Here is a 72089-nt window from a genome sequence, read left to right on the forward strand (position 1 = left end):
ATCTGTTAAACCTCGACAATTAAAAGAAATCATATTCATACTCATCATCTATAAATTTCAAATATCAAAGGATTTAACAATTCAGTATTCCCATAATCAGTAGTTTAAAAAAAAACATGTCATAAAAACAGAAAGAATCTGTAAAATGGGCAAGGGAGACAAGACAAAAAGACGAGGAGACACACAAAAACAACAAGCAAACAAACATCACACATACACACAACACAAAGCTGTGATGTAACAAATAACATACTGGGGTAACATAGTAACCTGAAGCCTCTGTTACATACTTCAAACACTTGGCTTGTAAACCTCAGTAGGTTGTCTTGGACATATTTGATGGTCGCGGGGTAGACGAAAAATGCTTTCTTTCCTTCTTGCTGTAGCTTCTTTAACTGTGGAAGGAGCGCTCTACGGCGTGCTTGAATGCGCTGGCTGAAGTCCTCCGCTACAAATATCTTTCTCTCCTTGTACTTGAATCCACCCTTGAATGCAGCGATGCAGGCCTTCCTTACTTTGGCTCGATACTGGAACGATCCAAAGCACACATGTATTGGTCGATCCTTTGGGCGCTGGTTGCCATTCTGGTGCATACGGGATTGGTGGTGGCCCTGGCGGGGTGCGATGAGCTCTCTCGATCTTGGCATCACCAATGGCTTCATCGATGGACGATAGGAGTGATGAGATCAGCTCCCCACAACCCCCTGCAGCATCCGTTTCTTCTCCTTCTGGGAGATTAAAGAACACCAAATTATTCCTTCGCGACCTGTTCTCCAAGTCATCGATCTTGACGAGTGCTTGTGAAAGCTCTTTTTCCAAACTGGTGAATCTCTCCTCACAAGCCTTTTCATGAAAATCAAGACTGGTATTACGTGCTTTAACCTTCTCAGTCACTGGCGAATTGAAATTCAGACTTTTGGGCTTCTTACCTCCTCCTCCGGGGTGTTTGGTGGGCGACAAAAACCTCTTCTCGGCCATGAACACAAACAGTTAGAATAAACTTAACGAGAACGGTCTGGACTGGCCTTAAAACAAAAATTGTTGGGAAAAAAATAAAGCGAGGCTCGAGAACATGCTCTTTAGAAGGGCGCCATCTTGAATCCCGCATATACCGGTATTTGAATGAAGGGTCAGACAACGAAATTTCGAAAGCGGTAAGACTTGTAAGTTTATTATAAACTCTTATTTTTTTCTTTTTTTTTTTTTTTTTTGCTTTATAACAAATGCCTATAACTAAAGTGAATCGATTAACGTTAGGCCTGCACAATATTAGTGGTCTGATACGCTATTGGAAGCAAATCACTGGACATTCTTGCATCTGTCACTGCCACTGGCGTCCAACTTAACGTTAGTTCAGTCCCACGTGTATCTTTCTGCGATGGTAATTTTCTCCAATACATTACCATCCAAATCCACTTAATACATGAACAAGCTTATCTGAAGATAACCTTCTAAGTTAGGGCTGCGTTTCATGAAACCGTCATAAATATAAGTTCATGACATCCCATTGAAGCATGTACAAACTCTACATTACAATACACGTTTCAAGGGGATGTCCAAGAAGTTAGACTTACGACGGTTTCATGAAACGCAGCCCAGATCTAGATCTACTGCGTAATAATAGTCATTACGCTGGATTTGCTTCAATAGCGTTCCTGTGTATCAGTGGGTGTTGGGCACCGCTAGATCTTTCATACATGAGAGGAAAATGATTTTTGAAATTTCACTTTCAGCTCTGAATCCCCAGCCCGAATTGTGGCAAAGTAGGAGTTATCTCGCTTTGGGCAATTTTGTTGTCTGTTTTTGACTGCACAACAGTGAATGTTTGCTATAATATAGAGTCCCGCATAAGTTTGGCCCTATGACTATGAGTATGAGTGATGCAAATCATGAGTTATCTTCAGATAAGCTTGTACATGTCATGTGTAAGTGGGCATGCAAATGCACTCATAGGAACTTGGTACTGTAGGGTTGTGTAGAACAAAGTTTCCTTGTTGGAGTAGTCGGATAGACTTCCCTAACACTAATAATATTTCAAGTCATACCCATTTTCTTGCAATCAGTTTTAGCGGGAGTTACAAGGAAATCTTGTCGAGTAGTCAAAACAGACAAATTTCACTTAGCAAGATCCGACCCCGACTGCCGAGGAGGGGGGGGGGGGGGCACTCACTAACCTAATATAATAATGGTATACTCGGTCTTTATTTTATTGTTTAGAGTACACTCCCAAGGTGCAATGATGGATGCCCTTTTGTAGTCTACCAAGATGATCCTTACAATAGGGTATGGAATGTATGGTATTACCGGACACTTTTGACGCCGTCGCGAAACCGCAAATTTGACTTCGGAGGCCGACGAACACAAGAGCCCCCGGATAAAATACAGGCCAGTGGAGAACCCTGCACATGGATGAGTTTGCATGGACAGACAAAGGGAATACACACAAAAGCCTATAGATGCTGTGTTTTGGTGACCTGGAACAGAGCATTGTATTACCGGACATGTGTTTTCTATTGAAAAAATTATCCAACATACAGACATCGGAAAGAAGTTATTTTGATCATATTTTGCTAATAACATATAAAATCCATATTGGCAAAGTGTTTCTGTTTCTTCTTATCAATATCCTTCTGAATTTAATTGTGGAGAAATGTACATGTAGCAAACTATGTTCATTAATTTTCTCTAGAGAAAAAATAAATTATAGAATATCTCTTATCCCATTAATTTAGTTTTTCCCACTTATAGTAACTATGTCTAAGAGGTTATCTTAGTCTTAGACAACCTCATTGGTTATAACCTATGAGGTTATCTTAGATAACTAAACTTCATAGGAAAAACAGTGCAAATAGGCATGGATTAGCATCTATAGGCTTTTGTGTGTATTCCCTTTGTCTGTCCATGCAAACTCATCCATGTGCAGGGTTCTCCACTGGTCTGTATTTTATCCGGGGGCTCTTGTGTTCGTCGGCCTCCGAAGTCAAATTTGCGGTTTCGCGACGGCGTCAAAAGTGTCCGGTAATACCATACATTCCATACGCTATTGTAAGGATCATCTTGGTAGACTACAAAAGGGCATCCATTATTAGGGATTTTCTGATTCAAAACAGGGATTTTGCACCTTGGGAGTGTACTCTAAACAATAAAATTACAGATTTTGAAAATTGTTAGGCATGTTTAGGAATTTTCTGACTAAAAATTACAACCCAGGCCATGTTTAACGTAACGTTAGGGATTTCTTCAAAAAAAGTGACCCATCTGAGCTGAGCAGCACACCCAAGACCGAGTATACCATTATTATATTAGGTTAGTGAGTGCCCCCCCCCCCACCCCGGCAGTCGGGGTCTGATCTTGCTATCAAAGTGAAATTTTGATGTCTGTTTTGACTACTCGACAAGATTTCCTTGTAACTCCCGCTAAAACTGATTGCAAGAAAATGGGTATGACTTGAAATATTATTAGTGTTAGGGAAGTCTATCCGACTACTCCAACAAGGAAACTTTGTTCTACACAACCCTACATTACCAAGTTCCTATGAGTGCATTTGCATGCCCACTTACACATGACATGTACAAGCTTATCTGAAGATAACTAATGATTTGCATCACTCATACTCATAGTCATAGGGCCAAATTTATGCGGGACTGTAGCGAACATTCACTGTTGAGCAGTCAAAAACAGACAACAAAATTGCCCAAAGCGAGATAACTCCTACTTTGCCACAATTCGGGCTGGGGATTCAGAGCTGAAAGTGAAATTTCAAAAATTATTTTCCTCTCATGTAGGAAAGATCTAGCGGTGCCCAACACCCACTGATACACAGGAACGCTATTGAAGCAAATCCAGCGTAATGACTATTATTACGCAGTAGATCTAGATCTGGGCTGCGTTTCATGAAACCGTCGTAAGTCTAACTTCTTGGACATCCCCTTGAAACGTGTATTGTAATGTAGAGTTTGTACATGCTTCAATGGGATGTCATGAGTAGTATATATATGTTCCCCTCGGCACCACGGTGGAGCCGGTGGAGCCGGTGGAGCCGGTGGAGCCGGTGGAGCTCCACCTTGGCTCCACATGATAAATATGCATGAGATGATGACGTCATACGATAGATATGCATGAGATACAATCATACATGAATATGTATGATGTCATTATTTGCTGGTAGGATTAGATAGCGTTAATAAGGGGGAAATGAGCCCATCCTTTAGATAAGATTATGAAAGCTTGACGGTGTTGTGGAGCTGTCAGGACTGTGAATATGTACGAGGTTGCTGATGTCGCGACGATGAATTCTGGACGATGTAAATCAGCTTGCCACGAACGTAAATGTAAGCGTGGAGCCTTGCGTATGGCAAGCGATGTTTTGTTCGTTTGTTGTTTTTTTTTTTTTGAGGAAAGGCGAGCGTTGTGTGGAGCCTAAAGAATATGCTTGAGGTTAAGTCTCGATTTATTTGCGAATATGTAAATCAGCGTGAAGGTTGGTTGTGTGGAGCCTCGGCAAGCGATACGACCATGATATGTGGAGCACTACCTTTGCTGTTATTATTGTTGTTGTTGACTTTTTAAAGGAAAGTGAGTGTGGAGCCTTCAGGGTTGTGACTATGACATGTGGAGCGTAACATCTATTTCGTTTCTTAGAGGGAGGGTGAGAGTTCTAGCTGTGGAGCCTGATGCATATGCATGAGGCCGTAATATCGCCGATGATTATCAGTGAATATGCAAATTAGCTTTCCATGAACGCAAATCTATCGTTCGTGGAGCCTTGACAAGCGCGGTGACGATGTGGAGCACTACACTTACTTTTTGTTTGTGTGTTTATTTATTTTCTTGTTTAGAAAGTTGGGCGTAGAGCCTTGAGTGTTGTGACTATGACATGTGGAGCGCTACATTTATTTTCGTTTCTTAGAGGAAAGGTGAGAGTTCTAGCCTTGGAGCCTGATGTGTATGCATTAGGTCGTAGTGATGATTTATCAGTGAATATGCAAATTAGCTTTCCATGAACATCAATCCTTGACAAGCGATGTGACTATCAGATGTGGACTCAGCGCTGCACTTACTTTTAGTTTGTTTGTTTCTTTGCTTGTTTTAGGAAGGTATGTGCGGAGCCTTTAGCGCTGTCACAATGCGCTGTGGAGCGTTACGATTATTTTGTTCTAAAAGGAAAGATGAGAGTTCTTAATAGCTGTGGAGCCTTACGAATATGTATGAAACCGTAGTATCGCCGATGCTGTATTCGTAAATAATATGCAAATTAGCGTATCACGAATCTGAATACTTGTGGCATGGAGCCTTGGCGAGCGATGCGACCATAAGATGTGGAGGGTTACATCTGTGGTTGTTGTTGTTGTTGTTGTTATCTTTCCTTTGATATTAGAAAGGTGAGCGTGGAGCCTTAACAAGCGCTGCGGCTATCACATGAGATGTGAGCACTATATTATCGTTATTAGTGTTGTCATTTTTTTTTTATTTAGGAGGGTAAGTGTCTTTACAAGCTCTGATAAATGTGGAGCGCTATATTCGTTGTTATTGTCTTTTATTAGGAAGGTGAGGGTAGAGCCTTTACAAGCTATGGGAGATGTGGAGCGCCACGTTTGTTACTGTATTAAATGTAGAAAGGTGAGGGTGGATGGAGCCTCTACAATTAAGCTACCAGATATGTGGAGCAGTACATTTGCTGTTGTCTTTTTTCTTTTCAGGAAGATGAGGGTGGGGCCTTTGCAAGCGCTTTGACTATGAGATGTGGAGCCTTACATTTTGTCGTTGTTGCTGCTGTTGTTTTTGAGAAAGGGTGGGCGTATGTGGAGCTGTATGCATGAATATACATGTATGTGCTGTAATGACAATCTTTTTATAATTTTTTTTCTTTTTTTTTTCTTATTTTGTTTTTTGTTTTGTTTTTGTTTTGTTTTTTGTTTTTTCGTGAAAGTACATGTAACCTGCAATCCATGAAGTTTTTGCCTGGAGCCTCGTATGAAGTATCATGAAGCAAAGTGATCTTTATTATCGATCGTTCATATGGCACAACGGATAGGATATACTACCTAACAACATTTTGAGGGCGTAACGGATCATGATGTATAACCTCAATGAATAGCAAAATACTAGGAAGTTTTAAATGACTCGAATCTATTGCGTTAGATTCGGCCTACATAATACACATGAAGAAAGAAAGAAAAAAAAAGGAAGAAAGAAAAACAAAATTAACAGCATCAATTGATTTATTATGTATACGCAATATGTATAGCTATTCAACTTACAAATCAAGTATCTATACAAATGGACCCAGAGTTTCTTTCTTCTTCAAAATACGTCAATGCATCACTTGAATCGTACACTATTTCAACCATAGTTCGTATATAATATGCTGTTGAATATGAATCCATGCTTTATTGAGTATTTCACTCGATTATGCGTGACAATCACATATTAACTAAATTGAACGCGACCACCATACGTGAACTAGACTACCAGTATTTTTTGATAATGATGCGTGTTTTGATCAACCTTTGATCGTGCGAGCTTGTGCAACCATGGAGGCGAAGGTTTGAAAGTGCCTGTGCATAATAAACGCAGTGGTACAGTGTATCTTTCGTACAGTGGCCAGAAAAGTCAATGGTATTATGTAACCAGTAGGGAATGACTGGTCTCTATGGAGTGGTGAGGGAAATTTATCCTTCCTTCCCTCCAGTTCAGGTTCATTCGGCCTTTACATTGTTTTTGAGCATATTCGCTTGCATTACCCGCAGATATTCACAGGAAGCCGGGGCCAGAAATCATTTACGCGTTATGGTATTACGTAACCGTAGAATGACCGCTTTCCTTGAAGTGGGGCGGTGAATTTTAACTCCCCTTACTCGAGTTCGGCCTTTGGTGGTTGTGGAGCGTATCGCCTGCATTACCCTCAGACATTCTAGGTGAGCAATTTCAACACGAAGATGAAATTGAATTTTCCAATGAATTTTGAATATCAAAAAGAAAGAAATCCCAGCTAAAGAAAAAATTGTTCATTGTATCGTAGCACGCTGAATTTGTAGTGAATAGATGACAGATGACCGCTACTTTCTACTTTGGAGTAGGTTTAAATAATATATATCACGACACTGGATAGGTCGGTCTCATCCTGTTTCCCTATAAAGCATATTGGATTGGCGCATTTTTGTTGCTGCGATAGTTGCTGAGTGATGATGTTGGTCGATGTTTGTAGAATCTTTGGCGCAGTATGCTGTTTCGAGACAATTTAAAGAACAAATAAATACCAATAAACAAACAACAATAAAAAGAGAGTAAGATATCCGATAGTTTTTTTTTCTTAGTTTGATCTAACGGATATCCTATAGACATCGTAATATTGATGAGTATAATCTTGTTCACGAGTCGAATTAGAATTAATTTATATTTCTCGCATTCATTCGTATTTTGTTGTTTTTAGTTATTGAAATCGTTGTAAAATGTGTGGTGTTGTGGTCATTTATCCTTGAATTGTTTTTTTTTTCTTTTGAATTTCGCAAACTTTTTTTTTTTTCATTGTACTTGTTTTTTTGCTCAACACGTCTGAGCTTGTTATTATCATTTTTTATTATTGTTATTCATGTTTTCTTTTAAGAATAAGACAGGGTAGACACATTCAGTTTGCTAACTGCTTTACAATGGCGCCCCTGTATATACACAAAATAAAACAACAAATGCATTTGTAGTAACATGATTCACACAATTACAGATCAATGACATAAACAAAAAGAAATCACCTTAACTACACTTCTGTTACATGTATACATAAGAAATAAGGCCTTAACGATTTAGAAAAGGCTTCTTTGTTGACCGACCACCATTTTTTTTTCGAACCTGCTTTTAATTTAGCATTTATTAGTGCTTCACTTTAATAATTTTTGTACATTAAGCTTTACATTAATTTGATAGTCTTAAAACGCAGGACTGTTGAAGCTCGTATGTTGTGGAAAAGTTTAGTGCATTCACATCTTACGGTATACTTGAGTGTGCATGATGCTATCAAGTAAAGTGGACATGAATATCATACGTGAGCAAGACTACCAGTACTTTTTATACTGTCTACACCGTATCTTGTTTGGCCATGTACAAGCTTGTGCAGTAATGGAGGTGAGTGTCTGGAATTGCATGTTAAACTATATGCTATGTGCTATGGTGTGTGCAGTTGCCAGGAATCATTCGAGCGTGATAATATTATTACGTAACCGTAGGAAATGACCGCTTCGCCTGATATGGGGCGGGAGTTATAACCCTCCTTTACTCGGGTTCAGGTTCATTCAGCCTTTGGCATTTGTGGAGCACGGACCTCTAAGAGTTCAAGAAAGAAACGTGTTTATATACCCATTTTGTGCCATCTTTGTTGATTACACTTGCCTGTATTCTTACAGAGACAAAATACTAAAGCCACCATGGAAGACGTCTGTCGGAAATTTAGCTGCGAGTTTTGCAGCGCAAATTTCACGGAGAAAAAGAATTTGTTGCGCCACCATCGTGTATTTCATCAAGAACAGAGAGTATTGCATGTGTGTGATTTGTGTGGAAAAGCTTTCAGTCGGCCCGATAGTCTCAAACGACACATGAAAACCCACCAAAATCCGAATAACGTGAAAACGGATGGTGAAGACGGGCGTCTAACTTGCTCACAGTGTGATGCACAATTCATAGAACAGAAGCATCTTGATGAACACGTGAAAACACATCGCCAGAGAGATAGCTATTTGTGTCATACATGTGGACGGACATATTACCAACGTGAGAAATTTATGAAACATCTGGATTCCCATCAACACCGGACTCTTCCAAAAGCACCCAAAAAGCGAACACCTGAACAACAAGGAAACCAAGCAAAGAGTAAGTACATAAACAACAACTTTATTAGAATTTATAATTTAGTATAATACATTTTATATGTCGTGATTGATTACAACTGTGAAGATAATGGCTACCAATTTGTGGGATAATCAAAATGCTTGAACTGAATATCAAATGGTTATCAGTTTGTGTAGATATTTTAGGCAGTAGTATGCACTTAAGAATAATAAAAAAAAAAGAAAATGCTAGACTAAACAAGAACAGCCCCTACTGCATATATCATTGTAAAGATGGGTGAAAATTATAGATACATTATATATCTCGATATCTACACACTTGTACACAGCAAAAATAATGAGTTAGTTGTTTCTTACAAAATCTTGTCAGTTCTCCCTTGATTTATAATGAAGAACAAGAGGAAGCACAAACTTCTTAGTAGCGTAATGATCAGTACGAGACATCGCACTATGCAAATAAGCGTGTGACCATTCTGCATTGTTGTCTTTATGTAATGAATTTGCTTTACATGGTTTCCAACTGCTCGATTTTATTTTTTTTTTTGCGAGGATATATCCAAGTTTAATCAAATATACAACAAACGTCAAATAGTCATATATACAGTGGAAGGCCTAGATTAACTCAAAATTTGTTTGCTTCTTTGTTTGTAAAAAAAAAAAAAAAAAAAGAAAAGAAAAAACTCAATTGTCATGTAACAAAATATAGACCGACCTACAATTCATTTGTATCATTTGGTTGTTGATTTCAAGAATAATACTGCGATACATTTTCTAGTTAGCCGAGCAAATAGGCTTTTGATTATATTAGTGCAACAAATGATGATTTATTATGCATAAATCAATGCACCCCATTTTCAGGACGTCGCGTACAGCCTGACTTGATGCCGATTATCGACATTCCTCCATACATCGACCCTGAAAGCTGCGCCGCCCAAGTGTACAGGGAACATTGGCTTGACATTCAAGACAGACAGTCGTTTGGCAGAGTTCATCGCTTTTACAACTTTCATCTTCCAAACCTTAACAACGAAAGTCTTCGAGAAAAGGCACAAAAAGTGTTTGAACAGCAGTCTTCAGTTTTCAAGATTAATGCGTCTTACGGTTTCGTACTCTGTAACAATGAAACTAGCGAGTGTCGGTATTTCTATGCCAGTAGAAACACTAAAGTACTCAACGAGCCTGCCCTCGTTACTAACAAATCGTCATTTCAAGAGTTTCTGGATACATTTCTGAAAGAAGATGTTCTGGAATATGCTCGAACACTTCGCCCAAATTCCAAATGGGTGGTTCAGCATATCACAAATGTGACGTTCTATGTATTTTGTCTCACAGATCATCCCATTGGCCAAGGGATAGATCTCCCAGCTTATGTACAGAATAACCAGGCCATTGTTTCGTTAGTCAGTAGCCGAAGGGATGGCCGGGTGTATAATGATAACCTATGTCTTTTTAGATGCCTAGCTCTCTTTCAGGGGGAAAAGTCTGAAGGTCTTGAAACCAAGGCCAAACAATTGCTGAAACAGTACACAGGCCTACCTCATGTTTCCACCTCAGAGTTTTCAGGCGTTAGACTCGGTCATTTGAATAAAGTGGAAGAGTTCTTTAAGATCAATATTATGGTGTATGAGTTACAACCAGTACAATGTAGTGATGATGAAGGTGTGACAGAATGTGAAAAGAAACTGGCAGACAATGATAATGTAGCAGTAGCCGCTAAACTCGTCCGACGGGGACTGGACAAATTTCCAGATACTATGTATGTAAATCTATACGAAAATCATTTCAGCTACATCTCCGATATTGAACGTTATTGCCAAAACTATCAATGCCGTACATGCAATAAATTTTGGAAAACTCGAAAGACACTCCATCGACACGAAAAAATGTGTACTTCTACGGCCACTAAGCATGTTTTCCCTAAGGGAAGAGCTACATTTCACAATCCATTGACAATATGGGAAGAGTTGGCTGATGAAGGGATTCTGGTTGAAGAAGAGCGCAGATACTTTCCTTATTTTGCTACCTTCGACATGGAGTCCTACCTAGAAAAGATAGAAAACAGCAACAACCTGAATGATACACCAACTGACAAATTACAGTATAGCTCTAGACATATTCCGATGAGTGTAAGCGTTAACTCAAATGTTCCCGGATACACAGAACCATTTTGTCAAGTGTCCGATGGAGACTCACAAAAACTAATCGATGACACTGTGATGTATATGTTAGAAATTAGTCGGAGTTCTTATTCGTTGCTTCAATCTTTCTACAAGGACGTCACAGAAAAATTAGATCTGAAAATACAAGAATTTGAAACCTCGCAAAAGAAAAACAAAGAAAAGCCTAAGAAAGCAACCCATCTCATGAGACTAAAGCAACGATTTGTCAATCACATCGAAGAACTGCCTGTGGTTGGGTTTAATTCGGGGAGGTATGACATTAATGCCATTAAACAATTTCTCTATCCTTCACTTTTGAAGTATGATTCGGTCGACTTTGTCATAAAGCGAAACCATAATCACATGGCTCTGAAGTCGCAACATCTCCAGTTCTTAGATATTTCAAATTTTCTTGCCCCTGGATTTTCGTACGCAGCATTTCTAAAGGCGTATGACTGCGAACAGGGGAAAGGTTACTTTCCGCATGGCTGGGTGGATTGCCTCGATAAACTGAATGAATCTGAACTTCCCCCTATCGAAGCTTTCAGGGATAATCTCAAGCATACCTCCTTTTCAAGAGAGCAGTATGAATACTGTCAGCGCATCTGGAAAGAAAATAAGATGTCTTGCCTGAGAGATTATTTGATATGGTACAATAATCTCGACGTTACACCTTTCATTGAAGCTGTGGAGAAGATGCGTGAGTTCTATATGAATCTCAAAATCGATCTGTTCAAAGACGGTATTTCAGTTCCTGGACTTACCATGAAGTATCTGATAAAATGTAGCCCAGAGGCACACTTTAGCTTGATCTCGGAGAAAGACAAGGATCTCTATTACACATTTCGTGATAATTTGGTGGGAGGTCCGTCTATCATTTTTCATAGGTATCATGAGCGTAACGTAACAAAAATTCGTGGGGGTAAGCCATGCAAAAAGATAGTTGGTTTTGACGCAAATGCGTTGTATTTACACGCAATTATGCAAAGAATGCCAACAGGCCACTATGTAAGACGACGTATCGAGAATGACTTTAAGCCAGATAATAGGCATCCGATCTCCCAAGAGTGGTTAGAATACGAAAGTTTTTGTCGACAAATTCCCATTCGACATGCTGGTAATTATTCTGAAAAGAAAATCGGACATCTCCAGCTTCCCGTGGATGGCTTTTGTGCCGAAACCAAACAAGTATTTGAATTTCATGGATGCTACTTCCATGGGCATTCTTGTCATCTCAATAAAGGTCGTACAAGGAACACTAAACTGGGAAAAACTATGGAGGAACTGTTGGAAAAAACCGAGGAAAAACGGCGATACGTACAAAGTCTGGGTTACGAATACATTTCCATCTGGGAGTGTGAATATAAAGAAATGCGCAAAACTGATCCAAAACTAGGCGCTTTTCTCACGGAAAGGTTTCCTCCCCCTAAATACCGTCATGGGTTGACCCAAGAGAATCTTCTCTCTGCTATTCAACATGGTGCTCTCTTTGGGTTCGTTCAGTGTGATATCCATGTGCCTGATCATCTCAAAGAACACTTTTCAGAAATGTGTCCAATTTTTAAGAATGTAGACATATCTAGAGAAGATATCGGGGACGTGATGGGATCCTACGCCAAGGAACATGACATCATGAACACTCCTAGGCGTAGCTTAATTGGTAGTATGTTTGGTCAAAACATTCTACTGTACACACCTCTACTCCAATGGTATCTTCGCCATGGATTGGTCGTATCCAAGATACACCAATTTGTGGAGTACAAGCCCGTTGCCTGCTTCAAACACTTTGGCGAAAGCGTGTCAAATGCTCGACGTAGGGGTGATATTGATCCCTCTAAGAGTATAATAGCTGACACCATGAAACTAATCGGCAACTCGTCCTATGGTAAAACTATTACAAATAAGGAAAGACATCGAAATGTCAATGTTTGCGACGGGAAAAAAGCCGAGAAACACATCAATGACACATTTTTCCGGGACTTGAACCCCATCTCAGACAATTGCTACGAGGTTGATATGGCGAAGAGAAAGATTAACATGGACCTTCCTGTTCAGATCGGTCATGCCGTCTACCAATTAGCAAAACTACGTATGCTTCAGTTTTATTACGATTTTCTCTTGGAATACGTGGATCCGTCAGACTTTCAAATGTGCGAAATGGATACGGACTCCGCTTATATCGCCATTTCGTCTGAGTCGTTTGATAACATAATCAAGCCCAATATGAGACAGAAGTATGAAAACAACAAGGCACACTGGTTTCCTCGAAACGATACCCCCGAGAATGCTCGATATGACAAGAGGACACCTGGGTTATTCAAAGTAGAGTGGGAGGGGGATGGGATAATAGCGCTCTGCAGTAAAACTTACTACTGTTTTGGTGCTTCTGACAAATTCAGTTGTAAAGGAGTCAACAAGAAGCAAAATGACATTACACACAGAGAAATTAGGGTTCTATTAGGGTTCTTATTTGCACCCTACGAGCAAATCTAACTAAGTGGCACCTTATAGGGTTCGGGATGGATATAGGGTTGCAAATCCGAACCCTAAAGGGAGCCAAGTCTTAAGGGTTCTAATTTGGAACCATTCCATAGTCTTTCCCGAAAGCTGACATGTGGTTGTTGAATGGTGTTTGCTTAAAATGCCACACTATTTTGGGATATTATCGTATATTTTTATTTGAAAATATAACTACACGTTGTTAAAGAGTAACAGTGTCATCAGTAATACTGTACTAAAAAAATTACTACTTGAATTAAACATTTGTTTTTTCTTCTCGCACCGGGATCAAGAATAATCATTTCAATGACGTTATCATAGAGAGAAAGCAAACGAGTACAAGTACACGTATTATGCGTGCACGCGTGGACCGTTGAGCACTTGGTCAATGGCAAAGCTAAAATCGCATGCGCACGCCACGCCGTAGGTCGCGCGGTATACGTGCGTACGTGCATACTACTGACGTTCCCCTTTTGAATGGACAGACGACCGTGAGGTTGGGATGATGAATTAATCTTTTTGATGAGCCAAACGTTGTGAGTAGATAATTGTACTGTAATTCCGTTGAAAATATTTCACAGTATTCGATTATGATATGTGTGAATTATGCTCATAGAATGCTGAGTGGTGAAAACTGATGCGAAAGAGTTGTATCGAGGTACATGTGTACTAACATGTCAGAAGTGCGATCATACATACTGTAAAGCATAGCGAATAAGTCAATGAAAGTGCACGGTAACACGGAAAGCCTCTACCAAGGTACTAACAAAGACCAGCAGCCCCATACGCATAGCGTAATTACGCTGTGCGTATGGGGCTGCTGGACGCAGTTACCAAGGTACGTACGTAAATAGGTGACCGGATATAGTCGCATCATTTTCGTTAATGGGAATTATTACGTTTGAGCCGAGTTGAGGCTCACTTTGGATATTGGTTTCTGTGAAGTTGACGGAAAGAACGATGTAGGCATGTATGATGTGCCTAATGAAGAAAAATAGTGTTCCTGGTTCATTTAGGAGAATTTAAGACATGTATGAAGATTGAAGTCAGAAAATTTAGGTTGGCCTTGACTCCTTGTTGTCTATCAACGAAAATAGAATGTGTGTTATAAATTAGCAATGCCATAGTCACAGAGCATAAACAATGATACACGATATGTGAATTTAGATGATATCCACGTGTGACTGGAGAAGTTGCATGTGCTAGACATGACATAAAATAAGTCACACAAACAAGGTATGTAAACGGTAAATCACTTCAGAAGTACAACTACTTGATCCCATACTTTAGCAGGTAGATATTCCAATATTGATTGTATGTTGAACTTTGTTCTATTCAATTACAGGTTGAACCGTGCTGATCCATGCTGATGCATGGTGTTAGCTTGGTCTCATACTGGGCCAAAGGGACCTGTGTTTGATTGATTATTTATCATTGAGTTCACTATGCATCAAGTTCAATAATGGTCTTCAGGATGAGTGATGCAGGTCAACCTCGAGAGACTGGTGAGCCATATAGGATGCCAGAGCTGGAGATGGAAGATGTTCAGGATGTCAATCCTGGTTCGGCGTTGAGTCAGTGTGGAAGCCATGCCAGTTCTTCTGAGAGTGATGGCCAGAAGGGCATACTATTTGGCAGCTATAGAAACGCATCATAAACTAGAGCTTGAGGAGTTTCGACTTATGCAGCGTAAGATGAGATTAGCTATGAAGACCAAGCTGCAGGTTGCTGAAGCAGAGGAGCAGATATACCTTGACTACGAGAACAAGAAGTTGGGAGGCGGCTTTCCTGTGAAAGCAGAGGATGAAACCTTGCTGTACCCAACTGAATGCGCCAACCAACCAGTACACACGAGTACACCGATTTCCCTGACTAGAGAAGTAGCAAAAAAGTTATTTTCAAATTTTTTCTTTGACTTTTAGCAGATATAGTCCAAAAGCCAATAAGATCATCAGCATCATGTAGTATCCCTGAACCAGGTTTGATGAAAGCCCATCAATTTGTCCGTAGATACATCCGTACAGACCGGGAGACAGACAGGCAACTTGAAAACATATGCCTCCGGCACCATTCAGGGCGGAGGCATAATAATGAGACTCCTATATGTCATGTATGTTTAAACCATATAAAATTTGAGACGGGTCACATTGAATCCCCCCCCCCCCCATTAGAATTGCTAAACACCACGGCTCTAGAAACATCTTTCCATTTTAATCCAGAAATTAATCACCTCCCTGTTTTTAGCCGAGGGTGAGCATGAAGCCACTCCATGAAATGAAGATTAGCATTTTTTTTTTGCAAAATATATGTGAAAATGTCTAATTTCATAGATAACGATAGCTATTTATTCTGTCTTCTAAACTGTTGTCAGGTTATTCCCTTTCTTAGAATGCACTGGCCTTGAATATTTACAAGAATACTCTGAAGAAATATATAATAGAAAAATACAAGAGAACAAACTTGCAAATTACAAATTTAAACACATCCTAAAGAGAACTTGACTTCTATTCACTTTTATCTTTTTTTTTTCTTTGGGGGGGGGGGAGTGTGGATTATGGATGAAAATATGAATCTGCTAATGGATATGAAATAATCAAAGTATGCTTTCCATTATATTTCATACTAGATGGGGTTAGTTTGTACTGTTCATATTTTAGATATTTCTTCACCATCGATAGCCTCAGTGCTTCAACTTTGAATTGATTGTTTAAGTAGGGAACAAAAAAAGAAAATAAGTCGCCTGCTGGTTTTTGTAGTAGACAGCAACACAATGTATGTCAATTTTGGGCAATCTCTGGCAATGCAATGTCATAAGGGGAGTAGCTTTGTGACACTTGACAAAAGCAGGTTTTTCTCACAAACCCTTTATGTATATAAGGATTGAAAAATAGAGTTTGTTCCAAAACCTGAGAAAACTCAACATATCGTATCTACTTTTTTTTTTGCATATAAAAGAACACTGGACTTCACTCTTTAAGAGGGCAGAAACTATTATCATTGCCCTTACATACGCCAGTGACTTGTCGAGGAAATGTGCATGTTTTTCCTAAAAGAAAAAAGAAAGTGAAATTCTCTTTAGGTTTTCCTTGAATTGTTCTACACATGTGACATCATAAACTGTAGTACTCTTCTCACTCTGCTGCGACTGCACAAATAATTTAAAGATTATTAACTTTTGAACTGAATGTCCGCTTTTCAAATTTTTTACTGATGTGTTCTAATAGTATAAGCCAGTTCAGGGTACCAGTTTGAGCATGTGCAGAAAAAGGTTATTTGTACCGAGAGACAGGTTGGTTTTTTAATTTCACTGAGATAAGCATCTGTAATGCTAGGATTATTCATGGAATCCTTATAAATGGTGCCTGCCAGTGCATCCACTTGACAGCAAGCCTGGTATTTGGCAATGTTAACACAAAAAAAGTTTGTTAACATATTCAAAACAGCACTTAGTAAAATAGATGATTCCCTAAGTGTTGGTCACTTCATCTACACTGGTTAGGTTCATTCTTTGTTTGAATATGAGTTCCATAAATGGCTATGGTGGGCAAGCTGCTGCATTATGTCACTTTGAATTGAGTGAAGTGCCTAACCAACTGAGAAAAATGAAAGGTCATTTGTACCTATGTGCACATGAGCTATATCCGGACTGGGTTATTGCTGCGCATTCACTCAATCCACATGTACAGTAGGTCTATATGAAGGTGGACTTGCCCTCTAACTCTGATTATAATTTTAAGCTTTCTTTAAGTAGGTTGTATAAAGTGCTGATATATTTGTGTAAGGTTTGGTGAAAATTAAGTGTTAAAATGATTGGAAGAGTTGTGAGACTGTAACATCAACACTTGAGGTATTTCTCAGGCATGATCATAAATCTCTGTAAAATATTGATGGTAATAGTAATAATGATAATAATGATGATAATAATAATAAAAATAGTAATAATAATGATAATAATAGTAATAATGATATATTTTGCTCCTGATCATTATGCTTGTGATGGTGCCAATACCAATACCTGCTTTATAAATGTGAAAAATTGACTGCTCTTTACAATATTTTGAATGTTGGGGATAAACTGCATACATTGTGTAATTATATTTATGGTCTACTGAGTACAATGTGCTTCTTGTTTCCATCGCTTCAAAAAAAAACAATGTATCAAAAAAAAATTGTTTTTAAACTTGTCTCACAAGACATATTCCTTCCTCTTTATGTCCAGTTTGTCATACCACTGATTGGTTAACCTTATTTTCCCCTTTCTGAGGTAACATTTTCTGTGGAATTGTTAATGTTACTTTGATGCAATGGAAAGTGTTTTCAGATGTGCTATTCTGCCCGAGATTTATAACTGGGACATATCTTTAGCTGTGTGCATAAAAAAGTAACCAAATTTAGATGTGCATTCTTCATTTCTTTATTCTTTTTTTTTCACCTTTCTTATCATTGGTGTAATCGTATATGAAAAACAAAATGTGAAGTATACTAATTGTATAATGGGGCACATTCGCAAGCTCTCAAGCTTGGAATTGGATGGAATATGTCAGTACAAGTCGTGAGTTTCAACTATACATGTATATGACAGAACTTTGCCATACCCTTCATTGTTTTGGCAATAACTTGTGTACGAGAAATCAGAGTTGACATATCGCTGTTAATGTCTAAGAGCGTCATAAAGGTGCTTTTGATTAACGTAAGATGTACCGGTAAATTCAAGGTACATATCTATGATCCATTCTAGAAGTAGAAGGACAATGTGAAAGATATTTGTCACATAGTTTACTATTACTCTGCATTAAGCTTCAGGGATTTTTTAAATAAAAAGAATTAGTGCTTTTTGTCAATGTGGTAACTTCCTTTAAAAGAAGAAAAAGTAATCATTTGATGGAAAGAATGATTTTTTTTTCTTATTCAATGTACTGACCAAATTTCATACATTTTTGATTTACATTGCCCTTTTTATGACAAAATATAATAATAATATAAAATATTTATTTAGCGCTTAATACAACATGTTTCTAAGCGCTTTACAATGCTAAACAACCAAACATACAAATCAGCTTAGAATAACAAATAATTTACTACAAATGCATACAGGGCCTACATAATCATTAATTCTGCTCTAAAAATAAATGAGTCTTAAGTTTCTTTTTGAAGATGTCAACGGAGGTGGAGGTCTGAATGTGAGTAGGGAGAGTGTTCCAAAGAAGGGGGGCACAAACGGAAAAAGCACGGTCACCATAACGATTGTGGGTGCGAGGGCCAAGTTTAAGTTGGGTTGCAGATGATGATCTTAGGTTAATATGCATCTCGTATTAGAATTTGAAGAAATACAATGTATATTTGATGTTCACTTTAAAGTAAACCATGAAAAAGAAAATCGCTGTTGACTTGTCCCTCTTCCATGAGACATATATTAAAATGTTAATAATTTATATGTAAGTATGCACTGTATTCATCATGTTTATGTTCTATTTGTTGTTGAATTGAAGTCTCTGACTTCAGTTTTCGAAAGATTGTGGATTTAATTGACTGAGAAACTGTGTGTAAATCTATGCATGCTGTTTTGCTTCATGTCTGGAGTGTTACCTTTAGGTAATTGTTTGTGAAGTCAGTGAAGGCATCCAGTATATAATTATTTTGGTTTTTAAAAAAAAGGTTATAATTTTCACCATATGGGGTGCAGAAAGGTAACCCTATATAGAGACGTGTGCAAATTGTATTGAATCCTATATTGCGGTGACTTTATCACCCCATAGGGTGCAAAATTGCAACAATAACAATATGAACCATAATGGGTGCAGGTATGAGGTGCAGAAGGGGAACCCTGTATAGAGGTCCATATTTGCACCTTATAGGGTGTTGAATATAGGGTGCTAAATAAGAACCCCCAAAAATAGAACCCTAAATGGAGCCGCTGGTGTTACAACGATATGAACCAGAAAGGGTGCAAATTTGCACCTGAATTTTTGTTCACCCTATGGGGTGCAGAAAGGGAACCCAATGGAGGGGTGCAAATATGCACCATATATGGTGTTAAATATAGGGTGCTAAATAAGCACCCCAAAAAATAGAACCCTAAATGGAGCCGCTGGTGTTACAACGATATGAACCCTATTGGGTGCAGAAAGGGAACCCAATGGAGGGGTGCAAATATGCACCATATATGGTGTTAAATATAGGGTGCTAAATAAGCACCCCCAAAAATAGAACCCTAAATGGAGCCGCTGGTGTTACAACGATATGCACCCTCTAGGGTGCAAATTAGAACCGTAATTTCTCTGTGTGTACGAAAGACATGTACCTGCAGGTACTCCGTTCAAAGGTTGCTGGTAGTGGCGTCAACAAGGGATTTCGTGTGGTCCAAAACGGAATTTCGACTTATTCACAAATTAAGAATGCCTTTACCTACTTCTATCCAAAGAGGAAGGTATTGGAAGACAACGTTTCAACTACCTATTTAGACATTTAATGATAAAGAGAAGCTGTTGTCATTAGATCATTCTCTCTGTACATGTACATTTTGTTATCTTTGCTTGTTTTGACATTGGCTAGTGTCACTGCACGCTCTTATAAATGAAAGGAACTGTATCATACAGTAAAGTCACATCTCAGTGTCATCGGTTAGTTGTGGATAACCTACGCTTATGTGAAATGCTTTTGACATTCTTTTTTCTCTCTCTCTCTCTCTCTCTCTCTCTCTGAGTGATGATATTACATTGTATGTTTCATTTTTTCACAAGTGTATTTGTTATGTACTGCTTATTTTTTACTCACGTACACGCAGTATAGCAAACCATTAAAACCGATGGTTATACCGTCAATCAACCCAGACCTTTTGTCAAATCTGACTTCCCCAAGCGGTGCATGACATAAAACTGATTGAAGCATGGCCCGTCTATGAATTCTGCAGTGTAAAGATATGTTCTGTACTCATTCACGTGATTATTAATGCAGGTACTGATGTACTGTTGTATAGGTATCAATTGTGTGTCTGATAGAGTGAAGTGTATTACATGTATTAGTTTTTTCTTCGAAATGCAAGTTACAACATGTACATATAAAGATACGGGGCAGAATTGTTGTAAATACAGGTGTTGTGAAAAGATGTGTTACTCGTACACCAAGAGTCAATGGACACGCATGTTTTCTTTAGTATAATCATCGTAATATACAAGTATACAAGCTAACACATCAAGAAGAAGAAAAAAAAATTGTTCACAGTCTTTTCTATGTTTCAACCACATCATCTTGTACAATGTAATTGATTTCCCAATAATTTACGCTCGTATTGCACGCCAACGTTTTGCGCTCATATTTTATTCTCAAAAAAGAAGAAAAAAAAAAAGAGCGTTAACTGTATTAGTCTAACAATTGCCAATTTGTCATTGCTGTTTTGATATTATGAACTGTATTGTTATCTACAGGAATATATACTGTATTTTTGTTCTTGTAAGAAACAAACCTATAATTGTTGTGCTTGTATTTTCATAACTTTTGTAATCGTAAGCCAATAATCGACGATAATGCATAATATCGTAGATTAAAACACTAAAGTAATGTTTGTATAACAACGGCTAAGTTTCGTCCTGTATGTATTTGGTTGCGTCGACTGCTGATACGAATTTACAGTTACTTATTTAAATTAGTAAATACAGTTACTTATTATGAATTAGCAGAGAAGGGTTTAGTAATGTTCTATAATGTCTATATATTTGTAAAATGTTTATATTCTTATACGTGAGATACATCAAGCTATGTATGGAGACAGCGTTCCTTCAGGCAAAGCACTGAAAATGCAAAATGGCAAAGTACCTCATGAGACGAGTAGAAGTATTAAAGACATTCAATATTTCACGAGGAAACAGATTATTTGTATTTCGTGCAAAAGTGTTTTTTTTTATTGTATTCATTCTCAAGACGGTTGAGTTTTAATTCAGTTGTCAAATTGTCATTGGTGATAATGTACTGCATTTTTATTTCGCACAGGGCTTATTCTTTTTTTTTCTATGCTAAGGAATGTTAACGTGTTTGGTTTTTTTTTTCAATATTTTTACAGTTGTCATACAGAATGTCCTGAAAACGCGTAATCACCTAGTGTACATATGCATGAAAATATCGATCAAAAGACAACCGCAAAGTATCCCATATAGGGAATAGTGTAACAGAAGCGTAATTATATATCGGTATTGTATTATTGTATCGATTGTTCATACAGATTTACAGTAACTTATTCTTATTAGTTGTACATAAACATAAGTTCGTGCATAGTCTTTAAATCAATAAAGTCTGAAAACAATATACTTGTTAAAAAAAAAAATCTGTGTATGAAATTTGAATCGATGTTTCCACATTACAAGAAGCATACGTATTTTGCAAAGAGATGTAACCTAATTAAAAAGAAAAAAAAAGAATTGTATGTATCTAAATGCCAAATGTTGCAGTCTTTCCCCTCAGTCCTTCCTGGAACCGACGATCTGTTTGATGCATCCTGCATGTGTGAGTGTTGCTGAATGGCATGAGTAGGCCTACTGGAATCTCATTTGGAAAAAAAAATAGATAAATGATAATCTATACGCATTCTTGGTAGGAATAAAACAAAAAAATGCATGCAGCAAATACGAAGAAAATCTTTATTCATCAAATATACACAGCAAAATGGGGAAAACAGTTTAACCAAACATGTATACATGTATATATACATAGCAACAGAGTTAGGACAGGTATGTTGATGCGTAAACAAACGATAACAAGCTTTAAACTTGTTTGACTTATAGCGAAGAAAGAATCTCTGAGACCTTTTAACGTAACACACGCATGTAGTGACTAAAATTGCTTAGCGCATTAAATAATATGAACGAATGCAAGAAATACAAATTTAATTCTCTCTGATTCGCTACAAGACCATGATGGTCACTGATGTTTCGATGTATAAAACGTCCATGAGATCAAACTTAGAAAACGGGCCATCATATCTTAATTCTCTGTAGTTGTTGTTGTTGTTGTTGTTGTTGTTATTGTTGTTGTTGTTTATTTATCTGTTTGCTCTTTGTTTGTTCGGTCGTTCGATTTATACTTCTTTTGTTTAGAAGCACCATACCACATCAACAAAACTGCAAACATCCATCGACATCATCCTACGCAACTATCGCAACAATTCAAAATGCGCCAATTCAATGTTTTATCAGAAAACATGATGAGAGCGACCAATCCAGTATTATGTTATAAAATGTTTTAATCTACTCCAAAGTGAAAATAACGACCATGGACTTTTATCTGTATACTGCTTATTCAGGTTGGTACGATACAATGATGAAATCCCTCAAGCTCTATTTTATTTTGTTTTGTTTTGCTCTGTTTTTGTTTTTGTTTCACTGTATTGAAGTTCAGAAGAAAATTCAATTATAACGTTACAGTAAAAAATTGCTCGCTCTGAATATCTGTCGATATTGCAAGCGATATGCTCCACAGCCACCAAAAGCCGAACTCGAGTAAAGGAAGTTCAAATCTCCCTCCCCACTTCATGGAGATGATTTCTGGCATCAGCTTGCTTGCTTGCTGTAAATATCTATGGGTATACTAATGCAAGCGATATGCTCAAAAACAATGTAAAGGCCGAATAAACCTGAACTGGAGGGAAGGAAGGATAAATTTCCCTCACCACTCCATAGAGACCAGTCATTCCCTACTGGTTACATAATACCATCGACTTTTCTGGCCACTGTACCAAAGATACACTGTACCACTGCGTTTATTATGCACAGGCACTTTCAAACCTTCGCCTCCATGGTTGCACAAGCTCGCACGATCAAAGGTTGATCAAAACACGCATCATTATCAAAAAATACTGGTAGTCTAGTTCACGTATGGTGGTCGCGTTCAATTTAGTTAATATGTGATTGTCACGCATAATCGAGTGAAATACTCAATAAAGCATGGATTCATATTCAACAGCATATTATATACGAACTATGGTTGAAATAGTGTACGATTCAAGTGATGCATTGACGTATTTTGAAGAAGAAAGAAACTCTGGGTCCATTTGTATAGATACTTGATTTGTAAGTTGAATAGCTATACATATTGCGTATACATAATAAATCAATTGATGCTGTTAATTTTGTTTTTCTTTCTTCCTTTTTTTTTCTTTCTTTCTTCATGTGTATTATGTAGGCCGAATCTAACGCAATAGATTCGAGTCATTTAAAACTTCCCAGTATTTTGCTATTCATTGAGGTTATACATCATGATCCGTTACGCCCTCAAAATGTTGTTAGGTATGTAGTATATCCTATCCGTTGTGCCATATGAACGATCGATAATAAAGATCACTTTGCTTCATGATACTTCATACGAGGCTCCAGGCAAAAACTTCATGGATTGCAGGTTACATGTACTTTCACGAAAAAAACAAAAACAAAAACAAAAACAAAAACAAAAAACAAAACAAGAAAAAAAAAAGATAAAAAATAATAAAAAGATTGTCACTACAGCACATACATGTATATTCATGCATACAGCTCCACATACGCCCACCCTTTCTCAAAAACAACAGCAGCAACAACGACAAAATGTAAGGCTCCACATCTCATAGTCAAAGCGCTTGCAAAGGCCCCACCCTCATCTTCCTGAAAAGAAAAAAGACAACAGCAAATGTACTGCTCCACATAATATCTGGTAGCTTAATTGTAGAGGCTCCATCCACCCTCACCTTTCTACATTTAATACAGTAACAAACGTGGCGCTCCACATCTCCCATAGCTTGTAAAGGCTCTACCCTCACCTTCCTAATAAAAGACAATAACAACGAATATAGCGCTCCACATTTATCAAAGCTTGTAAAGACACTTACCCTCCTAAATAAAAAAAAAAATGACAACACTAATAACGATAATATAGTGCTCACATCTCATGTGATAGCCGCAGCGCTTGTTAAGGCTCCACGCTCACCTTTCTAATATCGAAGGAAAGATAACAACAACAACAACAGCAACCACAGATGTAACCCTCCACATCTTATGGTCGCATCGCTCGCCAAGGCTCCATGCCACAAGTATTCAGATTCGTGATACGCTAATTTGCATATTATTTACGAATACAGCATCGGCGATACTACGGTTTCATGCATATTCGTAAGGCTCCGCAGCTATTAAGAACTCTCATCTTTCCTTTTAGAACAAAATAATCGTAACGCTCCACAGCGCATTGTGACAGCGCTAAAGGCTCCGCACATACCTTCCTAAAACAAGCAAAGAAACAAACAAACTAAAAGTAAGTGCAGCGCTGAGTCCACATCTGATAGTCACATCGCTTGTCAAGGATTGATGTTCATGGAAAGCTAATTTGCATATTCACTGATAAATCATCACTACGGCCTAATGCATACACATCAGGCTCCAAGGCTGGAACTCTCACCTTTCCTCTAAGAAACGAAAATAAATGTAGCGCTCCACATGTCATAGTCACAACACTCAAGGCTCTACGCCCAACTTTCTAAACAAGCAAATAAATAAACACACAAACAAAAAGTAAGTGTAGTGCTCCACATCGTCACCGCGCTTGTCAAGGCTCCACGAACGATAGATTTGCGTTCATGGAAAGCTAATTTGCATATTCACTGATAATCATCGGCGATATTACGGCCTCATGCATATGCATCAGGCTCCACAGCTAGAACTCTCACCCTCCCTCTAAGAAACGAAATAGATGTTACGCTCCACATGTCATAGTCACAACCCTGAAGGCTCCACACTCACTTTCCTTTAAAAAGTCAACAACAACAATAATAACAGCAAAGGTAGCGCTCCACATATCATGGTCGTATCGCTTGCCGAGGCTCCACACAACCAACCTTCACGCTGATTTACATATTCGCAAATAAATCGAGACTTAACCTCAAGCATATTCTTTAGGCTCCACACAACGCTCGCCTTTCCTCAAAAAAAAACAACAAACAAACAAACGAACAAAACATCGCTTGCCATACGCAAGGCTCCACGCTTACATTTACGTTCGTGGCAAGCTGATTTACATCGTCCAGAATTCATCGTCGCGACATCAGCAACCTCGTACATATTCACAGTCCTGACAGCTCCACAACACCGTCAAGCTTTCATAATCTTATCTAAAGGATGGGCTCATTTCCCCCCTTATTAACGCTATCTAATCCTACCAGCAAATAATGACATCATACATATTCATGTATGATTGTATCTCATGCATATCTATCGTATGACGTCATCATCTCATGCATATTTATCATGTGGAGCCAAGGTGGAGCTCCACCGGCTCCACCGGCTCCACCGGCTCCACCGTGGTGCCGAGGGGAACATATATATACTACTGTCATGAACTTATATTTATGACGGTTTCATGAAACGCAGCCCTAACTTAAAAGGTTATCTTCAGATAAGCTTGTTCATGTATTAAGTGGATTTGGATGGTAATGCGTTGGAGAAAATTACCATCGCAGAAAGATACACGTGGGACTGAACTAACGTTAAGTTGGACGCCAGTGGCAGTGACAGATGCAAGAATGTCCAGTGATTTGCTTCCAATAGCGTATCAGACCACTAATATCGTGCAGGCCTAACGTTAATCGATTCACTTTAGTAATAGGCATTTGTTATAAAGCAAAAAAAAAAAGAAAAAAATAAGAGTTTATAATAAACTTACAAGTCTTACCGGCTTTCGAAATTTCGTTGTCTGACCCTTCATTCAAGTACCGGTATATGCAAAATTTAGGGCGGAGCTTGCTCGGATCAACAAGGCGGCCAATCAGCGTCCTTCTTATATTCCTTACGCGGCAGAGACTGACAGAATGCCATTCCGTACACGAAATCCTTTCTGTGTAGCACGAAATCCGTTTCGCATGGTACGAAATCCATTTGATATCGAACGAAATGCATTCCGTGTGCAACGAAATCCATTTCGTGTGCAACTCAATCCATTTCGTATGGTACCTTACAGGGAAATGACTTTTGTTGTTCAATTCCGTACACAAAAGGGAGTGTAGTTCAGTTCTGTTAGACCCTCTACACGAAATGCAGTTTGTAGAACCATTCCGTACACGAAATGATTTTTTTTTTTTTTTGGAGCAAAATAAGATTCTGTTACGAAATTATATTTGCCATGTCATTCTGTCACAAAATGAAAAAGCACAAGACTTTTTTTTTAACAACATGAGATTTTGTTTACAAAATAAAATTTGTTGTTTCATTTTGTAACAAAATGGATAACTGTCTTCATAATTTTGTAATTAAACCAGATTTCGTTACAAAATGAAATTGTTTTGTAACGAAATTGTCTGTACAATTTCATTTTCTAACGAAATGGATTTGAGTTTATGATTTCTGTAGTTTTAAGGTAATTTCGTGTCTATTTGGACGGAATTTTCAAGCGAACACTTGGCGCCCCATACCCCCCCCCCCCCCTGGTTTTTGCCGAAAGGGTGCGTTGGTATTTTTTCTCATGTAATATTAAAAGACGAGTTTTGAATTTATATTTAACCTTCAAACAACCATTTCAAAGAGGCTATCGTCCGGATCGGTTAACACTCTATTAATTTTAAGACTTGGTCTACAGCCAGTTGATCTAATAGACTGTTTAAAATCAGTTGGTATAATGACCAGTTGGTCTAGTCATCATTTCGTTCAATTACTGTTTGGTCTAATTGTTATTTGGTTTAATTACTATTTGGTCTACAGTCAATTCGTCTACTAATAGCCATTTGGTCTATTTTTGGTCTAACACCAATTATTGGTATGAATTATTTATATCATCAAATACCGATTTGGTCTATTATGAGTTGGTCTAATTCCATTTCGTCTAATCATCAAATGTGACCGTGCACCTCAAAACGAACATAAAGTCGCACACACTGATTTTGCGTGAGGACTGAAAATAAATGAAATGGGTCAACCTAGCCGAACTTGACTTCTTCATATTTTCTGAAAGAACGGGTCTTCTTTTACATTATGCTAAAATTTGGTATCACAAAACGGGCAGGAAAATGTTCTTTTTTTTCCATCAGTTTATCTCGAACATTTTTGGTAGAATAGTGTGATTAGGTGTGTCTTTAGAATCCCTTTTTCATTTCTGAAAAACCTTGTCCACACTCTTCACTTTCAACTCTAATAACTTTTGAAAGGATAGTGCTACTGCTTTGAAAGTTGGCATTAATTATGGACAGAATGTGTCAATGAGACATGCTTGATTTCATTTTAATGTAATAATCTCTTCATTGTTGTTACTCTGGTGGTTTACTTCCTGTTTTTTGTCCCATTCATCCCACAGCCAGCACGGTTTCACACTGTACTTCAGAGCCCTTTTCTCAGTTCACACTTTTCCTGAGTTTGTGCTTTCTTTCCAATATTTAGATAGGTTAGGAAAATCCATTTGATTTGAGTTATATATCATTTTAAAGCTTAAAGTCTGCTCTTTCAGAATATGGTCTTAACTAAAAATTCACGTCTGGCTACTTTTTGTTTGTTTTGAGGTGCAGGGTCACAAATGGTCTAAAATAAAACCAAATTTGTCCAATATAAATTTGGTGTACACATCATTAATTTTGGTCCATTGCCCAGTTGGTCTAGCCTCTGTCTGTCATCATTTAATCTACACCCATTTAGTCTAATAACCATTGATATTATTGTCATTTGGTCTAATAGTCAGCCTCCTGGTCTAATCAGGTACCATTTGGTGCAATCATCGTTTCGTCTGTATGACCAACTGGGCTATTTTTTTTTAGGGGGGGGGGGCCTTTTTCAATAACAATAGAAATATCCTCCAGCATTCCCACTGATTCCCACTGATCAGTTACTAGCCATCCCCCTTAAACGTTATTGGCGATACTGTTCTGAATCTGTAATCAACTAAGATCTAGCCACACGATAATATGTTTGTTTTGAGTTTCTGTCCATCCTTTGTCAAATAGGAACCGAAATTATATGTTTAGACGAACCTCCGAGAAAAAAAGAACGTCCGTGATGATTAAAACGTTTTCGAATGGGACACCATCTTGCTTTGATGGCGAAGGTGCATTTTTCATCTGGCTCTCTAGTCGAGGAGCTGCATGTCATTTTTGGAGTGGACTGAGGTTCGTCCGCAGTTTTTGGACCATGCAATTCACCAAAAACCAAGCAAATAATATTTTCTCTAAAAATTCACCTCCTGATCCCCCTCTGAGCAATACATATGTTGTAAGGATGTCAAATTTCTTATAATTTGCATTGACAATACCTTTTCAAATTTTTGAAAGAGTTAGGAAGGCTAGGTACTCTCTGCCGATTAGTTATCCGTCCTGGAACATGACCCTAGTAGTAGAACGAACGTCCGTGACAATTCCAGCGAACGTCCGTGACGTATGCAATCCCTCCGATAGGGATAACTTGTCCCGAAAGTGTCCTGTATTCTTTAAAACTTTTGGCTCCAATAGTGGCAAATAAAGTTTTACAAAGTAAACAATGAGTTAAGAGCAGTAGTTTCAGAATTTTTAAGGCGTTATGTGATCATGATGAACAAACAGTTGAAGATTCACTCACAATTTTACGCTTGTTTTCCCTCTAATTATACAAAAAACAGCTAAACACTGAAAACAAAGTTATAGGAAAATGGAATTTTGCGTAATCTTTAATTTCTGTGCATTTAAATTTCTTTCTAATGAGGTTCTGGAGACAATTTGTACTGTTACAGGTTCTGAAAGTTTCGCTCACGGAGGTTCTGTCCGAGAAAGGAAATTTCTGACAATTACAAATATATCACTGCATATAAAATTAATGTTAGTTCAAAATATTACTAAATCACCGAGCCGCTCATACCCGAAAGTGAATAGCGTTCAGCACTCAATTTACCTGTAATAACAAACGGAAAATGTTTTTTTTTTTTTTCACGGATGTTCGTTGGTTAAATAAGTCAATGGATTACATAGTAGGAGAAAGAGGATCAGTGCCACTTTTTAGTGACAGGTGCTCTAAGTGTTTTTCTTTTGAGTATGGTGGCTGCCGTCTCAAACAGAACACATCCAGTTTTGGTCACCATAACGGACGTTCGCTGTAATTGTCATGATATTAAATGCCTTAATTCATTCTTATTTTTCTCTTCATGACGATTTTTCTCTCATTCCCTCAATAGCCTGAACATGCTGCGACCAAACAGAACACAAAAACAAACAAAACAAACCAAAACAAATCCGAAAAGTCCTACGCAATCACATTCAGGATAATGACGGAAGAAGTCTGTAATGGGCATGTGTTGAATAAGAAACGGAAAAGTTTCAAAAGGACGTGGAAACAGTTGCATGAAAATGACTGAGAAACAGAGAAGGGATCGGGATCCAACGCACAGAGAAAAGAACTGCCAGTGCACTCCCGTTATACCAAATTCCTCTGGAGGAATTTTTGTTTGTTTGTTTGTTTATGTTTTTTATTCATCGAAATGCCGTCACAAGCGAACAAAAATAATGCAGTATAGAATTATTGTCTGATGAAAACACATGTACAAATCCTCCGCTTATCATCACATGGTGTTGTTTTATACTCATCAATGAAAAGCAATGTTCATTTGTAATTCTTTCCAAGATTTTTTTTTTCATATTACATTTAAGAGACAGAGAGATCGTCAATTTTTTTTTGCTTTTGTGCTTACTTTGAAAACACATGTTAAAAAAGGAATGATTAAGAATAGGTTTAAGGTTGCACTTTGATACGTTTGCTCTTTCAAAGATTCGTGACTCCGATGTCCAAAGGTTTGTTATTCCGAAAATGAAAAAAAAAAACAACATGTGGTTAATTCAGGAGGTTTGTTATTAATGTTCTTCGAAAAATAGATATAGTCCAGTCAATCTAGCGATTTTTAGGGGGTAACCCACCACTAATTGCAACAGTAGGAATTTTACTGCAGAGCAAGTCGCTGAGGCCTCCTGAACACCATACTAAAAGTCCCAAAAAATCCAGCGGGGCAATTTAGTAAAATTTGCATAATATGCAAATTACACCTGAAATGAGAGGAAATTGACAGATCTCAGCTTCCCGTTATCCAATTTTAAAGATTTAAATGTATAAACTTATATTTTGTAGGTCAATGAACACGATAGATGCCTTTTCGAATTGGTCGTACAAAAATAATTTACATAAAATGCAAATTAGCGGTAACTGTAAGAGTACATTCATAACAACAGTACTCACGTTGGCACAATGCACGTTTTGCATATGGGGACGCGGGGTTGAGGGGGTAACTTTGGGCGCCTCCCAAGGGGCCGCTTTAAATGTGCATCACTTTTAACTATGTAAGTATTGTAAAGCAATGTCTCCTGTATTGATTACATTGCATTTCTTGAAAACAAAAATACCCTTGCTGTAAGGCACGATCGAATTTTGACAGTATGTACTTTTGGAACATATATATTCGCGTTATATGATATTATATGTTTTCTATATTGCCAAGAGGATAAAGGGCATTTCGGGGGCACACGCCACAGGGTCGCCCTTCAATAAGCACCCTTTTTATTGTGTAGATCTTGTAAAGCAAATCTTCTTCTATCATATTCATGACTTTTCATTGATATAAGAGTGTATTTGCTGTATTGCTGGACCTACATTTAAAACCATTCACACTAGAACAACTGCATTTGCGTTGCTAATATCCGTATCTTGTCATAAAGGGCGTGAGCGTAGGTGTAAATTCAGACACCTCCCCAGGGATTACCTTTGGATGTCCACCTTTTTGACAATGTAGTTATTGTAGAGCAATGTTTCCTCTACTAATTAGTTGCATTTTTGGGGGAAACAAAAGTGCCTTTGCTATACGGCACGATGGAATTTCGAAAACATGTACGTTTGGAAAATATATATATTCGCGTTATATGATATTATATGTTTTCTATTATTGCCGTGAGGGTGGAGTATTTTTGGCACATCCCACAGGGTTGCCGTTTGATGCGCACCCTCTTAAGTGTATAGATCTTGTAAAGTTAAGTTTCTTCTATCATTTTCATAACTTGTCATCGATGAAAATTGTATTTGATGTATTGCCGGAACTACTTTTACAACCATTCATGCTAGAACAACGGTATTTGCGTTGCTAATATCTGTGTTTTGTAATAAGGGGGCGTGAGCGTAGATGTGAATTTGGACACTTCCCAAGGGATTACTTTTGAATGTTCACCCTTTTGACAATATAGTTATTGTAGAGCAATGTCTCCTCTATTAATTAGTTGCATTTCTTGGAAACAAAGGTGCCTTTGCTATTCAGCACGATGGAATTTTGAAAACATGTACGTTTGGAACATATACATATTCGCGTTGTATGATATTATATGTTTTCTAAGTTGCCGTGAGGGTTGAATATTTTTGGCACATCCCACAGGGTTACCATTTAATGTGCATCCTCTTCACTGTATAGATCTGGTAAGGTTAAGCCTCTTCTATCATTTCCATAACTTTTCATTGATAAATAGTGTATTCGCTGTATTGCCGGGACTACTTTTAAAACCATCCACGCTAGAACAACGGTGTTTGCGTTGCTAATATCTGTGTTTTGTCTTAAGGGTGCGTGAGCGTAGGTGTAATTTTGGACCATTCCCAAGGGATTGTCCTTTAATGTTCACCCTTTAGAGAATATGGATATCGTTAAGGGATGTCTCCTCTATTAACTACAATGTATTTTTGAAAACAAAAGTGCCCATGCTGCATGGCATGATCGAAGTTTGAAACATGTACGTTTGGAACATATAGTATATTCGCGTTAATGATATTCAATGTTTTCTATATTGCCGTGAGGGTGGGGTACTTTGGGGCACATCCCACAGGATTGGAATTTAATGTGCATCCTCTCACTGAATAGATATTGTGAAGCAATGCTTCTTCTATCATTTGCACGACATTCATCGATATAAAAGTGTGTAGCTGTATTGCCGGAACTACTTCTAAAACCATGTACCAAAGAACGTCAGTATTTGCGTTCATAGTATCCGTGTGTTGTAATTACGGGGCTTGAGAGGAGGTGTAATTTTGGACACTTCCCAAGGGATTGCTTTGAAATGTTCACCCTTTTGACAATAAAGTTAAGGTAGAGCAATTTTTTCTTCTTTTAATTATATTGCATTTCTTGAAAACAATAGGGCACTTGCTGTACAACCGTTGGAAAATTGGAACATATTCGTGCTAAATGATAGTGCATGTTTCCTATATTGCCCTGGGGGTTGGATGATTTGAACACATCCCACTCGGTGGCCTTTGAGTGTGCACCCCTTTGACTATATGAATATTGTAAAGCAGTGTCTCTACCATTTAAAAATCATGAAAAGTAAAGTGTTTTAATTTACAACCCGGCAAAACGACTTTCTACGTGCATGTACAACTGAATTTGCTTTGGCATATAATGCATGTTTTGTTAACCTGTTTTGGGACCACGAAGGTCAAGGTATGGGTGATTTGGGCACTTCCCAAGGGCTTGCGTTTGAATGTCCAACTTTTTGACAATATAGATATTGTAAAGCAACGTCTCCTGTATTACCTGAATTGCATTTTACGAAAATAAAAGAGTATGTGCTAGACAGGCGGAAGAACTTTTCAGAGGCATGTACCCATGGAACATTTTTTTCGCTGTTGTATATACTGCATGTTTTTCATTGCCTTTAGGATTTCACCTTTTCATCTTATAGATATTGTAGAACAATAATTCTTCTATAACTTCCACTGAAATTTAATGGAAATGAAACGAAAAGGACGTTATAGAGGGTTATAGAGGGTGTATTCACGTGTATATACTGTGTTTTGTACCGGGCTGTGAGGGTATAGGGATAAATTCGGATACCTCCCTCCGAGTCGCTTTGACTCATGTGCACCACTTTTTAAAGATATACTTTCATAGAAATAGTCTTTGCTAGACGGCCAAACGACTTTAAAAAAAAAAAATCTTGTACGCTTAGAACAACAGAAATCGCGTTGGTTGATGCATGTTTTGCAAATGGCCGTGGGGATATGATCGATAGGGGTAACTTTGGTCACTACCCACAGAGTTTCCTTTGACTGTGCTATCTTCAATATCTCAAAACCCTCAAGGGTGCAAGAGCTGAATCATCCAGATTCGAATAAGCACCTCTCCAAATAGAGTTCATTAATTACAAAATTGGACAAGTTATAGATGTTGACAGTTGTTTATATTATTTGATTCTACGTAATTAATGGATAAGCTATCATTATCTTTCTGATAACAAACTATTATTCGCTTAAAATTATTCATGCTAGGTTTCTAATGCTGAAAAGTTTGTTTTGGTGAAGAGAAACTGAAATGTCACATTTGAACACTCTTGATATGCTCATATCGGGCACTTTGGTGCATTTGAATATTCCGTTGGCTCGGTACCCTTTGCATATCATGCAAATGGGGCCCAGATTATGTACATGGAATTGTTTGCATCGCACTAAGTGACATTGCAAACATATGTTTCAACACTTTTGGTGTTCCAATCTGAAACCTAGAGGCATAGTTTTCATGGAAACACTGTATTTTAATCATTATTGGAGCTAATTTGCATATTATGCAAATAAGGCCCAGAATATGTACATGGAAATGTTTGCATCGCACTAACTTACATTGCAAACATATGTTTCAACACTTTGGGTGTTCCAATCTGAAACCTAGAAGCATAGTTTTCATGGAAACACTGTATTTTTATCATTATTGGAGCTAATTTGCATATTATGCAAATGAGGCCCAGAATATGTACATAGACATGTTTGCATCGCACTAACTGACATTGAAAACATAAGTTTCAACACTTTCGGTGTTTCAATCTGAAACCTAGAAGCATAGTTCTCATGGAAACACTGTATTTTTATCATTATGGGAGCTAATTTGCATATTATGCAAATGAGGCCCAGATCATGTCCATGGAAATGTTTGCATCGCACTAGCTGACATTGTAAACATATGTTAAAATACTTTCGGTTTTCCAATCTGAAACCTAGAAGCATAGTTTTCATGGAAACACTGTATTTTTATCATTATGGAGCTAATTTGCATATTATGCAAATTTAGCCACTTTACCCCATTGGATTTCTTGGGACTTTTAGTATGGTGTTTAGGAGCCCATAACAAGTTGCACTGCAGTGGAATTCATACTGTTGCAATTAGTGGTGGGTGAAACCCTATTTTGACTGGACTAATATTAAGGATCATTATTTTTAGGTCCGTTCTTCTAAAAGTGGAATGGGCCTGATATTCGTTTAGGTGAAAACGGTTATTATGAGGTTTTGACATTTGCAGGATTTTAGTTGTTAACTTGTTTCTCCACATTTGGATAAGCGAACATGATTTTTCATGTTCCAATTAATAAACCTTTCGATTAACCTTCGGAGATTCCTATCATTTACCCAATAAAAAAGCTTCGTAATTGTACGAACTCTATCAATTTTCGTATTGACAAACTGTATGAATAACGAGCCTCCGAAATGACGCGCTACAAAATGTTTGTAATAACAAACCATATTGTATAATATCGAAGTCACAAACATCCATCCAAGTTATATGGACTTATTGTGTCTTGTTATGACGAAACTTCGCAGTATCGAACCTATTATCATTTCTGACTAATATAATAACACAAATTTTCCTCGGTAACAGTGTGTAACACAAGGAGCAAACACAGAGGGATTTCTTCCTAACGTATTCGTTTGCCCTCCTTAGCTCAGTAAACTTCGTATTTCTATAACGGAGCACATTTCTGTTGTTTTTCTATATTAATTCTTTGTCATAATTTTAGCTGTGACGATGTTCGTTATACTGTAAGCAAATTTTGCATTGTAGACTTTATATAACAAGTTTAGGACCTGAATCTTTACTTCATAATAACGAAATTTTGATAAATATATTCGTTCTCAAGGATGGACTAAGTCACTGAGATTACACGTACGTTTGTACGTTCATTTACGAGAGATGGAAAAATTGTTTTCTTTGATTCCTCAGTATGAGAAGATAAACAAGCTTATATAATTGAAAAATTGGTAACATCTATTCAGGATTTCGCAGAGGAGTTTGTTCTCGACATGAAATTGCTGTTTGTTGTGAGTAGAATGCGTTTCCAACTCAAGAGAGCTGCATGCACTGTTCAATATCTTGTTTGTTCCGAAAGTCCGTGAGCTACATGCGAACCTCCGTGATGAAAATTATGCTATGTTTGTTGGGTTATAGAGACTGCCCAGATCAGATACATCTTAAAAAGGTATGTTATTATTTGGGAGTGAGGATTAAAGTATGGGATAGTGAAATAAGAGGTCAAAATATTGAGTTTCTGTAAAATGCGCGTAAAGTGGAGAAAGTGTTTAGCGGAAGAGCAATATTTCCACAGAAATGACGAATTTAGTTAAATCATCAGTTGTCTACCATTACGTACAGGTTAAGCGTACAAGCTTAATATTCTGCAAGCACGTACACATGTCCCTTAAGATATTTCGTTAGGATTTTGAACTGAATCAGATCTTTGCAAACTATGTTAAATGGCATTAAAATGTATGTGCAGTATTTATTCCCCCCGGACGTTCGCTGCTCTGGACATGGTAAACTTCAGCGGTGAATAAAAACTTGTTCCTCTGGAAAAATTCTAGTATAATTGGGTTCATTCTTTCAGGTAAGATGAATGATTTGGAGAATTTCGTACTTTTTAAATTGTGCCTTGTTTTGGCTCAATTGTACATCGTTCAAAATTCTGACCCATATACATGATTTCTCTCTCGAGTTACATAGACCAGTAATCCTCTTCTTTTCTTTCAACCCTCCTATATGCCTACACACGATCAATATACACACAATCCATTTCCATAAAATCAACATTTATACGTACCCACCTTTACACGCACAACACGCCTTACAGATCACTCCAGAAGAAGTCCGAGAGCTCATCCAAGGTTATGAGACAACCGCATTGATGCAAAATAAAGGCATTCGGCTCGGCGGTGTCAAATACCAATTCAAGACTAAAGTCGACAACGTGATAGAAGGGGCGAATGTTCGAGAAGGCGTACTTGCTTATAAGAGTAATACAGGTGAGATCTCCCTCCCCATCCCCCTACACATACTCACAAAATAATGCATCCCAATATAATGTGTTTGGCTCGGTTTTTTTTTTCAAAAAAAATCTTGTAATTCATAAGATAGGCCCTATAGGAGAACGAGAAAAATAAACTCACAAATACCAGCAACAGCCTGAGGTTGTTATGATGTAATGATATTGCAAAAGATATGCCATTAAGTCCTCATTACATCAGGGAATTACAACGTCTGATTTTCTTTACACCTTCAAAGAAAAGACAAAACAAAATAATTCTTCATCTCGCTTTATTTTTGGCATGATGCCAAATCATAAAAGACACTACACAAATAATTTCATGATAGACAATGATCGTTCATCACTGTTACATTGATGTAATGTCGTGGCTCGTAAATCATAATTTTGTCGGAATGATATATTCACTTTGCAACAAACAATTTTTTTAACTTCGTGGTAATATGACACGAAAATAATGCGACATGACACACTTCATATTCATTAGAATATAAAAAGCGAAGTGTGTAGTAAACATTGACCTAAAGCGATGGTAACCATAGGAAGGCTGTATTAGTTTAAATAGCAGCAACAGGAGTAAAAACAGGTCATTGAAACCGTTCTGATGTTAGGTGGTTTCAAAGTAGAAACAAAAGATTTTCGGAAATATATTAGTCACAAAATATCGCGGTCGTAACATTTCATACCAGCTAACAATTGGGCATTTTCTGAACGTTCTTGGAACGTTCCAAGTTTGGTTGTTTGTTTTTCTTTGACGTTTTGTCGAAACTTTCTCACTCTTTTTGAGAAATATTTTCGGCGTAATCAAAACGTTGCAAATGGACGTAAAATAACAATAAAAACCTTCATTGGGTTTTTAACGACCTTTAGAAAGCCTTTAGGAACCGTCTAAACCGTTTTTTTAAAAAGTCTGAAAAATGTCCCTTCCCAGAACGCTTTAAAAACCTTTCATATCCGCCTAGAACGTCCAGAAAACCTTTTAAGAATGTCAAATGTGTATAACAAAGAACATTAGAAAAAATTGCACAAACCGTCTCAGAACTTTTCAGGAATGTCAATAATTTCATATAAACGTTTCAAGAACATTCAAAGAACCTTAAAAAAAGCTTTAAAATCTTTAAAAACGCAATAGGTAAAAGTAAAGGCTGCATTACAGCTGCATTTTGCATACTCTTTACTTCTGAAAACATAAAGGCTAAATCCAGGATCAATGTACCCTAATACTAATCCTATACAATTCTATCCTAACCTGTTCATAATGTAGCTATACCACCTATTCCTACTATATCCTATTCCGATGTATATGTGTCACATTTTTTTTTTAAACCGGCTAAAATGTTGTAATGCGTGAATACGCAGTGGATGAAATGAAATCACACATACCTTTAATAGGCCTATCGAAATATGAAAATACCTGTTTATATCACAATTTAAAATACAAGTGAATAACTGAACAACGTAAGTATAAATTCACTTTGTTAAAAAGTTTGAACCCAGCATAAATACTTTAGATTATAATGGGGGTTTTTTTTTCTTGTGTTTATTTCTAACAGTCTTCACATTTTTCTTACCTGGATATTCATGATGGTTAATTTCCTAACATCCGATAATATTTGGTAACGCTTTGTAAAGGACGTTTCATTTTGAAACGCTTTCCCCAAACCTGTGCATTGCGGTAAATGCTAAGTCAAAACATTATAAAACGTCCATTAGAACGTCTTGAAAACGTTTTGAAAACGTTGTGTCTTTACTTGAATATGTTGTTGGAGCAGACATGGACGCTGTGGTGTATGTGCTGAGGCATGTTTTAGAAGTAGAAGTTGTTCGTATAGTTAATGGTGGATGCAGGAGAAGCAGTGTAATAGCAGCAGTGGTGATGTAAATATTGTTGATTTTTCTGGTTACAGAAGATGTTTGGGCACGCTTATTATTAGTAGGCTCTACTTAGCAGTATCCATGAACACTTTTTTTTTTGAACTGTGAAAATTGACTTTTCCTTTTGGGGTTTAGCGACAATATCCATGTTTTGCTCTCTCCGAATCGCAGCTGTGGTAATCGGCATTTACCCAAATGAGCACCGGACAAGCGCAGCCAAAGCAAGTTCAACTCTTCTGGATGTGAAGACCTATCTGATTGAAAAAGGCCTGTGAAGGACCCGTTCATCCATGCTCGAGGTTTTGACATGAAATTGATTTCGTTATTACATCATCTGGAATGCATTAACGGTGAGGGTAGAACATAATGTTAAGCAGCCTTTGTTTCTTTTTTTCTATGTGTATATTAGCCATTTATTAAAAGAAAGGTGGAAAGTGGATATTATATTAAAAAGAAAAATAAGAGATGATATACAATTCAGTACATTGCTTTGCATAACGTGAGTATACGTTATAGCAATTCATTTAGGTACTGTATATTGATTTGAGGTACAGAAGTTAAGTTTGAAATGGAAAAGGTTGCTTTCAATGTAACTCTATTCGTCCTTTTTGTTCTTTTGCGATTTATCACAAACAGCCAGTATTCAAATGAGAAAAAGAACTACATTATCGTAAGAATGTCATTAATTCCCAAGCTCATCCGAACATTATTGGTTAGTAACGATTTGTGCGCATGAATTTCTACCATGAGTAAGATTTTCTCCACATATGGAGTAGCTAATTCAAATGTTTATTCCACATTGCTCTTTTCCGATTTCATTGGCACGATTGAAATAATATTAAAGGACAAGTCCACCTTCGTATACATGTGGATTGAGGAAATTGATAATTCTTATAAGTTAAATAAGAACAGAATTTCACAAAGCTTTATTTTTTTATCAAACTGCACTTTTCTTCGACTTGATACTGACGTATGTAAAGTGTAATAATATTCCATTGCCTTCGGAAATACAGAAGTCGAGTGTTCTTTTGTTATGCGAAAAAAAGTGAAAATATATTGAATTTTCTTTATACTTTCTTTACAATGTTGTACACATGCGACATCACAAGCTATAGTACACTGTAGTGCTCTCATCCAGCCATGACTGAGAAGAAACTTCAAAAATGCATAACTTTTGAACGGATTGTCCGATGTTCTCAAACTTTCACTAATGTGTTCCACTAATACTGCTGCATTCACTCAACCCAAACATCTATGAAGGTAAACTTGTCCTTTAAGAACTCAGTCCGTTTGAGACAAACTTGAATAAGATACTAGTTTACTCGGGTCGTTGATGCCATCGCTTTGTCTTACCAGCCAATGTACTTATCTGCATAGTTAGTCCCTTGTAAAAATATTTTGAGCAACCACTGTCTGGTACCATATTTGTAAGCCTTCAGACGCTCTCCTCATGATAAGTGGTGAAGGGTAAAATTTGGGCGTTGTTATGCATCAATATACAGTTCCTGTTTCCTGTGTAAACATTCAAAACGGTGAATTCAGATTTAGTCTAGGTATTCTCGTTATGTATCTAACATATATAAACATCCTTTTAGAAAGAAATTTTAGTGTATTCTCTTAAGACTTAACCATAATTGTAAATCCTTTAATATTAGACTCGTATATTAAGCGTTTCAGGTCTCTAGTATAACTAAAGTAGCTGTTTGTAATAGTCATCGATGAAAAATGCGCTTGATCAGTAAAAAAAAGAAGAAATATTTAGTGAAGCCTGTTTATGATGTTCTTTATGTGCCATGTGGCAAAAAGCTATGATATGAGTGAATCTGTTTGTAAAAATCCTTGTCTTTTTTATACACGAATAAAAATGTAGGGACATATGGATTGTTGAGTGCTTTAGTAGGATCAGTGCGTCGTTGTCACAACGTTAATACTGGCGATATTGTCATACAAGTAAATAAGAATGGTAACAATAAGCTATGACAGTTTTAATATTTTGGCATGATCAGTCCAAGGAAGTCCCCTCTAGGGACTTAACACGAATTACCCACATGTGGCAATTCATCGGCTCAACGATGCGGAACGATCGTTATCTCTATTCTTGTCTCAAGTTGTCTCATTCATTTATCAAAATTGCACACTTTAGAAATTTGCGAACTCTGGTCTGGTTGTCTATCCGCGCCGCATTCACACGCACAGAGACATGAAGTCCGATCGATTTTCATTGTCACTCTTATAAATGAACAGATTTTTTTTTTCTTTAATTACAGAATGTATTGTTCGTTAAACAGGAAATTGTGTTTCTAGGAGTTTATTTTTTTCTCGAACGCTTTTCGGTGGAATTGTGTGATGAGTTGGGGGTCATCCCACGAGACCGACATCCACGAGTCATACGGTCCACGACACCGACATCAAAAATAGGTCCATGAGTCATACAGCCCATGAGTTATACGGCTCACGAGTCATACAGCCCATGAGTTCAACACTAGGCACAAAAGGCTCACGAGACCGACACTAAGCAAAGAAAGCCTACGAGACCGACAGTAGGCAAAGAAGGCTCACGAGACCGACAGGATGAACAGCGCCATCTACATGTCAATTACCTGTACAGGGTGTTCCATGAAGGGGAAAATTACATACTGGCGGGTGCAATTGCGTTACGCTGTCGAGCGAGAGATTGTAACTAACTAATAACAGCACCATCTACATGTCAACGACATTGAATATGTATTTCTACACGTCTGGATTTTAGAGGCAGTTCTGTCATGCTACGGGGAGCGACATTGTTACCATTTAAAAAAAAATAATAAGATTGCCCTCTTCATGGGACCCCCCCCCCCAAAAAAAAAAAAAAAAAGTATGAAATATAATTATGATAGAGGTCAAGAACGATGAATGGTTTAATTTTAGATGACATCGTGCGATATTTACTGTAATTGGCTTTCCTAATTTCTAATTGTGACCCTGCACCTCAAAACAAACAAAAAGCCACCAGACATGAATTTTTAGTTAAAGGACAAGTTCACCTTCATAGACATAAGGATTGAGAGAATGTAGCAATATTAGTAGAACACATCATTGAAAGTTTGAGGAAAATCAGACAATCCGTTCAAAAGTTATGAATTCTTAAAGTTTGTGGGTAGTAACCGCTGGATGAGAAGACTACTGCAGTGTATGAAGAACTTAGATGTCACATACGTACAACAATATAAAGAAAATATAAAGAGAATTTCACAAAATTCCATCTTTTGAAAAAAGTACACATTCCCCTGACTCGTTACCGACAAATGTTATGGGTAATATTATTCCCCCTTCCTTTAGAAAGAGGGAAGTCAAGAGCTCTTTTATTATGCGAAAAAGTGAAAATATGTTGAATTTTCTTTTACATTTTCTTTATACCGTTGTACGCACATGACTCACCAGCTGTAGTAGTCTCCTCATCCAGCGGTTCCAACACAAAAATTTTAAAAATTCATAACTTTTGCATCGATTGTCCAATTTTCCTCAAAGTTACACTGATGTGTTCTACTAATATTGTTGCATTCTCTCAATTCTTATGTTTATGAAGGTGAACTTGTCCTTTAAGACCATATTCTGAAAGAGCAGACTTTAAGCTTTAAAATGATGTATAACTCAAATCAAATGGACTCTCCTAACCTATCTAAATATTGGAAAGAAAGCACAAACTCAGGAAAAATGTGAACTGAGAAAAGAGGCTCTGAAGTACAGTGTCTATTCAAACGCTTAATCTTTACCGAACCATGCTGGCTGTGCGATGTATGGGACAAAAAAAAACAGGAAGTAAACCACCAGAGTAACAACAATGAAGGGATTATTAGATTAAACTGAAATTAAACATGCTCCATTAACACATTCTGTCCATAATCAATGCCAACTTTCAAAGCAGTAGCACTATCCTTTCAAAAGTTATTAGAGTTGAAAGTGAAGAGTGTGGACAAGGTTTTTCAGAAATGAAAAAGGGATTCTAAAGACACACCTAATCACACTGTTCAACAAAAAAAAAATGTTCAAGATAAACTGCTAAAAAACACACTTTCCTGCCCGTTTTATGATACCAAATTTTAGCATAATGTAAAAGAAGATCCGCTCTTTCAGAAAATATGAAAAAGTCAAGTTCGGCTAGGTTGACCCATTTCACTTATTTTCAGTCCTCACGCAAAATCAGTGTGTGCAACTTTATGTTCGTTTTGAGGTGCACGGTCACAATTAGACCGTGGACAGGATCTATTTTTTTTTTTTTTTTTGGTCGCCCTTTTCTTTCTCGCTTCACAAGTTAAGTCGGCCTTATAGATATCCCATCTGCCTGCTTATACCCTCCTGCTTCGGGTTTAATTTTTAATTTTCTCTTTAACTATAATGTTTGAAATTCAATGGATAAAAACTTTTTTTTTTTATCACAGCGATTCACCTCGATTTCAGTGTCTTGAGTTTGTAAAATTATTCTTCTCAAAAAGGTACATTTTTCATAAAATAGACAAGTTATTTTCATGGATGCATCTTCTTTTTCCGAATCTTAACGATGCCTTTAAATTGACGATTACATTATTTGTCTGTGAATTTATATCATTTCAACGCCTTTGCAGATGACTACCCCTTCCCCAAACATGTAAATCAGTTATGCACTGCAACATTGACCATTTTGTGAATTATTTTTCTTTTAGTTAACTTCATTTCATACCTGGGTATTTTTCTAGTTGGTTGATCTGAATGTCCACATCATTTTGTTTTTTGTTTTGTTTTTTCTAAGGAGTTGTATACCGGTATGTGCTTTGCAGATAGGGAGTCGAGGGTGTTTTCACATTTTCGAAAGTAATGTTGAGACATCTCATGCACTTTTACTGAATTTTGTTTATTTTTTTCACAAACACTCACATACACAAACACAATAAAAGATCTTGAACCTTTCAGGGGATGAGGGAGGGAAATTGACGAGGTAATACCCTAGCAACTCTCCTTTTCAATCTTTTATACTTTCTTGTATGCCATTATCTGGATATCCTGTACAATCATTTGGTCTATAGGTGGTGCGTTCAGCCTGCCGGTCTCGTGGGCCTTCTTTGCCTAGTGTCGGTCTCGTGAGCCTCTTTTGCCCAGTGTAGGTCTCGTGAGCCTCTCTTGCCTAGTGTCGGACTCGTGAGCCTTTAAAGCGTAGTGTCGGTCTCATGGGCTTTCTTTGCTTAGTGTCGTTCTCGTGAGCCTTTTGTGCGTAGTGTCGAACTCATGGGCTGTATAACTCGTGAGCTTATTTTACTTGATGTCGAACTCATGGGCTTTATTCACCCAGTGTCGAACTCGTGGGCTATATAACTAGTGGGCTGTATGACTTGTGAGCTGTATGACTCGTGGGCTGTATGACTTGTGAACTGTATGACTTGTAGGCTGTATGACTCGTGGGTGTCGGTCTCGCGACGTGCACCCGATGAGTTGTCCCCGTTTAATTCTTAAAGACCCTGTCCATACTCTCCAATTGAAAATCTAATAACTTTCGATCGAAAGGATGATGCTACTGCTTTGAAAAATGGGATTGATCAGGGAGGTGAACCTCCCTGCACGGATCATCTAAAGAATGTGCTGATGAAGCATGCCTAATTTCAACTTAATCTGATAGTCCCTTCAATGTTGTGGCTACGGTGGTTTACATCATGTTTTTGCCCCATTCATCGGCCAGCTAGCACGGTCTCGTAAAGATAAAGCGCATGAATAGACTTTGTGTTTAAAAGCCTCTTTTCTTTTCAATGTTAGGATAGGGCTGGTAAGTCCTTTTGAATTGAGTTATACATCATTTGAAAGCTTAAAGCCTGCTCTTTCAGTATCTGCTCTTAACTGAAAATCAATGCTTGACGACTGTTTGTTTGTTTCGTGATGCAGGGTCACAAGTGATAGTTGTGAAAAAAGGTACCATTGTGACGCCTCAAAAAACAGACAAGGAAATAGAGATACACATGAACAGGAAAAACATACAGAAATTCAACTCCTAGTTCTGTCAATTTACTAAGACGCTTTGGGCAATAACGTAGATGACAACAAAAATAAAAAAGAAACAAATAATTCTTCGAAGAGGAGACAAATGGAGTAAGTATGTAAGTAAGAAGGCTAAATGGCTAGTACAGTATACTGTAATACGATTGCATTGAAAAGGACTTCAGTCCCCTTTCAAACGAAAATATGGATGGGGCATTCTTTATATCATGATTTGAAGAATTCCATGAATTTCTGCGTTCATAAACAAGTGTGTTTTAGCGAAGATCGTTCAAAAGAGGGGTAAATGATCAAGATTGATTTATAGGAACGCCTGTTGGGATATTCATGAAATGATTGATCTTTTAGGAACATAGAATCAAAAATAGACGGAATCAAATTAGTGGGTTACTTGTAAATGAATTATCCCAAAACTCATAAAAAACACTGACATCTTTAATTTTAGGAGCTTGTTAGAGGCAAATAACATTGTATGAGAACGTACAGGGGAATTACAAATAACGCTAAGAGCATTCTTTCGAAAGAGGGACACTCTTTATAGTAGATTCAAATATGTTTTGCCCCCACCTAAACCTCATAATTAAGATTAGGTAATATCAACGACGAATATAACATAAATAATTATTTTTTAGTGGAATATGAAATTTCTATCTATTCATAACGCCTATATTACGTGAGATAATGTTACAAACATTATCAACATGTGATTTACAGGAAAATTTATCTTCTACAGTGACACCCAAGAATTTGATATATGATACTCTTTGTAGATGAGAATCATCTAAAACTATATCTGTGCTTAAACTATCAACAGTATTACTAAAATCATATGTTTCGTTTTTGAGCATTTAACGATAGGTAATTAGCTTTGACCCAGTTTCTTACTTTTTTTCTTTTCAATATTGATTTTGTGAACGAGAAAATCAATATCATGGGCAAAACAATACATTGGTGCCATCTGCAAAATGAATAAAAGAGAGGTCATCAGATACACGAAAAACAAATCTCATTTATATGAATAATTTAAATTTAAATTTCCATTTATTTTCACATTTCTCAATGAATAGATACATCAAATATAAATAATTTAAATTTAAATTTCCATTTATTTTCACATTTCTCGATGAATAAATACATCAAATATAACAAAATTAAGTGAAATACATGGTATCCAGCTAGGAGACATACATAGAATATTGCAAATATATAAAACATATAGTGGTCGATCTATGAAGGTTTGAATTTGTGAATGAATGCTAAAGAAATATAAACGATTGTGAAATATAAACGATTGTGAAAAAGAAATGTAAACGATTGTGATATTTTAGCTGATAATCAATTCGGGTTCCGGAAAAAACATGCAACCACCCATGCTATATTACTACTGGTTGAGAAAGTTGTAAGAGCTATAGACACAAGTAAATTGTTAAAAATTTCTAATTTGTATCTATATCATGTTGGAATTTTCATGTATAAGTTGAATACTGGTGACCTTCCTAGTATATTTTCCTCAATGTTTGTGAAAAACAGTGATATTCATACTTACCCTACAAGACACAGTGAATCCTATCATTTTTCCCCTGTTCGTACAGTTTTAGCCCTTAAGACAATTACATCTACCGGCCCTTCTTTCTGGAACGAGTTAGATTCGGTTCGGTTGCACTCAAGTTCTTTAAGCTCCTTTAAGAAAAATCTCAAAGCCAATTTTCTAAAATCCTATGTGTAATTATTTTGCAGTAATAGCTTTAAAAAAAAATTTGCATATACTTATATGATGCCTCGCTCGGATGACCTCACCAGTTTGATTAACTTGCTACTTTTCTAAGCATTTATACCGTAAGTTAATCATAAAAGTTATATACTATACTTTGTACATCCCGTAAACATTGTAATATTCTCGATATTTTGAATTTTGCATGTTACGTCACTTTTGACTTTGATATACTGTACTAAAACCCTATGTTATATTTTTGGAACCCACATCCTACAAGCTTTGCTTTTTAGTGGGTTCCTCATATTACACGTTAATTATATGTCCTTATACATTTGTGCATTATTAGTTCAAACTGACCATTGTGTGAAAAAAACATTTCTGCTTCAAAGCAAATGGAATATAAAACTTGTACGAAATGTGGAATATGGAACGTGAATAAAAAAAAAATATGAAGGAACCTACTTAAAAGCGAGCTTGTTGAGCGAAGGTCCCAGTTAAAATTGAGTTAAAGATTAAGATGAGTAGCACGGGTACAACAATGACCGAAACAATAATAAACGATAATAAACAATAATGAACAATAATGAACAATAATGGGTCCTAAAAGATTTCCCTGTGGGATGCCACATTTCACTTATCTAATAAGTATAACTCAATTATAACTTTTAATTTGTAACAAATTGTCTTCTTCAACTAAATATTTCTTGAACCACTCTAAGGTCTTCCCACGTATTCCCTAATGCGATAACTTATAAAGTAAAATATCATGATTAATCGTGTCGCAGGTCTTAAAAAGTAATAAAATACTAACTTAATTAGAGTGGTTATCAATTGCATGAACCACTCTATCGAAGAAATATAAAATAGCGTGCGTAGTACTATGTTTTTCACGAAAATCAAACTGAGAATTCGTAAAAAAAAATCATATTCAATGTACCTTCAAAAAATCAATCATTCTCTTGGAAATAGGTTTTTTCTTAAACCTTCGACAGCGAGGATAATAATGTAATTGGGCGATAATTACTAACTACATGCTTATCACCTTGCTTGTATTTTGATATTACCTTGGCGAACTTCATTTTATCAGGAAACACACCGTTAAAAATATTGACGAATTGAATATATGTACGAGTGGATCGGCAACCGAGGAAATAACACCCTTAAGTATAAAATTATCTATCTCATCATAACCAGAACTTCGTTTGTTTTCAACAGAGGAAACTATATCAATTATTTCACATTTTTGGTTACTGTATGAAAAAATGGAATCAGAGTTACGCTGATCTAACACTTCAGTAAAATTAGTTTCTAACGCAGGGATATTTTGAGCATAGTTTTTACCTACTTTTTAAAAAATAAGCATTACGAATATTTGTAATATGAAGAGTATCATTAATCTATTCATCATTCAGCTAAACTCAATTCAATGTCAGATTTTTTTTTTTTTTACTTTGGACATTCATGTCCTGTTTTAAAACTTTCCAAGTATTTTTCATATTAACTTATACCTCGATAATTGCTTGGAATAAACGTTCTTCTTTTCAAAACTTAAACTCGTTGTCAAAATAATTTTGGTATAATGTTGTTGGGGTTTTTTTTATGGCTCATTTTTTTTTTTGTTTTTTTTTTCGAATTGGTATTCATGATACATACGACTTTCCTTTTAATTCAACGAAGGATTGATCTTCATATACAAGGTAATCTGTGTGTCTTTTTATGCCGTGTTCTATTTTTCTTTTTAAATTACATCATCAAGATGATAATTGAAAATTTCCATAAAATTATCAAAAGATATATTATAATTGTATCATTGCTGCCAGACACTCTTTGACCAGTCAGCATTCTCGAAAGCAACGTCAAAACTAGCTAACTTTTTTAGGCGGAACTCTACGACTAAAACAAAGAAATGAAGGAAGTTTAATATTACCTGGTGTTTTAAGAGGAAAATAAGTCATTATTGGAAAATGGTCAGACAAATCTGAAAGAATTATAACAGAATCGAGGAGGGGTAGAATATTACAAAACAAGTCATCAATGAGGGTCGCAGAGCATTCTGTAACACGTGTGGGTTTAGAAGTGAGAGGAAGAAAGGAAAAGGACAGAAGTGTGTGAAGAAACTCACTAGAGATATTGTCATGCTCAGACTTCAGCAAATCAGTATTGAAATCGCCTAGTATAAAGCAATCGTTGTTTCACAAAACGTATTAATTTGTCAGATCTGACCCCCCAAAAATAGTTTAAACAGCGTTAAAAGTCATTAACGTTTCAATTAGGTCTGTATATAATGCCTTCCATTAGATTTCTACATCCTGGAATAGGATTTTCTATAAAGAAAGATTCAACCATGTAGTCTATTCTAGAAATATCTTCATTAAACAGTAGTTTCAAAGGAACAAGATATGTACAATTCCTCACCCCCGCCATTATTGTCAGGTCTATTATTAACATATAAATTAGAATCATCAATTGCAAAAGAATTCCCTGCATTGGAACCTAACCAAGTCTCACTTAATCCGATAACCGATTACCAGTGACTTGCATTGATCAGATTCTAACAAAAAAAAATCAAAACCATCAAAATATTCATTTAAGCTCCTTATATTTAAGTGTAACAAAGAAAACGTGTCCTCAAAAAAAAATATGAATCATGACTTTACATTGATTCTTTGTGATATAATTGCACAACATAGTATTATTTTGAGTGAAATCATTGCCAAAATCTTGAGGTAATTCATTTGCTGTTGTATTCAGGTAATCGGTATGTCACGTGAGTGACTTTTTTTTTCTCTGCTACTCTGACACCGAAATAATGGAAATTCAAACTGTTCGTATACAGTTTTGTTCGAGTTTAATCTTTCAAGTCTTTGTAGCTTTCTCGTTCATAACAATACACTGAGCATAAAAGATAGTATAAAACAAATCACAAATACATAACTGGGTTATCTTGGATGACCTGAACTGGTGATCCCCTCAGCTTGGCTCAGTCGTCATCGATGCCGACTGTGCACTCGTCGTCGACCTCCGCACAGTCGCTTGGCTTGTTTCCTGGAAGCACCCCTTGACTTGGCCACTCAGCTAGACGCTGATACCCTATCGGCGGTCCTCTCAGCTCCTCGGCCTTCACTAGTCCCTGCAACCACGCAGACTCCTGCCGTGACCCGCGATGCCCGAGCTCAAGCGACGACGAGCAGGCAAATGGAGATTGAGCTCCGTTCCAAAGTTCGGATAATAATTGTCCGAGTTCAGTTTTATCGGCAGCTGGAGCTCGCATCTCACCGACGGAAAACCCCCAGAATAACGACTGCTGCCTAAGCGGAGATCTATGCTGGATGTCTGATTAAAGTGTTTCTCCCCGATCCCCTATATTCATCAGCTTTTTATTAACTCCCCTGGCCATAGAGATTAACACTAAAGTCCCTTACACTCCCATACACTTGCTTTTTCATGCCTTTCCTACACTAAAGAAATCATCCAATCTTCATGCTTAAATATGGCCCCATTGAAACTCTACACAATATGTCTAGCCATCGTCTAGACTGCTGTTACATAACATCTTTACTCATGAACTTGTGAACAATAAACTACAACCAACCCCTAGTGACACTGACATAGCTGAGTCTCAACTGAGCTAGAGAACATTCCTAGCCACCACCTGGATGGGAGCTATTACATAACACCTCTATTCACTCAATTTCTATAGTCTGAGTTAATACATAATATTGCAAACCGGGGATGCTGTTGCCATGCTATTTCTTTAACTTTTGCTTTGTCTCATTTTATGTGACTGCTCTGTCTGAATTTGACTGATCTATAGACATGCTGTTACTATGCCAGTTTATTCTTTTACTTTTACTTTGTCTCATTTAATATCAATTTCCAGACAGTCAGTCTCTTGCAGTTTGACCTAATGGCTTTCTAGGACAACTTTAAAGTTCTAAATCTTTACAAATTCAAACAAATTCGATTTCACTTCACTGGCAAAATCAAAGATAAATTTATCTCCTGACACGGTAACAAAATCGTCGTATGGGGTGGTTCGTGTACTGGTTACCTCACTTACTGGATCAGAGTCTAACCTTGTGTTTCTAAAGAATTCAAAAAAAGTCTTCGTTCGATACGGAATAAAACGGAGCATCAGAAAATTATCGTTTTTTGGAAATGTGAAAAACATTAATAAGAGTCTGGGTTGTCAACAAAACTATGGTGCCGCAAATAAGTGGATGATACAAGAAAATAACTAGTCGCCAGAATGTGGCAAAACATTGGGGTAATGTACAAGCATGGATGACGTCAAAATCATGGTAAGAAGAAGATGGCTGAGGAGAAGTAGAACGTGAAATGAGAATAAGATAAATGAGAACGTTCAGAAGCATCGACAGAGAAAGACATAGAACAGACACACGACATATAAACAAGAATAAATCAAAATGTCTCTGTGGGCTTCCGAGACGATAACGATAACATACATACATAAGATGTGAGCCGATATTACAAAAAGTCACATCAAGTAGTTTTGGCTATTACATTCAATCAATTTCCAGATTGTCAACAATATACGATAAGTATAAAGTAGCTCTCAAAACCAAGAACAACTACCTTCTCGGGTACTTGTTATCACAAGGAAGGTCTGACTACGAAACATCTTATCACACCAATGCCGCCAATGGCATCATTACAACAGTAGTAGTGTGTGTATGTGTGGCGTGAGTAAGCAGATGGTTGAGGGACTTTGCGAGAGCGTGATTGTGTGTGAGATTTGGGTGTGTGTGTGTGTGTGTGTGTATGTGTGTTTGTATTAGCGTGTGCGTGAGTGATGTGGGCGTGGCTGCGAGTGTTAAGGAAGGATTTCAGTGCTCATGTTGACTCTGTAACCGTACATGTAAAGACCTGCTGCGCAAATAATTACTTCACATTGGCATTTGAGTGCGCAGGAATTGTGCGCACATAAATATGTAGACAGGTGATAAAGGTCTAACGTACGTGTAAGAATGTGAACTATTTCACAAATTATCACAACTAAAAGGCAGATCAGACCTAATAGTATTAATCAATTACCGGACATTACAATGTATAAAACTACACTTTATTTAACTCCCGTTGAGGAAGAGAAATAGAGGGGGGAATCGTCTTTAAGATGTAATATATTCTTCAACTAGTCAAAACTGCCCGGTTTTCCCTTCACATGATTATTGTTAATACAATATGAGACAGACAAATAAACTAAACACACTACACAGACACAACCAGTAACCACTAGAAACCTCTTGTGCTAGTGTGTAAATACAGTCTGATCAGCATCTAACCCAGTAATCCTGCGTGGGGAAGAAAAGCGGGGGGGGGGGTGAACCTCGAATTGTAACTGCATAGCCTTTCGGCACTGGAAAGTAGTTTTGTCGTGCACTGCAACATTCTTGCATGTCATTCATCATTCCTTATGTTATCAAGTTTGTGTAATCCCCCAACAGCAAAAAAAAAAAAAATATGAAAAGGGAATCAAAACAGGTGCAGCAAACTGATCCCTCTATAATTTTACATGATTTTTGGTTAAAACATACTGCAACATAGAAATCATCATATTAAACAGGCCAATATTTTGTTAGAATTTCCATATTTTTTCTTTAAGAAAGAAAAAAAAAGGATATGCAATAACACTGCTTATCCTTATTACGCCGTTATTTTTTACAAAATAATCAAAAGTCTGGATATTCTCCATTCTGACCTGACGGTACTTTGCTGTCAGAAACACAATTAATTCATAACCGTAACAACTGCATTTTCATTTTTATGTTAACAAATTCCCTCTTATATCATTGTCATAACAAAAATGTTTTGTTATTCTAATGTGATCACGAGAACAAAAGGAAACTTTACAAACGTGACAGTAATTTTCCATAAAATGTCACACGCAAAACACCCGTTAAACGTATCTATCTGATTATATCAAACACAGAGGGGATGCATACTATATCAAAATCAAAATTTAAGTTCCATTATATGACGTCAATTTAAGTCTAAACATAAACAGATTATGTAATACAAAACCCTACATTTCGCCAGACTTTATTTTCCTCTTCATAATAAACTCCGTTTCTAAAACGAATAAATTCAGGTCTATAAAAAAAAAACCAGCAACTTTATATCCATATCATACGATAAAAGAACGTGTATTTCTTTAGTTATTAGGATGTAACGCTTTTCAGACACGCTTTGTATTCCCCCTGCATTACTCTTTAATTTTTTTGATCAACCTTTCACAAAAATAGGTATTTCACCCATCAATAATAACCTTAATGAACTTAATAGTTATTTCCAAATTAAAACTGGTTAAACTAAGGTTATTCTTACAATAAGCTTCCAAAAACCCAAAGAAACACAATACTAATTCGGCTTGGGCACATCGGGCAGTTAAAAAAAACCCAAACAAACAAACATACATACACACGCAAATATATAACTTAATCAAAATTAAAAAAATCAATTTCACATTAAGCTCACAATAGGTTCTGATACTTTTCCAAAAAAAAAAATATATGAGCTCAATATGCTTACCCATAAAAAAATATGCAGGCCTACATATTTTTGGAGGGCAACCAAACAGCAACGTGCTGTAGTTCTTTCTTTCTCTCTCTCTCTCTCTCTCTCTCTCTCTCTTTCCCTTCCCAATTATTTTGATTTCATGTCATTTGACATCGGTTCGTTTTATTTTGCTTTGTATTGCTGTCTTGTGTATTTTCTGATGGTCCCATATCGTACATGCTTTGCTTCTAAGTGGAACCCTCCATTTCCATCCCCATCCTTAGTTAACTTGTATTATACGGCTTAATTAACAAAGATATAATTGCGGGGTTTTTTTTCATTTGCAACTCATTTTCTTATGTACTTTCTTAAATCACATTCTGCAATTATTACAAATATCCTGTACATATGGTTTATAACTTCTTTGTTTATTTGATGGAAGTGAAAATAAATTTGAATCTTTGAATCTTTGAAAACAACAAAAATACAATGTTTTTATCATTACACAACTACTGTTGCAAGGAGATTCTCACCCGTTGTAACAAGCTGGTACACGACCATGAAAACACAACCAGAACGTGATAATATAAAAGGTTGACGTTTGTACTGGCAAGATTCTAATGATCTCCAGCAGAACGTAAACAAAGAGTGGTTTATAAAAATTACAAAATCCAACATTTATTTAATGGTGAGAGACAACTACCTCATAATTTCGTAAAAAATAAACCTCGATTCATGTTTTATCCAGTTGCCTCGTAAACATAGAAACTATTGTACAACAGTACATCATGACCGCATAACTTTGCGACTTTGCGACTCATATTCAGATTATCAATATCATTGTAATTTTTATTATTGCTATCATTATAATCATAATTATCATCATCATCATTTTCTGCTTTTAGAAAATAACATGATTATTGTCTAAATAGTTATTGATCTATAGGATGAAATCAATGCAAAATAAGTGTTGTCAATAATAGAACCCTTTTCTTCTTGGCCCGATATGTAGTACCATAACTATTACCAAGGTCATAATGTCTGACATTCATTACATTATATACAAGGGGCGTAAATTATTAAGTTGAATAAGTTTGCTGACATTACGCATGTCGCACGACTGCTGAAATAAGCGAACAATGTTATTAATCTACTGATAACCCTCGCAGATGTACCCGTGGTATGTCAGACCATGGACCTAATATACATAGACTGTTTATGGCAGTCTTTCTTTGATGTAATCACTCTCGCCGACACAATGATTATGTGCATCTTAATGAGTACATTCAGGTGTTTGGAAATCTCGAAACATGACAAATTTTGTGTGAAAAGATGGGTAATTGCTGATTTGCACATTTTCGCACACGCATAATACCTTGCCTAACGGCAAGATAAACCTGTTCTCTACCATTACCGTCCCTTTTTGCCCTAGAATAAGCTGCGGAAAAGTGAAATATTGAGATCACAAATTACAATCATTCTGCCAAAATGCTGGCTTTCTTTTAAAAACTGCCTGCTTCTCCCAAGCGAAATTGTTTGAGCATGATTTTGTAACATACAATACAACTGAATATTTATTCACTTTACTTGATTTTTGTAAGTTATTATCTTCTGCGCTTGTAGTTTTAGAGTTCTCGAATCTCCGTCTTGTTCTTCTCCCGGCTTGCTGGTAGCGATGGGATCAAAGTATCAAAGCATGTTAAAAATATTTTTGTGGCACTTTTGAGATGTACGGGTGCATGAGTTAATTTATGATACGATGAATGTCCTTGTACGTTGGGTCCATGGTCAGACGGTGCAAAAGCTAATGTATACAAACTGGATATCATACTTTCAAAAGGTGGAAAGGAAAACAACAAAAACAACAGTTCATTACCAAGTCTCAGGAAAAGCGTCTTCGATACAGTTATGCATGAATAAACCGGTCTATTATTCGGAAAAGGATACAGTATAAGACACTGTACATCCAACATGTGCTCCCGAGTCAACCCTCCTGGAGTTCAACGCACTGATTGCATGGAAACTACAGGTAAGTATTGTTTGACAAGGTGGGGAAAATAGTGAAACCTAAAGGGCTCACGTGAAAAAAAAAACAAAACAAAACAAAACAAAACAAACAAAACAAACAAACACACAAACAAAAAGTGTTTTGATGAGGAGGGTGAAGAAATCGGAGGTGGGATAGGCAAATATTTGATAGGCATGTGATGAAAAATCGCCCACTGTGCGACATGAGCCTGCGAGCTGGTGCGAGCTGCGCCAAGTGCCGCATGGTTTATCTCGTTACGAAATCAGTCATTTCGTCGACGAAATGATAACGAAATGACCGATTCCGTAACGAAATAGGCCATGCGAGACTCGGCGCCCCATACTTCTCGCATCAGCTCGCAGTTTCAGGTCGCACAGTGGACAAGACAAAAATGTGAAAACGGTCCACACCTCATGTTACATAACAAATAGGGGAAAACGATATACAGGACGGATCAGAATGCAGATTGTAAGCTGATTTGGCGATGGTAGGTGGCTGAGGTACTTGTCCTCGATTGGTGGTGGTGGTAGTGGGGGGGGGGTAAGGATTGAATAAAGAGAGCATAATCGTAACGTCGCTTTGGTCTTATTCTGCAGCTCGGCGTGAAACAAATACACGTAATTTAAAAAAAAAAAAGATCCCATGGGTCTTGTGAAAACAAATACCACGAACATATTATACACAAGTGTATACTCTAATGATTTTCTTTGCTTCCTATCACCATGCTTACGACAGAACAGAAGGTACTCATTGTAATTTCGTTTTTCAGAAGTAGGTAGAGCACTGTCGCGACTCAACGACAGTATCAGCAGGCGTTTGACTATACACAGATACTGCCAGAGGCTGAATAAAGACTAGTTGTGCTAGTGGAATTTCTCATGAATAAATAATGAAGCATTCAAACCCTGGCCATTACCCGTCAGGGTGTTAACCACACACTCCCATACACACTCAATGACCCCTGTGCAAAGTGAACGTTTTGTACAGAGGGTTGAAAATAGAGCAAAATCTGGAACCTAACTGTGAAATTAATCATGGATTTCATGAAACTGATTTATGCTTTCATATTTAAACCACCTTCAACAAAATTGTACACTATTCAGCTTTCACTCATATCAACGACAGTGTTATCTGATTTATAGTTTTTTAATTATTACGAATCAAAAGTGGGAAATTTTTTGAAACACCTCGTAAGCAATTATATAATACTATCATATGAGGGTGAATACATGAAAGGGGAGTGGAAAATGTTTCAAAAGACACATTGACCTTCAATGGAGGCGTTTAGCCCTTAAAATCTGCATTAAGAATGGTTGTTGTTATTTGAATTCCATAGCATCCTCTATAGAGTGAGAGTATGTGGAACAACATTATGAATATTGAGGTCAAGTGAAACGACATAAGGAATACGCACAGGTGGACATCCATGCATGCAGATGTACAACTTTTTCCCCTTAACCTAGTCGACATCGCATATGTCGAATAATCGCGCAAGTCGATGATTTTAAAAAGTCCCGATTTTTCCCCATTGACTTACGTGTAATAATTCACTCACAAGTCGAATTTTGTAAGTCGATGAAATTCCAAGAACACTTTCACGGAAAAACCATTAAATTCACTGTGCCTAAGTCGGATAAGATTTTATTGTGCAATAAATCACTGTCAAAATCACGAGACGCCAGTTTTTGTTTACATAAGAAGTACTAGCCCGACCAGACAGGTGACAAAAAAATGATCTAAAGTATCAAAATTCAAAGCGATCGCATGCGATTGTTGAACTCTCTTCGTGTTTTGAGGCCCGCTGGTACAGCCCTGTCGCGCTAGCGCTACGTACGTCCAGCGACTGGGCTGTGTATAGTCTGTGTATGTTTTCAGTCTGCGCTGTGCAGTGGATGGATGAAGCTACTGAGTTTTCAAAGCGGAAAGTAGGGGGAAAGTTATGGGCACGCGTAAATCAGAAGTACACCTCTACACGCATTTCAAGCCACGGTATGGTAAACTGGAATCAATCACTGCTCAAATATCGTTCATATTCACTTCCCCAAGGTTTAACAAGGGTGTAAAGTAATCGGACCTGTGCCAATACAATGTACTAATGCACTGTCCATGCAAAGTTAGCCGCGGTCCTGCGGGGCGACCCGTGCTGCGGCACACCTCTCCAGCTCTCGGCTCCAGAGTAGACAACATACATGTACATTTATACATAATGTACGTGTGGTGTGACTGTTGTTAAGTCGATTTTTTTTCGACTTACGCACAAGTTGAAAATCGCCTAAGTCGATGTGTTTTGCTCAGTCCCGAGAAGATCGACTTATGCGAGTTTAACTGTACTTATGTATGGATGAGTCTACAGACTTCGAATGCAAATGGAGATATGAAGAAAACATGCTATGTGTTAAATACGTGACCCTAGTTTCCGTTTTGGGGTAAAATTTGAAACAGGAATAAACATACAAATCCGGAATTCAACTGACATTAGATTTGCCATTACAGGGATAGTTGATATGTAGTTCATAATTTTTCATTTATTCTTTTGCTAAACAATTTGGGAGGTAAGCAACTTGGCAGTTGATTTAAAACGATCACATGAAAACTGGTCATTATGGCAAAATAGAGGATTGTTTGAATACTTTAGTAGAATTATAAAAACAACATATAACCACTAATTGTTCATCTAAATGTAATAATCCTTCAGAGCATTTGAGTGAAAAAAAACGTACAACTTGCACGAAATTTGTAGTATAATATGTGGAATAATGCTATCAATTGTGTTACCCAAGTAACTTCATAGTAGACTTGCTAAGGGGGTAAACGCTGCATTTTTTAGTACAAATGTCCTACTTGGCACAGATGTTCCCTAGGGCAATTGAAAAATTTTCATCTAAAGAGACAATCTGTATCTATGCAAATAAGCCTTAATTTGCATAATTTATGCAAAAATACATATAAAAATCGTTTAAAAATATACGTGCATCCAGCGGAAATACCTAATTTGGCAAAAAAAAAATTCTATTGAGTAAGTGAAAACAATTCCTGCAAAAATTGATTTCATACCTATGTAAATTAACATAAAACTTGCATAACCATGCAAGTTATTGTGCAAAAATCTGCATTTTTGAGAGAATTTCTAAATTATTAAGCACTGGATCTTGTAGTACAAAGTTTGAACCTGGGATGGATGTTCCTTGGGTCAAAAGTAAATGATTCATCTGAAGAGACAAATTGTCTCTATGAAAACAACCTGTTATTTGCATAATATGCATATCAATATTTACACATCTACAGATAATCAGAACAAAGAATAAGCCTTAAAGTAACAATGTCTTAAATCTCTTTGAACTTAATATCCAAAAAGCTAATAGAATAAGACAATATTCTCACAGCAACACTTTTCAGTTGCTTAGATTGTTTCCATATTGTTAAATTAACTTAGGCATTTTAAGCACAAATTATGTAAATAAGTACACCAGACGTGAAATTTCAAAAAAAAATATTGATCTTTGAAATGATTTTTGCTAGCAACTTTCCTTCATTGCATAAATGCTTTGCAGGGTGGAAAAAATAACAATCGATAGTGACACTCTTTAAATATGATTATGCAAATCTAACAGTAGAGCCTACATGAACAGATGCAAATTGGAACAATATTGCTTACAAAAGGACTGTGTTTCCCTTGCAAACAGTACACAACACTGAGGTCACGGTTAGAAAATCATTACAAAAAATACAGCCATAGTGAAAATGTGAATTCTAATTTTCATAGTATTTTCCAGGCAATCAAGCGAATAAGAGGCTTTTTACATCAAACTGATTGTGCAAATTATGTGGATGCAAGGGCAGCTGCACACATTAAGAACTTACAAGCTTGATGTAGAAACAAAGTCTGTTTCTGTTAAAAAAAAATGTTAACTCAGTATACTGTGAGCTATATTGCATGGGAACTATGCTAGGAAATTTATACACACTAACATTTTGATATGGCAATAATATGCAAAACTTGTCATGTGAACAATAAAGGAGATGTTATACATGTACTTTAAGTCAAATAATCTCAGTCTCTGACTTAAAAAACAGTCAATTTCAGCCATAAATCAAAGCAGAAATACTATGTCCATAGCCATAAAAGAGTTAATTCGATGGCTTTTACAATTACTAGGATGTGATTTGTCAACAAATCGTCACAGGCTACTGTTTACGTGAATCGTAAATGTCATATTCTCCATGGTTGTGATTGTTTTCCCTTGGGAAAATGTAACTCCCTGGCGGTCCAAAGAATGTTATATTCCACCACATATCAGCTAATACAATGTACCTGTATAGATGATCATGACCTACATGATCTTGAAGCTTTTTCCAAAAAATAGTTATGTTAACTGGTTTAGTGTAAAGATGTCAGAAGTTAAATTTAAAAAAAAATACACAGGTAAAAATGTAAAAGGTATAAAGAATGTCAGAGGTTATACATGTGTGCATCAAAATTAACTTCCATGCGACCCATATACATTAAATGTAATGACGGTGATGACTATACCATGTCACTGAATTTCATGTCCTTTCCTGCTTATCAAGAGGAAACAAAAACATTTGAGAGAGGAGGGCTTAACGTTTTTTTTTTCGATAATAAACAAAGGTATCACTGTCAGGTATAACATGCACAAATATGTACTAAGTTTCATGATCTCACCTTGATTCACATTCAAAATATGAAATAAAAAGTGAAATATAGCACTTTTATCAGAGCTTTGACATTTTGGCAGGAAATTTCCCACTATTTTAGCATTGACCTTGAACTTTTTGACCTTTGACCTCTTGCTGATTTACTCAAAAACTGCTTAATCACTTGCCCCATCATACGTCATCTTTGGACCAGGTTTGGTGAAATTTGCATAGTCTAGTCTCGAGTTATCGCGTAAAATGATACAATTTCTTAAGTCGACCTTGACCATTGACTTCTGGTACATTCGGGTATTAATATGCATAAGATGCTTATTAGGTAGTATTTGCATAGACAAATAGTCTTTTGATATTACAAACCATTTCCTTTTGACTAAAGGAAATGCATACTACTTCCGTAGTTTCGATTATAAAATGCAGTTCTTTGACTGCAAGAAAACTTACTTTACTTTCTTTAGTAATTATGTAAATCAGCTGGTAATGATGGTTTAATAAATTCAATTTCTTTTTTCATTTTGTTTCATAAAGTGTTTCTAACGGGTCAAATCTATCTAGGATGAGATTTAAGGGGAGTTTCTTTAAAGCTTCATTAAGGCTCTTTGTTCTGATTATCTATAGATATGTAGGTATTGACATGCATATTATGCAAATAACAGTTAATTTGCATAGAGACAGTTTGTCTCTTCAGATGAATCATTTACTCTTGACCCAAGGAACATCCATCCCAGGTTCAGACTTTGTACTACAAGATCCAGTGCTCAATAGTTTAGAAATTCTTTGAAAAATGCAGATTTTTGCACAATAACTTGCATAATTATGCAAATTTTATGATAATTTACATAGGTATGAAATCAATTTTTGCAGGAATTGTTTCCACATAATCTACAGAATATTTATACCAAATTTGGTATTTCCACTGGATGCACATATATTTTTAAATAATTTTTATATGTATTTTTGCATGAATTATGCAAATTAAGGCTTATTTGCATAGATACAGGTTGTCTCTTTAGATGAAAAAACTCCAATTGTACAGAGGAACATGTGTGCCAAATAGGACATTTGTAATATAAAATGCAGCGATCACCCTTTCGCCCTTAGCAAGCCTACTCTCAGTATCCTTCTTCGATGAAGGTTCACAACAGAAATGCACGTACAAATCGTAAATTTAGTTGGTCACGTATAAACTGACATCGACATCAAATTTGGAGGGCTGCCATTTCTTAGTTATCAGTTATTAAGAAAACAGTGTTGGCTATAAGGAAAGGGAAACATCTTCCTTTTTCTATTGATACCTGATTAAGTTGACAATTGTAATGCATCACGGAGCACATGGACTTTAAAAACAACAATGACAAATAATGCACTTTTCCAAGCAGTTTGCCAAGTTTGCGTGTTACTGTGAAGGACCAATGCACGTCTCACAGCATGGATGAGATCTGTCAATGCAGTTCACCTCCCTGGTCAATGCAAGTTGCCAAATAGGCCAGTCTGTACGAATGTATGCAGGTTCGTGTTTAGGACTTGTTTTCTCCTAAGATGTTATGGTCCATAACATTTAACATGGTCTTTTGTCCGATAACTTGGTCGCTCCCACAGAGGCCAACCCACACGATCCATTTTTTCTGTTCATGTTCAACACATTGCTCCCAGTGGCAAATCATGTCTTGGATATGAAGAGAGCAAAATGGATAATGGTTTCGCCTTTATGGGAAGGACCAAGTTATCGACAACGTGGCCATGTTGAAGGTTATGAACCATAAAACGTTTAACATGGCCTAAGGAGAAACCCTGAAAAACAAATCTGCAGTCGTGCAGGCTGGCCTAATGATTCGAACACTTTCATTGACAGATCTCACCCATTCAGTGAGACCTGTATTATTGTTCCTTCACAATAACGCGCAAACTTGGAAAAAGTGCATTTTGTCACTGTTGTCTTTAAAGTCCATGTGCTCAGTCATGCACGTCAATTGTCAACATAATTAGGCATCAATGGAAAAAAAGAAGAGTTCCTCTTTTCATACAACCAATATTGTGCTCTTCATACCTGACAATTAAGAAATGGCAGCCCTCCAAAGTTGGATTAGGCCCTACCTCTCTTTTTCAATACGCTCTGTAGTACAAGTAATATAGTATCGCTTGTAGGCCGACAATCTCAAGAGTCCCCACAACTAAAAAAACAAAGCAAACCTCATGACCGATTCCTTGATTATATTTGTGGAATTTCAGAATGCTTCATCTCAAATTATTAGTTCTATAAGTATCTGTGATGCAATTAGTACGTTATGTTATCCTCGAAGACTAACTGATTTTTTGTCCTTGTAGTGTTTGCTTCAAAAGGAAAAAAAACAGAATGAATTGATAAATTTCAAATGAAATATTCCAAGACATAAAAACATTCGGCTATATTGAATGATCGAAAGAACTATTGCAGCAACAAACATGACAAAGGAACAATGGATATCAGCTGATGAAGTTCTCATTACAGCTAACGTATCGGCATTCATAACTCTAACAATCACGAGAAAAGGTAAAAAGCTAAGCGGCAATGATTCCTGAGACACACACATACAAATTGCTATTACCTTAAGAATGTATTCCAACACCCTCTATAAATATTGAAGGCAACAGGCTCAAAATGAGAACATCCTAAGTTCAACGGAAATGATATATGACCTGCGTGTGGTACCATTCAGGTAAATGAGGGGAGTTATATTCGTTTGGTGTCAGGCTATACCAGTCGTGTGCGATGGTGGTTAAGGTTAACAAGGCTACCCTATGGAGGCTTACAGGACGTTGCGAGGCCAACAAAACAAGTAACAACAACGGCCGTGACTTTCTTTTATCTGTAGTACCGAATAAAATAACGAAATGTTTAGCCCATTGTACCACACAAGCAAACAGAGCGAGAAACATTTAATGTCATATACACTGTTGTACGAGCCGGACAATTATTTTCTCCTCGGAGCTCCATTTTGGAAGAGTTATTGACTGTCTGGAGATCGAATCTTTATAGCTCAGTGGTATAATCAGGTGACCCCACTGCGACTACTTTGTGAACTATGTACCGCATGTAAGTATATCTAGCTAATTTTTCATTCATTGCAATAATACTATAACATCCTAATAATGATCAGGCTTATACACTTATAGCACTTCTTTAAGAAGAAATGTCTGCATTTCTCTTTTAAGGTTCAGAATTCTTAGTAAAATCTAACTTTGGATGTTATATTTGTTATAATGAATACTTTTTGGTAGTAATGTCAACGTCATGGTTAAATTATTATAAACATAACTCCTAAGTTCATGATACATCCACAATTCGATCTAATTAGAATACCTTCAATGGATGATTAACAGCGATACAAGTACACTGTGTGCAGACTGTGACAGCTGCCGAAACAGTAGTAGTAGTAGGCACCCTAGTAGTGGTGGTGGAGAGGATGGTGTTTGTAGTACAACAAGCGTATAATACTGGTGGGCTTAATAGTGCAGATAAAAGTGGCATAAATTGTTATGATGGTAGCGCAGCAGTTGATGTATAAAATATAGATGTGTTACCTATTAAAGTTGAAGAAGTTGAAGTATAGTATTGGACAGAGCAAGTTACGATGGTAAAAGTGGAAGTAGTATTGGTAGTAGAGGTGGTTGCAATAGCAGTAGAAGGGGCAGTTCTGGTAGTAGATTTGGAGCAGATATATCTCCGATTCATTTATTTTAGGTAATAATATATGCGTGCTCTTATCAAACTTTTAGCACGAAAGCGAAAATCGTAGTGTAACAATGTAGCCCAGAGTTGCAGGTCATTTGGAGTTTCTTTCACGCCAGATCAAATTTTAGGAAATTATGCACAGTGAGATTCCGTGTTGTGCAGTGTACATTTAAGTATTTTAGAGTTTTACGGTCACACAAAATGGTGCTTGCTTATCATAAAGTTGTCTAGCTAATAAAATTTCCATTATGGTTAAAGCACGAGACATCTATCACATATCCCTTTAGACCGGGTACGGAAGACTTGAACTCAAGTCGAGCATACATCCATCAAACGCAGTCACGCAATGGACTCTCATGTCAACGAAACTTATCAGTGTGTCGGTGAATATCGCAAGGCCCAGCTGTGTAGAAGCCATAGCAATCGTTTCCCCGGAAACGCTACCAGCTCCTTCCTTCCGGCTTCTCTGATCTCAAAAAATGTGTTATTTTATACTACACACATAAACAGACATACACATGCACCCTCACACAACTAACGATTTAACTAATGTATGTTTACTCACGGACATAAGAAAAGAGTGTTGACATCGTGTTGGCAAACGGAAGTAATAGGCATTGTATTCAACACCCATCTTTTAATTGTTTCTTTCACGAAATTCTCTGGTTGTGCACATAATGTGCTAGGAAAAAAGGAATGAAATAAAGGAGTAATTTACATTTTGTAATCATAGTGTATATTAAACATATGTATAATAAACACATATTTTAGATAAACCCTTCAAAAAAAGTTTGGAAATCTGAGTTTGATCAATCATTTCTCATTTTTCCTTAGAAATAATTTATTTGTACTTAGTATCATACAAGGATTGTTTAATTCTCTTTAAAATGATACCATACTTTTTATGATTATCGTATACAAGGAGGTGCAGTGCTTACAAATATGAGGTAAAGTCAGAATGTAAAAGCTGCAAAATGGCCGAATTTTTGACGTCTCTACTGGAGTTTCCTCGTTACGAGTGAGTTCCCAATTGTTTCTTTGGTGTTCATTTACTGTAACATCAGCATTTTTATGGATTGAATCATGTATGCGTTCAACCAAAATGATAAACAAACACACACACACATATAAACACAAACGATCATGACTCATACCATTTATCTCACAGAACCTCGCAACATTTACCACAAAGACATAAAGAAGTGAAATGGCATTGCCTTGATTTTATTGGAATTTCATCTTTATATTATCTTCATTTTGTCGTTATTTTGTCTTTACTTTATGTTTACTTTGTCTTTATATTGCCAATGAGCGTGATCGGGGCTTGCAAATACTTGCACCACCACCTGGCATCGCGTCCTCATTCTGTTGATTAGCTTCGTGATTCACTGCTGAGGAATTACGTTCCACTCGTCAACCAGTATCTGACGGCGTCCTGCCAATTCAATTCAGTTCAATTCATGCTTTATTTCATTTTTCGAAAAGAACATAAACATTTCACTTTCTTTGGTAACAGAGAATAAGGTTGCATATTCAAAACAAAGTAAATTGAGAAAAATATAATCGAGGAACCTTGGAATAAGAAATACGTTGTAATGAAAATTGGCTGAAGTGATAAAGACGATATAATACGTAAGACATCGAAAAATGGAGGGACCCACTAAAAAGACAATGCTTGTAGAATGTGGGCCCCTCAAGTACAGAATGCCAATAGAAATTGAACTGATACAAAAAGGGGAAGAAAGGATGGGAATAAAGTAAAAAAGAAAAAAGTCTGGAAGCCCACTAGGAAGATAGAGTATCAAACAGACATACATACTCAGGCGAGTAAACATAAAACGAAACTGGGACGACGAAACTAATAAAGGGGGACTCATAGACAAGACAGAACGAGACAAGACTAATATAACAGGAAGACAATACAACGGACAGAAAGACAAAACAGATCCAGTGATCCTCGACAGAATTCATTGAAAAAAATGATGGGATGCGTGAAAAGGATACGATTATATAGAAAAGTATAGAGAAATAGAATGAATCAAACCTACTCTGTAGGTGTCTCAGGACAAGAGAGACGAGAAAATACGTGACAGTATATCACTTGTAAGCCAAGTTCTTCGAAAAGGAATTGAAATAAGCCAACAGGCTAATTCAATTCTGTGGGATCATAAACTGGCAATAAAGAAAACTTTAATCTTCTTTTAAATGAATATATAGAGGGGGCATTTTTTTTTATATCATTATTCAGGGAATTCCAGTAAGTTGGGCCAGTGTAAATAAGTGTGTTCTTAGCAAACATCGTTCGTAAAAGAGGTAAATGAAATTCATTGGAGCGTCGAGTGGGATACTCATGGAATGATTGATTTCTTTGAAACATAGAAGCAAAAATGGACGGGAGTGAGTCGTTGCAGTACATGTACATAAATTGCCCCCAAATTATATAAAAACAGATCTTTAATTTTAATGGCTTATTGGAGGAAAATAACAAATTTGAGTGGGAGGGTATGGAAGGATAACAGATGACACGGAGAGCTTTCTTTTGTAGAAGGAACACTCTATCCAGTAGATTCTGATGAGTGTTACCCCATACTAAAACACCATGATTGAAGATAAGGCAATATCAATGAAGAATATAACATAAGTAAAATAAACAGAATTGGAATTGCGCTGGCCTAAGTATTCAGTAAAATGATGCTCTGACGGAGGAATATTTTGGGCGTAATTTTCACCTTTTCATCTTTGAAAAGTAAGAATTGAAAGCATTTGCAATGTGAACAGGGTCACTGATGATTTCATCATTCAACTTAATGTTGTCGAAACCAGATTTTTTACTCGAAACATTCATAGCTTGCTTTGTATTCCAAGTATTTTTCATATCAAACTTGTATCTTTGCAATTGCTTAAAATAATATATTTTCTTTTCAATAATGTCGTTGCATTTGTGACCCTCTTCCCCACAGCTCGGCCAAGTTGATCCCAAAGATGTTCTATGGGGTTAAGGTCGGGGCTGCATGAGGGCCAGTCCATTCTGATGATGCCCTCTCTCTCTTTCGAGAAATTTGCGTACACGTCTCGATCTATCATGTGGACTTGCCTTGTCGTCTTTTTGAAGCATCTCAGCTTCAATTTGTCCTTTGGGCTTTTTGAACATTGCTTACACGTGGCACGATGTACAACCATAAAAATTGATGAGCCATCAAAATTGCCTGGCATGGAACCACTGAAAACTTGAATGTGAAGTTAAGATGTCTATCGAAATTTGATTTCATAGCTGACCAGATGAGAACAAAAGACATAACACAAAAGAACATGTTCTCCATTTACTCTTCACGACCGTTCTCATTCATATGGACGGTTCTTGTTCATTTTGCAACTTTTCAATACATACCTTATCAGACACTTTTGAGTACAGCACTTTACTTGATAGCATAATCATAATGAGTAAGATACCATTTTAAAGAAAATTTAATAATCTTTCCATTGATATCAAGCGTATACCGTACTTGCAAAATGGAGAAATTTACAACTGAAGTCAGATTTCCAAACTTTTTTGGAAGGGTTTGTATACACTATATGTGTGTATTATGTAATGTATGTACAGTATATGTGTGCACTATCTGTTTTACCCTTTAACAAACTACGAAATAATCGCCAGATAAGAGGGTTTTCTTGTTAATTTTGGGGAAATTTTGAAAAGCAAAATTCTCAACAGGCAAACATGGCAAATGAACTAAAATGACGATGGGAATGTTGTTCATCTGTGATGCTTTAGTGGGTGGCTACGCCAAGTTTTTTCTTTCGTTCTTTCTTTTTTCTCTTCTTCATTAACTCTGTTTTGTATTTTCTTTTTATTGAATTTATTTTACAGCTGTAATAGCATTTTAATATCTATCACACAATTGGAGTATGTTTGCAATGCAACTTTAAGCACTTTGATATTTCAGAACATAGACGAATATCATAATAACTGTATAGTTTTATACTCTCGGTTCAGAACATAGATTATGCCCTTAATAGAGCTAAAGTGATTTTGATAACGGCGACTATCAGAGACGAGAGTGACACGCTCCCGTTTTGACATATTGTTCATTGTTGTCTTTCCGAGAAATATAACAACGAAATACTTTCTCTTATCACTTTCATATACCACAGATTTGGTCGCCGACGAGTGTGGAATGTCATATCAAGCCCAGCGATTTGGATTTGTGCGATCTGCTGCTTTGGTCTCTTTATATTTTTCAGCAGTAGTCATGGAAACGACTTTGAAAATACACGAAGAAGTCAAGGTGTTTGATATGACGCACTATTATTGCTTTACCTACACACCTTTGTATCATAATCGTTATGATTACACTTCTGTATATTATGTGATACACCCGCATAACACAAAATATAGAAGAAAGGGAGTGAGTGTGTGTGTGTGTGTGTTTTTTTGTATGTGTTCATGCAAACACTCTGTCACCATTAGTGTCAGAATAGCTGTTGAAATTGGAATTATGTGGAGATGAAAATACAGTATGTGACCCTGCATCACAAAACCAACAAAACGTCAACAGACATGGCTTTTTTATTAAGGGCAGATTCAGAAAGAACAGACTCTAAGCTTTAAAATGATGCATAACTCAATTCAAATTAACTTTCCTAACTTATCTAAATACTGGAAAGAAAGCACCCACTCTGGAAAAGTGTGAACCTAAGAAAAGAGGCTCTAAAATAATAGCCTATTCAAACGCTTTATCTTTACCGAGACGTGCAAGCTGTGCGATAAACCAGGATATAAACCATGGTCGCAGCAACAATAAAGGAATTCAGCATGCTCTATCAAAACATTCTCTCTATGATTAGTTCCAACTTTCAAAGCAGAAGCATTATCTTTTCAAAAGTTATCGAGGTTGAAAGTAAAGAGTGTGCAAAGGATTTTCCGGAAATGAAAAGGGGGCCCCCTTAAAACATACCTGGTTGCACCACTCTACAAAGAAAGGGCTGTAGAAAAACTGCTTGAAACACACTTTTCCTTTCATTTTGTGATCCCAAACGTAAGCATTATGTAGAAGAAGAATAATGTAGAAGAAAGATATGTCTTTCAGAAAATATGAAAAACTTGAGATTGACTTGGTTGACCCGTTTCACTCTTTTTAAGTCCTCACGTAAAATCAAGGGGTGCGAGTTTTTGTTGGTTTTGTGATGCAAGGTCACATATAGATACTGAATACTTCGGTGATCCCTCGCATTTAATTATCCCCAAGTTGAATTATCCTTCGGGTTTATGCCAGGTTCAAGTGTTGTGCGTGTGTGTCACACACAAACACACTGCTGTGGCTTCTGACCACCCGAGCATTGAGAATTAAGGGTTTCTGGGACGAACACTGCACTAGGGCTTTCTATAGCTCAGTCGGTAAAGCACCGGTCTAGCAATCCGGAGGTCTCGGGTTCGAATCCCGATGGAATCCCATTTTCTTTGCTCACTTTTCCACTAATAATTTATATTCTTTCTGGTCAGTTTATTCTGTCTTTATTTGTTACAAACTCAAAAAGCTGCATCACTTCGGTGATCCCTCGCATTTATCCCCAAGTTGAATTATCCTTCGGGTTTATGCCAGGTTCAAGTGTTGTGCGTGTGTGTCACACACAAACACACTGCTATAGCTTCTGACCACCCGAGCATTGAGAATTAAGGGTTTCTGGGACGAACACTGCACTAGGGCTTTCTATAGCTCAGTCGGTAGAGCACCGGTCTAGCAATCCGGAGGTCTCGGGTTCGAATCCCGATGGAATCCCATTTTCTTTGCTCACTTTTCCACTAATAATTTATATTCTTTCTGGTCAGTTTATTCTGTCTTTATTTGAATACTTTCGTAGATATTGGCAAGTAAACTTACAACTGTTACAATCTATTTCACATATCTCGCTAATTGTGAATGATCAGATATTTAATTTACAGAATATGTTTTTGACTGAAAACACAAAATTTCATGAATTGTTTTGTCCTCCTTTTATCCATATCAGTCTCACAAGCATAAGTATTCTTTTTGAAAACTTTTTATAGAATAATCTCATTTCCCCCACTTTGCCCAGTACATTTCTTGAAAAAAATATATATCTTTAATATTATATAATATATATAATATCATATATATTATATAGATATATACGTACATACATATATATATAGATGTATGCATACATACATATATAGATAGATATATACATACACACACACACATATATATATATATAGAATAATCACCATCATTATCATCATTATCATTATTATGCTATGAGTTCAAGTGATATAGTTAGCACTTGTGCTATCTTTAATCCTTTTTGAGAACTACATCTTGTAATGTGTATTGCACTTTTCTTATTTTCTTCTCTTTCTCTCTTTTTCCTTTCTCTTCTTTTTCTTATGTTTTCCTTAGTCCATATTTGTTCTATACATGTAATATGTTCTTGCCAATGAAAATCAGTTTACTTTTTTTTTTGTTTACGCATATGTGTTTGTCTAGCTTGACTTACGTGCAAGTGTATTTTGAACTTTTGTATTCATTCATGTATTCTTGTATTTATGTATTCATGTACTCATTTACTCATTTATATGTTATTGTTTTAATAAACTTCAAACTTCATAAGTGAATTTAAAAAAATGTATTCCCTTACAGATTGGATTTTGATTAAGGGTCCGGAGAGAAAGTTTACATCCCTGCACCTTCAAAATGGTAGTGGGCCTGCGACGGTTTCCTCTCATGGCATAGCTGGTATGGAGGGTGGAACGACCGAAGAATTCACTCATACCAAGTCTTACGACTCCTACGATAGTGGTTCCGTTGACGACGGCAAGTCATGGCTATAAATACAACTGATTTCTTTTTTATTTGAAAAGAAATTGAAGAATATCATTTATAAAAACAAATAGCGAACATACTTTTTGTAGCATTATTGCAGATATGTGCTATTAAACGAATATTGTTGAGAATGCTATCTTTGCTCTTGGAAAACATCTGCAACTAGGATTGCACAACTATCTTATACATATAATCTCTCTTTTTTCTCTCTTTTTTTTTCTTTTTTTCTTCCCATCTGTCATTTCAAAATCAAAAGGCAACAAATAATATTCTTTTTTACCTCTTATATCATGAGGGTTTTTTTTTTCTTAAATTGTATGATATCTTGTGTTACGTCACACAAGAAAAAAATATCTGAAGAGCTCTTCTGACCAGAACAAAACTACTCCTTTATATCCTAATCATTGAGTTATTTCAGAGTGGAGTTGTGTGCATCATATTGTCGTCCTCTTGTGAAAGCAGAAAACCATAAAATTTCAAATAAAATGACGATCATGATTATAACAAGCAATTGCGATATCAATCTATCATAACAGTAGTTACTATTCGTACAAATTTTAACATTGGTGACAGCAGCAGTAAACATAGCCGGTAGAAATGAATATTACAACGGTCACTGGGATCAAACCCACGCTTCACTCATACTACTGTGTTCACTCCGCTTCCCTCAGGCAGGGTATCACTATGTGTCACACACGAGGATATCTAACTACCAGTTACATTCAGTTTTCAAACGGACGTATTACATCCATTTTCACATCCGGGTAACTACAAGAAAGAGGGAATAAACTAAATGAATATGCTTATTTCTTGCGCTCTTTTTTTTTCTTTTCTTCGTCTGTTTCCTATGTACACAGGGGATGTCGAGGTGTTGGAAAACGACGTATGCAGACTTGGGTCAAAACAAGGTGACAAGCGATTTATAACTTTTCCGACACTGTAACAACGTGAATGACTGTAATTGTACTTGTATAAATCATAGTACTGAGTATAGAGTTCATAGTGGTAGTAGCAGCTGCAATAGTGATAGTTAGTAGTGAGTTTTTAATGGTTCATTATTTTTGTTTTTACTTTATCAATTCAATTGATGTGGTAGATACAAGCATTAGTAGAAATATTTGCAATGTAGCATAGGTGGCTGCAGCAGTAGTAGAAGTAGTTTATGTGATGATACAAAACAGATATGCTATCAACGATTTATTTAATCAAAGCAATAATAAAAGGTTTGTTATAGTTGTTGTCATTGATGTTATGCCGAAATAAGGCCGTAATGATAGTAAATGACAACAATAACTGCTTTGATCGTGAGCCATTGATCATCCAAAATCCCACGGCTGCTGAACTAGATAAATGCCAAAATTTTCCAAAAACAGCTTTAAGCCGTTTGGATATTCGCAAATCTTTGACAAAGAAAGAAAGAAAACCAAGTAGAAATGCCAATTTGTGTTTTTCATCATTAGAACATTCCAATAATCCCCAGAAATGAATGCAGCATTCAAGGTCACAGTTGCTGACGTCGATCTCCGCAGCGTCGAGGACGAGGTCTTCGCAAAATCACGATCCGATGTCGTGCTCTATGTCGCCAGAATGCGCGCCATCCTCTCCACGATCCGTAGTCTTCCCTCCGGGCGCTATCTCAATAATGCGGCTTACAGGGCAGAAAATGAGAAGGGCTTGGTCATAGGGGATTACGTGTACCGGGCAGGTGGCCACTGGAAACCAATAAACTGCGAGCCAAGATGGAAGGTTAGAACTCCTCCGTTGATATCGTACACACATGACTTTCAGAGAGAAATTCGAGAGATTTTTTACTGTTTTATGGTTGTTGTTGTTGTTGTTGTTGTTGTTTTATTTCCTCTCCTTTTTCTAGAGAAGAGATGTTATAAACAACATTTCTAAGCAGGAGATTTAAAAGACCAACTTCCAATAAATCAAGTTAATTGAATTAAGTTATATTATGTCGGTATCGATTAAAAGGGGAATTTCGAAGTAGAGAAAAACACATTGGCTGCAGTAATATGGACTAAATTCTCCTGGATTTTTAATCAAACCAATTGTAATGTTCATGAATCATTATTCGAACATTGCAATGACTGGACCCGAGACTGACACCGCTCTTTTGAATCCAGGGTCAGTGTGTCTTTAACACTTGTTTGATATTTGGATTACCCTGATA

General features: G+C 36.8%; 3 protein-coding genes and 1 long non-coding RNA gene across 4 annotated transcripts in view; all 4 read left to right on the plus strand.

Annotated features, from left to right (window-relative positions):
• The first annotated feature begins 7838 nt into the window (after window positions 1-7838).
• LOC139723805 (uncharacterized) lies at window positions 7839-11039 on the plus strand. Its single transcript, XM_071635012.1, has 3 exons — window positions 7839-8859; window positions 9696-10153; window positions 10998-11039. Exons 1-3 carry the CDS (start codon window positions 8418-8420, stop codon window positions 11037-11039), a joined length of 942 nt encoding a protein of 313 aa, XP_071491113.1. The 5' UTR covers window positions 7839-8417.
• A 1651-nt stretch (window positions 11040-12690) lies between these two features.
• LOC139723846 (uncharacterized) lies at window positions 12691-19964 on the plus strand. The gene is made up of 2 exons (XM_071635055.1): window positions 12691-13428; window positions 19781-19964. Exons 1-2 carry the CDS (start codon window positions 12854-12856, stop codon window positions 19962-19964), a joined length of 759 nt encoding a protein of 252 aa, XP_071491156.1. The 5' UTR covers window positions 12691-12853.
• Window positions 19965-26280: 6316 nt separating this feature from the next.
• On the plus strand, window positions 26281-39246 carry LOC139723848 (uncharacterized). The gene is made up of 3 exons (XR_011710385.1): window positions 26281-26366; window positions 36363-36534; window positions 38601-39246. It is a non-coding gene; the product is annotated as an uncharacterized lncRNA (long non-coding RNA).
• Window positions 39247-54627: 15381 nt separating this feature from the next.
• Window positions 54628-72089, plus strand: part of LOC139723807 (beta-1,4-galactosyltransferase 5-like) — a 24065-nt gene continuing 6603 nt past the window's right edge. The window contains exons 1-4 of the mRNA XM_071635013.1: window positions 54628-54685; window positions 69731-69904; window positions 70771-70821; window positions 71394-71659. Coding sequence (XP_071491114.1) covers window positions 54628-54685; window positions 69731-69904; window positions 70771-70821; window positions 71394-71659 — 549 coding nt within the window. The remainder of the gene's footprint in view (window positions 54686-69730; window positions 69905-70770; window positions 70822-71393; window positions 71660-72089) is intronic.

This window comes from Diadema antillarum, unplaced genomic scaffold, assembly GCF_040938485.1.
Source record: "Diadema antillarum isolate AM-2024a unplaced genomic scaffold, OU_Dant_1.0 scf00000201, whole genome shotgun sequence".
Classification (NCBI taxonomy): Eukaryota; Metazoa; Echinodermata; class Echinoidea; order Diadematoida; family Diadematidae; genus Diadema; species Diadema antillarum.

Bases quoted from the DNA above. Each gene is read 5' to 3' on its own strand.
- LOC139723805 (XM_071635012.1), top strand. From the start codon at position 8,418: ATGGAAGACGTCTGTCGGAAATTTAGCTGCGAGTTTTGCAGCGCAAAT. The intron at 8,860-9,695 runs GTAAGTACATAA...CCCCATTTTCAG, and splicing joins ACAAGGAAACCAAGCAAAGA to GACGTCGCGTACAGCCTGAC. The intron at 10,154-10,997 runs GTATTTTGTCTC...CCGGATACACAG, and splicing joins TCACAAATGTGACGTTCTAT to AACCATTTTGTCAAGTGTCC.
- LOC139723846 (XM_071635055.1), top strand. From the start codon at position 12,854: ATGAAACTAATCGGCAACTCGTCCTATGGTAAAACTATTACAAATAAG. The intron at 13,429-19,780 runs TACACACAGAGA...TTTCTCTGTGTG, and splicing joins AACAAGAAGCAAAATGACAT to TACGAAAGACATGTACCTGC.